Source organism: Ricinus communis, chromosome 6 (genome assembly GCF_019578655.1).
Source record: "Ricinus communis isolate WT05 ecotype wild-type chromosome 6, ASM1957865v1, whole genome shotgun sequence".
Taxonomy (NCBI): domain Eukaryota; kingdom Viridiplantae; phylum Streptophyta; class Magnoliopsida; order Malpighiales; family Euphorbiaceae; genus Ricinus; species Ricinus communis.
The window spans coordinates 6,521,271-6,593,359 of record NC_063261.1 but is presented as its reverse complement, the minus strand read 5'-3'; positions in this window follow the sequence as shown (position 1 = coordinate 6,593,359).

The following is a 72,089-nucleotide window of genomic DNA, read 5'->3' as shown; positions in this document are numbered from 1 at the left end:
TGATTGAATCTAATTTCGTGGGAAAATCTCTACAATTAATGCCTTTCAAGGACACTAACATCTTAACTTAGATTAATTAGGTTGAAATCTCTTCCTAACTCTAATTACCCAAATTAGCATTATGTACCATTTAACACTATTGAGAGTTGTTAATTCTCAATCCCAGAACGAACACCCTATCTCTAGGCGAATTCAATTCTAGGTTGCAAAGGACAATCCAAACCTAAAAGTCTTTCTCAAGATCATTCAAATTTCAAAAATCATTCAACAAGATATGAAGAACAAATCAATAAATACTTCCATTGCAAACCAATATTGACAATCAATACATTCAATTCAAAATTGAAGTACAAAAATACCTAGATAAAGAACCCCATGGGTTAATAAGTTTAGCTAATCATGTTCATAATCACAACCAACAAGAATTCAATTACAAAAATGAGTAAAGGTAGATGAACCCAAATACACCCTTGGATGAGAGTAAATAGCTCTAATTCCCTCGTGCCCAATTTTGGATCGATTCGTTCCTCTTACTCGGATTGAAACCAATCGACAATCCTCGCCAATCTTTGATCTTCAAGAGAATCCAAGTGAAAGCTTGATCCAAGTCTCCTTTTCTCTTAGTTTCAACTCGAAACCCTTAGACAGGAGAAAAGATGAGTTTTGGACATTCTAACCCTAGCTGCCTCCCTTTTTTTCTTTTCTTTCTTTTTAAATGAATTTGACCAGCTGCCATGAACATGGCCGTGTTGATGTTCGTGTTCTCAACACGTTATGGTGTTGATGCCCGTGTTACTCTCTGGCCGTGCTCCCTAAAAACCTCTTTTTCTTTGATGTTTGATGCAGCCAATACGCTGCGTGTTGGTGGCCATATTGGGAACACGGCCGTTGTTGAATCCAACACGGCCGTGTTAACCTTCCTCATGGACATACTTAGTGATGCAATAAAGACAAGAATTACAAATGATCCTTTAAGCTTTCAAGGAGGTCCAATGACAAGATCCAAGTCCAAAAGTATGCAAGAAGCTTTGTTGGGCTTAATTAAAGACATTTGAGTGTTCAAACACAACAAGGCTCAGTCCAAGATTTAGGATTGCAAAAGGATCCAAAATCATCAATTTAGTGCAATAAGTTTGGGCTGAACTCATAGGTCCAATAAGATTCATTTGAAGCCTTTTTTTATTTTCATTTTATTAGGTTTCTCTTAAGTTATGGTGTGATTAGTTGTCTTTTAGAGTTACAAAATAGGTGCACATAATTAGTCATAATTTGGAGTTACAAAATGGATACACATAATTAGTTGTCATTTGGGAGTTACAAAATGAGTGACATCAATGTAAAACAGCCACTTTTAATAAGTTTTAAGGGGAATTAAAGGAAAAACATGGGAAGCTCAAAAGACATCCATTTAGGTTTCTTTGTCTTGTTTTGGCTATAAATATCAAAGCCAAATCCATTTGTAAATATAGAATTTTGAATGATAATCTTTGTTTGCTCTTTGTGAGTGTTTTGCTTAAGTTCTTGCATGAACTTTGAACTTATCAAACTATTTTTAGTTTGTATGCTCTCTAACCAAAATCTTGTGTTTGATTCTTAACTTATCAAATCATACTTGGTTTGTGGCGTTTGGAGTTGAATTCAAGTGCTAGTTTCATTGTTGGAACTAGTTTTTCCTAACTTCACTTGATGAGATCCTTGGGTTTTGGAATCATCTTGATTGGAGGGTGTTTTCTTGCATTCCATATGTATCATAAATCATTAGTTATTAAAAGTTGCTAAGATGATGATTTCCTATCATTTGCATCGAGCTTGCTTCAAGTTGAGGTTTGCTTATCTTTGTGTTCGTGTGTTATTAAAGTTTCTCATCTTCTTTATTTTTTTGTGCCAAATTCTTCTTGTTTCAATATTTTCCTTCTAAGTACTCTTTCTTTCAAAGTTTACACCTTTGTGCGCATAAAGTAAAACTTCGTTGTCCCTTGCTAAAAAAAAAAAAATTGTGTTGTTCATAATTTCTTTCACTTGTGTTATTATCATTAAAAAAGAATCGGAAGATCAAAAAAAAAAAAAAGAAAGTTTGGGCGGCATAGAAATCCTATTCTATTATTTTATTTTATTGCTTTCTTGTGTCTAGCTACTTTAAATTTGGCGTGACCTAACAACTTAATCTAGACCAACCTTTTTTTTCTTTTCACTCCATTGAATTGCCATAATCTGATTTGGTTTGTTTAGGTGATTTAGTTCATCTAAGAACCTAAAGCAAAAGCAAGAGAGGTAAAAGGCAATAGTGGTGAGACTAGCATCGAGAAAAGCCAAAACTTTGAGTGAAACACGAGCGACATTTTAATTGAGAGACACACGCGAAGCAGTGTTCTTGTGAGGCTATACTAACTTGTTTTCGTGGTTTTCAAGAATGTCAAAAGAACAAGTTTCAAGTAGTGTTGGAGCATCCATTGAGCAAACTTTGCAAGCAATGCAAAAAGAGTTTGAAAGAATGTATAGGCGAATGGATGATGTTGTTGAAAGTGTGAGAAGGCAAGGTGAAACTATTACAAGAATTCAAAATGAGCCTTTAGAAGAGAAAGGCAACTAGCCTTTGAACAAGAGGATTATGATGCCAAGATGATTTGGAGGATGACCAAGCAACCACTTTTGGTGGAGATGACCATCCTAGGAGACACAATAGGAGATCAAGGCAAGATGGTGTAGATCGCAACCTAGGCAGCATCAAAATGAAAATTCCTTCCTTTCAAGGAAAGAATGATCCTGATGTCTACTTGGAATGGGAGCAAAGGTGGAGATGATCTTCGAATGCCATAACTATTCGGAGGAGAAAAGGTAAAACTTGCCGTTGAGTTTTGTGATTACGCTAGTGTTTGGTGGCATCAATTGTGTAGGGAAAGGAGACGAATGGAGAAAGACCCGTAGGGTCATGGATGGAGATGAAACGCATCACATGAGGAAGAGGTTCATTCCTAACTATTACTATAGAGATTTGCATCAACGATTGCAAACTCTAAGGCAAGGAACCATGAGTGTGGAGGAGTACCACAAAGAAATGGAAATGGCTATGATTAAAGCAAATATGGAGGAGGATAGAGAGGCTACCATGGCAAGATTCTTGAATGGTCTAAACAAGAATATTGCTGATCTTGTGGAGTTGCAACATTATGTGGAGCTTGAGGACATGGTGAATGTGGCCATGAAAATTGAAAGGCAACCTGGCCGAAAGGTGCAAGTAAGTTTGATTCTAAACTTAATTCGAGTTCTAGTTCTTCTAATTGGAAATCGAATTGGAGTAAAAAGGATTATAAATTTGCTAAGTTTAAAGTGGATGAGAATAAGAATAAAAATGAAATAGGCAGCAAAACAAAGTTGAGAATCAAGCTAATCAATCTAGAAGCTTGAAGTGTTTTAAGTGTTCGACATGGTCATTATGCACGTGATTGCCCTAATAAGAGGACCATGATTGTTAGAGATGGAATTGTTGAATCTGAAAGTGAAAATGAAAATGATGATGAGAATGATGACATGCCAACTTTAGAGGATGTTAGTGATGTTGAGTATGCTAAAGGGGATGTGTTAGTAGTACAATGCACACTTAGTTTGCAATGTAAACACGATGAACATGGAGAGCAGCGTGAGAATTTGTTTCATACTCATTGTCTAATTGCTAATAAGTTGTGTAACATGATTGTTGATAGTGGAAGTTGTACTAATGTTGCTAGTACTTTGCTTGTGGAGAAATTGAAATTACCAACTACCAAACACCCAAGGCCTTACAAGTTGCAATGGTTGAATGATAGTGGTGTTGTGAAGGTAAATAAATAAGTGCTAATTTCTTTTCCATTGGGAGATATAAGGATGAGGTGCTTTGTGATGTGGTTCCCATGTATGCCGGACATGTTTTATTGGGAAGACCTTGGCAATATGATAGGCGTGTGATTTATGATGGGTTCAAGAATCGATATTCCCTGACTATTGATGGACAAAAGTTCAATCTTGGACCATTACCTCCCAAGGCCATTTTTGATGATCAAGTGAGAATTAAACAACAATATGAAGAGCTTGAATCTTCATATGGGGAATATCAGGGAGGGAGCAAGAAATAGTGAAAAAGAAAAGGTGAGGTAAGTGGTAAAAGTGAGTGTAATGGGAAACACAAGGTGAGAGAAAACAAGGGAGATGAGAGTGAAAGAAAGATGAATGTGTATGCAAAGCCAAGTGATGTGAGGAGAACACTAACCTTGAGGCAGCCCTTACTTGTACTCATGTACAAGGAAGTTTTAATGATTTCTAATGATCTTAATAAGGATTTGCCTTGTGTTGTTCTTGAGCTTTTGCAGAATATGAAGAGCTATTTCCGAAGATGTGCCTAAAGGATTACCACCAATTCGAGGAATTGAACATCAAATTGATTTCATTCCGGGTGCAAGCATACCTAATAGGCCAGCATATAGATGCAACCCCGAGGAGACAAAAGAAATCCAAAGGCAAGTGGAGTGAGCTTATGGATAAGGGGTACGTAAGAGAAAGCATGAGTCCTTGTGCGGTTCCTGTAATTTTAGTGCCTAAGAAAGATGGTTCATGGAGGATGTGTGTTGATTGTCGCGTCAACAAAATAACGGTAAAGTATCGCCATCCTATACCTAGGCTAGATGACATGTTGGATGAATTGCACGGTGCTTGTGTGTTTTCTAAAGTGGATTTAAAATCTGGATATCATCAAATAAGAATGCGTGAGGGTGATGAATGGAAAACCGCTTTCAAAACAAAACATGGATTATATGAGTGGTTAGTCATACCGTTTGGTTTAACTAATGCTCCAAGTACTTTTATGCGATTGATGAATCATGTTTTGCGCTTTCATTGGAAAGTTTGTAGTGGTTTATTTTGATGATATTCTTGTGTATAGCAAATCTTTAGATGAGCATGTAATACACTTAAAGCTGGTTTTGATGTGTTAAGGCAAGAGACATTATATGCTAATCTTAAGAAATGCACTTTTGCACTAATTAAATTACTTTTCTTGGATATATTGTTAATGACAAGGGAATTCATGTTGATCAAGAAAAGTAAAAGTAATTAGAGAGTGGACAAAACCTACTAGTGTGCATGATGTTAGGAGTTTTCATGGTCTTGCTAGCTTTTATAGGAGATTTATTAAGGATTTCTCTACAATTACTGCACCTTTAACTGAATGCATTAAAAAGAATGTGGGTTTCAAGTGGGGAAAGAACAAGATGATGCTTTTAACTTGCTAAAAGAAAACTTAGTTCAGCACCTTTATTTGCTTTGCCCGACTTTGCTAAAACCTTTGAGGTTGAGTGTGATGCAAGTGGAATAGGTATTGGTGGAGTCTTGATGCAAGAAGGAAGACCAATTCATGCTCTTTAGTGAGGAAGCTAAGTGGAGCAAGTCTAAAGTACCCAACTTATGACAAAGAGTTTTATGCTTTGGTAAGAGTTTTAGAGACATGGCAGCACTATCTTTGGTATAAGGAATTCATTATACACACCGACCATGAGTCTTTGAAATATCTCAAAGGACAAGGGAAGCTGTCGTAGGCATGCTAAATGGGTGGAATTTATTGAATCCTTTCCATACATCATCAAGTACAAACAAGGTAAAAAGAATGTTGTTGCCGATGCTCTATCTAGAAGGTATGCTCTAATTTCTACACTTGATGCAAAATTATTGGGTTTTGAGTTCATTAAGGAATTATATAATTCAGACCATGATTTTGCTAATGTATATGGGGCATGTGAGAGAGGGGGTTTGACAAGTTCTATAGACATGATGGTTTTCTTTTAAAGAAAATAAGTTATGTGTGCCTCAATCTTCTTTAAGAGAGTTGCTTGTGAGGGAGGCACATGGTGGGGTTTGATGGGGCACTTTGGTGTGAGAAAGACTTTAGATGTTTTAGAAAATCATTTCTTTTGGCCACAAATTGATGCAATAAAGACAAGAATTGATGTGAATCCAAGTTCAAAACTTAAAGAGATCCAAGATCCATTAATAGTACAAGAAGGCCCAATCACAAGGTCCAAATCCAAGAAGCTTCAACAAGCCATATTGGATTTAATTAGGGACATTTGGAAAGCCCAAGAACTTCAACCCAATAAGGCATCCATGGAGGCCCAAGGAATAATATTTAACTTGTTTTCATGTTAATAACAATTAGGGTTACATGTAGCCACCATACAAGTTAATGTGGTAATTAATACCAAGTAATGGCTATCAATGTGGGTAGTGGTTATTAAGAGCCACCATATACAAGTTAATGGGGTAATCAATACCAAGTAATGGCTATTAGTGTGGATAGTGGTTACTAAGGCCATTTAAGAGTAAAAGTAATCCTATGTGTGTGAGTCTATTTTAGTAGTGTGTGCATGGACTTGTACTCTATATAAACAAGTCCAAATTGTATGGAGAAGAAAACTTCTTTTCCTCAGGCTCTCTTTCTAATCCTCATTTAGTATGATGGTTTGGTTCTATTTGGGGAGCATAAGCACTAGTGTCGAGTGAAAGCGCGTAAGCGCAAGGAAATTAACTTAGTTCATCGAGTATTGATATCATTCTCGAATGATCTCAGTCGAATTTTTGGAGGAAGAAGGGAACGACGAGAATTGAGGCACACCCAAATTCGGGACTTGCACCATTGGGATTCAGACACCTCGCTCCTATCGGCACGAGGACTCCCGATGGCACAAGGATTAGAGTAAAGAATCATTAGAAGGTAGTTGACAAGCTTCGCTGGTGGCTTTGATGCTTTCCTTGATCATCAAGCCGGGACGAGACGTAAATCCAAGAGCATGAGGGAGAAATCATATTATTTCGAATAATACAAGCGTGAACGCAACCGCTTTGATATTTGGGATGCATACAATGAAGTGATTAAGGACAGAGTCTTATTAGGTAGCGCATACCTAATTTCTCCTTGTCTTCGTTAAGTCAGCTCATAGAATCTAGGACTACAGTTTACCACCAACTCCTCTCGTGTTCTTGATTTGACTTTAGTTTATTATTCTTTATTTATTTATTAATTCGTATTTAGTTTCTAGTTTATTTATTAATTGCGATTTCTTTATTAATTCGTATTTATTTATTAATTCGTATTTATTTATTAATTCGTATTAATTCGAATTTATTTATTAATTCGTATGGAATGACGGATTTCGCATCATAGAAACCACATGCAACCGAATACTTCGTGCTAATGAGCATACTATTTTAGTTTTCTACGTTATGGGAAATGAAGTTATGGGTTCTTTCAAGAACTTTACGAGCTAATCACGAGTCGCCCCTCGCTAACATAGACTTATCGCCGTGATCCTTCCTTTCTTTTGTGTTCTTTGTCTACCCTAGTGTCTAAATCGATTCGATTTGATCCTTACACCCAACCGCAGGTAGAACAAAAACTTGCGATTTCTTTCTTTTTATGCCTATCTTTCTAATCCTCATTTAGTATGCTTGTTTGGTTCTATTTAGGGAGTATAAGCACGAATGTCGAGTGAAAGCGCGTGTAAGCGGCAAGCATAGGCACAGATCCATTATTTGGACAAATGCAAGGAAATTAAATTAAGTGATCGAGTATTGAAATCATTCTCGAATGAAATAAGATCAGTTGATCAAGCATTGATATAATTCTCAAACGATCTTGGTCGAATCTTTTGGAGGAAGGAGGGAACGACGAGAATCGAGGCACGCCCAAATTCAGGACTTGGACCATTGGGATCTCCATCATTCCTTGTTCCTCTCGGCACGAGGACTCCTGATGGCACAAGGATTAGCGTAAAGAATCATGAGAAGGTAGTTGATAAGCTTGGCTGGTGGGGTTGATGCTTTGCTTGATCATCAAGCGGGACGAGACGTAAATCCACCCACAAAAGGGAGAAATCATGTTGTTTTCGATTAATTCAAGCGTAATACAAGCAGGAACGCAACCAATTTGATGTCTGCGACGCATACAATGAAGTAATTTAGGACGGAGTGTTATTAGGTAGGCTCACACTAATTTCTCCTTGTTTTCGTTAAGCTGGCTCATAGAATCTAGGACTACGGTTGACCAGTCAACTCCTCTCTGGTTCTTGATTTGACTTTAGTTTATTCATCTTTCTTTATTTATTAATTCGTATTTAGCTTCTAGTTTCTTTTTCTTATGGAATGAGGGATTTCGCACCATAAAAACCGCATGCAACCGAATACTTGAGGCTAATTAACATACTATTTTCGTTCTCTATCTTATGGGAAATCAAGTTATGGGTTCTTTCAAGAACTTTGCGAGCTAATCACGAGTCGCACTCGCTAACACAAATTTATCGGTCGTCCTTCCTTTCTTTTATGTTCTTTGTCTACCTTAGTGCCTAAATCAATTCGATTTGATCCATACGCCCAACCGTAGAGAGAAGAGCAAAGAACTTGCGATTTCTTTCCTTTCTTTGTGCCTCTTTTAATAATCTTTCTTGAATATGATAGGTTGATTCGATTTGGCGAGCATAAACATGAGTGTCGAGTGAAAGGGCGTGTAAGCATAAGCATAGGCATGATCCATTGCTTGGACAAATGCAAGGAAATTATTTTAGTTGATCGAGTATAGATATCATTCTAGAATGAAATGAGATCAGTTGATCGAGTATTGATATCATTCTCGAATGATCTCGGTTGAATCTTTTGGAGGAAGGAGGAACGACGAGAATCGAGGCACGCCCAAATTTAGGACTTGGACCATTAGGATCTCCATCCATCCTTGTTCCTCTAGGCACGAGGACTCCTAATGGCACAAGGATTAGCATAAAGAATCATGAGAAGGCAGTTGACAAGCTTGGCCGGTGGGGTTGATGCTTTGCTTGATCATCAAGCCAAACGACGTAAATCCACATGCCAGAAAGGGAGAAATAATGTTGATTTTGATTAATCCAAGCGTAATACAAGCAGGAACGCCAATTGCCTTGATGTCTGGGACGCATACAATGAAGTAATCTAGGTCGGAGAGTTATTAGGTTGGCCCACACAAATTTCTCCTTGTTTCATTGTCGGCTCATAGAATCTAGGACTACAGCTTGACCAACAATCAAGACCAGTCAACTCTTCTCCGGTTCTTGATTTGACTTTAGTTATTCATCTTTCTTTGTTTATTAATTCGTATTTAGCTTCTAGTTAGTTTTTCTTATGGAATGAGGGATTTCGCACCATAAAAAATGCATGCAACCAAATACTTGAGGCTAATTAGCATACTATTTCAGTTTTCTACCTTGTGGGAAATCAAGTTATGGGTTCTTTCAAGAACTTTATGAGCTAATCACGAGTTGCCCTCGCTAACATAGACTTATCGCTCAAGGCCCTTCCTTTCTTTTGTGTTCTTTGTCTACCCTAGTGTCTAAATCAATTCGATTTGATCCATACGCCCATCCGTATGCAGGAAGAACAAAGAACTTGTGATTCTTTCCTTTCTTTTAGCCTCTCTTTCTAATCTTTGTTTAGTATGATTGGTTGATTCTATTTGGGGAGCATAAGCACGATTGTCGAGTGAAAGGGCGTGTAAGCATAAGCATAGGCACATATCCATTGCTTGGATAAATGCAAGGAAATTTTAAATAAGTTGATCAAGTATAGATATCATTCTGGAATGAAATGAGATCAATTGATCGAGCATTGATATCATTCTCGAATGATCTTGGTTGAATCTTTTGGAGGAAGGAGGAACAATGAGAATCGAGGCACTCCCAAATTCAGGACTTAGACCATTGGATCTCCATCATTCCTTGTTCCTCTCGGCATGAGGGCTCCTAATGGCACAAGGATTAGCCTAAACAATCACGAACGCAGTTGACAAGCTTGGCCGGTGGCGTTGATGCTTTGCTTAATCATCAAGCTGATGAGACGTAAATCCACACGCGAAAGGGAGAAATCATGTTGTTTTCAATTAATCCAAGCATAATACAAGCAGGAACACGATCGTGTTGATATCCCGGACGCCGACATTTAAGTAATTTAGGTCGGAGTGTTATTAGGTAGGCCCACACAAATTTTTCCTTATTTCGTTAAGTCGGCTCATAGAATCTAGGACTACGGTTGACCAGTCAACTCCTCTCTAGTTCTTGATTTGTGATGTGAATCCAAGTTCAAAGCTTAAAGAGATCCAAGATCCATTAATAGTACAAGAAGGCCCAATCACAAGGTCCAAATCCAAGAAGCTTCAACAAGCCATATTGGGTTTAATTAGGGACATTTGGAAAGCCCAAGAACTTCAACCCAATAAAGCATCCATGGAGGCCCAAGGAATAATATTTAACTTGTTTTTATGTTAATAACAATTAAGGTTACATGTAGCCACGTACAAGTTAATGTGGTAATTAATACCAAGTAATGGCTATCAATGTGGGTAGTGGTTATTAAGAGCCACCATATACAAGTTAATGGGGTAATTAATACCAAGTAATGGCTATTAGTATGGAGTATAGACATCCCATTCCTAGGCTAGATGACATGTTGGATGAATTGCATGGTTCATATTTGTTTTCAAAAATTGATTTGAAATCTGGTTATCATCAAATTAGAATGAGAGAAGGTGATGAATGGAAAATAACTTTTAAAACTAAACATGGTTTATATGAGTGGTTAGTAATGCCTTTTGGTTTAACTAATGCACCAAGCACTTTCATGAGATTGATGAATCATGTTTTAAGAGCATTCATAGGCAAATTTATTATTGTCTATTTTGATGATATCTTGGTTTATAGCAAAAATTTAGATGAGCATGTACAACATTTGACTTGTGTTTTTATGTGCTTAGAAGAGAAGTTGTATGCTAATCTAAAGAAATGTTGTTTTGCACTAATGAAATTACTTTTCTTGGATATATTGTCAATGACAAAGGTATTCATGTTGATCAAGAAAAGGTAAAAGTAATTAGAGAATGGCCAACACACACAAGTGTAAATGATGTAAGAAGCTTTCATGGTTTAGCTAGCTTTTATAGAAGATGGACGCCGAGAGCTGTTCATGCTATAATCCTCATGCTGTAAACTCAAGGAGGATATCCTTACTCAAGGCAAGAGAGTTTCTTTAAGCTAAGACTAAAGAGGCACCTCGCCATGGGGGTCTTTCTGCTCCTTCGAAACTCGAATAGCCGAGTTAGTCGAGTTAGCCCTTTTGGATTATAACAGAAACAGATCGTAGCAACAGCTAATTCATTGCCTTAGAATAGAAAAGAAGAATAGAGAGAAATTAGAAAGCCATGAAAGATAAGAGAAAGATAAGTGTTTATTCCTTCGACAACCTGATTTACAAGAGAGACGAACCCTCCTTTATATAGGAAAAGGGGAAACGTCAAGATAAACTTACAATCCACAAACTCTTGCCACCTGGCAAGACTACTATGCTTAATGCATGCACATGACTCTTACACCTTATCTCTAAATTACACATGTGAAGGAATATATTCCTTCTTACAAGACTCCAAGACATATAAGTCCAAACGACTTTAATAATATCAACCTTAATAATGGAGACCCTAATAATGACATATAAGGCCAAAACATCAACTTTAATAATGGAGACCCTAATAATGACATATAAGGCCAAACGACTCTAAATGATGGGGACTAATAATATAGAATCTTGCTGTTGGGAGTGCATTATGACATCACTTGTTTTGTCTGTTTGTGGATCCACACTCTGAGTAGTTATCATCAGAATCATCTGAGTCACTATCTCTATAGCTTCGACGCCTTCTCCTTGATGGGTTGGGCCTGCTAGTTGGACAAGGCCTAGAAGGCCTTAAAGGTGTCATTTGGGCCAAAAGTTGTGAGGCTGGGAGAAGAGATTCTTCTAGTTGTGACCATGGTTCCTGAAAGGCTGGATTCATTGACATTGAAGACGTAGTTTCAGATTGTTGCCTAGCTGGAGGTGACTGTATTGAAGAGGTTGAAGTGAACAACCATCTTTGATTCGAGGATTGTCTTTGCATGTTGATGACTGGAATCACCTCATTAGCTGTATGATTTAGCTCATTCCCTTTGTGAAGTAAAGCATGTTTAATGACAAGGGGCATCTCTTCAAAATGTCCGGGGAGAGTTCTCCATTCTGTAATGTCTCATTGAAAGTGTCATTTGAGTTGTGTCATTTGATGGAGAAAGAGGATGGTATGGTAGGTCAAAGCCTTATCATGATCCGCCATGTGGAGAAGACTGCTTGGTTTACCAACCTTCTCGAGCCCTGTGATTGCCATGCTCACCGATTGTCAAATAGTAGGAAAAATTGCCAGTCGGATGTGACTCATTCTCTTCTCTCGTAAGAACCATAAGGTTTGTAACAATGGTAGTTCTACAGGAAGATACAGACATGTGAGGTACCAAAGATACCGAACTGTTCGGAAGTTGAAGGAAATGTTTCCCCGTAATAGTGGGAAAAGTTTCCAAGGGAATGAGGCGGAAAAGTCTTCCGGATTTGGTACGATAGTCCGATAGAAGGCTAGGATACGTCTATAGACCCAAAGTTCAAATTCTTGTATAGACATTCCTTCAGGGTTGATTTGGGTGCACACCGGGACTAAATTGTGCCATAAAGATAAAGAAAGAAGGACTAGGAGGGTCCATATAAAAAGATTTTGGATAATTGGGATAGAAAGTCAAGATCGATTTTATCACTCCTTCCTTGAATGTAAAAAAGGTTGCAATTCTTCCAAAAAATCATATCAGATAGAATGTCGCTCTGAAACACCATCCTGTCTCAGTCTGGGCCCTATTTTCCAAAATTCAACGAAGATCCGAAGGATCTCACACCCTCACATCCATCTTGGTCATTCAATTGATGCAACCAAAGATGCATCTAAGTCAACTAGCATGGATCCACTAGCCTATGGAGGACCGATGACACGAGCAAGGAGTAAAAGGTTCAAGCAAGCCTTAAATTCTTACTTGGAGCATGTTTTGAAGATGGCTAATGATGGTGCTTTTAATGAAGATAACAATGCCTTGAAGATAGTGACATTAATTGCTATTAATGAAGCTTAAACTTCGGGTCATGGAACAAGGTCAAGGTCAAAGATCGGGGATCAAAGTCAACAGGCTTTCCTAGGGTTTCTAGAAGCATTGGGCCGCACATTAGGGTTTCTACATCAACGCACCCTAAGCATTGGGCCGCACATTAAGGTTTCTAGAAGCATTGGAGGTCTCACCTAACCCTAGGGCAGCCACCACTTATGCTTAGAGAAGGAGGCAGCCGCACATTAGAAGTCTTTTAGGGTTTGATTCTTTATTGCTTATCTCTTAGTCCTTTTTAGGGTTAGAATCATTTCAAAACTCTATAAATAGAGCTATATATTTCGGCTAAAGCACATAAGATCAATATACATTTCTGAATGAAGTTTTATTTGAGTTGTTAACTCTTATTCCTTAAGGTGTTCCTTATTGAATTTCTTGAGATTAAATTAACTTGTTTGATTTAGTTTCACATCTACATGTTTGATCAATCAATTAACTTTTTATTAGTTTCTTGAGTTGTTTGAACATTTTTCATCTATTTATAACTAAAGGGCTTAGTAGTTCTATTGCTAAGTTTGTTAGTTCCATAATCAATTGCAAACTTTCAAGTTAGATCTTGGGGCGACAAATTCGAACTTATTGGTAAGGGTGCTTCCTCTTAAATAGGGAGAGCGTTTATCAGTTTGATTTTCTCACCATTACTTATCTTGGTGTTTGAACGTATCCGGTTCGAGTTCGTATCACCAATGTAAGACTTTCTTTCTGAAAGCATTATCCCGTAGGAATGGACTAAACTGTGAAATCTCCTGAGAAGATCATCATGCTCCTTAGCTGACTTTGAGAAAAGTAGGATATCATCGATGTAAATGATACAAGTATCCGGGATTGATTCAAAAATTCGGACCATCACCTTCCCGGAAGATGGAAGGAGCTGTTTTAAGCCCAAAAGGCATAAGTCACCATTGGTACCGAGCATCCGGAATGCGTATAGGCGGTCTTGTATCTTTCTTCGGGGTGAATACCCAACGCCAAAATCCCGACTTCGGATCGAACTTAGAGAAATAGGTTGCTCCTTGAAGACGAATCAATAGAGAAGAGATTTTAGGAATTGGAAATTTGTCATCCGAAAGAAAATGATTGGGGGCTTGTAATCAATTACGAGCCTTTTCTTTCCCTCTTAGTTTTTCCCGATCTCTTTCTACATAGAATGCTTGGCATGCCCAAGGAGACCGTGTAGGTTCTATCAAGCCTTGTCAAGAAGTTCTTGGCATTCCTGTCTTGCTAAAGCCAAATCGGATGGAGACATTCCGGGATGGTCGGCTCTAGTGGGGTTGACATCTTCATTTAATTTGAAGGGGAGAGTGATGAAGAAGTCCGGGTTCTTGTGTAGTGGAGAAGGGTGATAGAAGTTTCTATGAGAATCAAAGACAAAGATGGTATGAACAATTCTTTTAAATGAGCAAAGTCCAGAGGGACTTCGCAATGGAGAATCGGTTGGGATTTTGAGTATAAGGGAGAAATTCTCGCTTATACTTAAGCCCTGTTGGCGATTTGTAATTTTCCCGTCGCATGATAAGTATCAAACCCTACTAAAAGATCTCTTCCAAACAGATAGGATCCAATGACGTGGATCCATACAATACGCCTAGGAAGAACCGTATTCCAATCTTTTGTTTAGAGACCATTGTAGTATGAAAACTTTTGCCATCACGTGAAGTGATAAATCTTTTTTCCATGCCGAACTAGAGAGCATCGGATTTAACATCGTACAATGAGATCCCGTATCCATCAAAGCAGAACGAGGATAGGTTTTTCATATTTGCCGGGTAAGACATGGATGGATACCAAAGGTGTAGGATGAATAGGTTGTGCTAATGTGACTTCCGGTGAAGATGGATTTTCCATACTGGAGAAGTAGGAATGAATAATGATGTAGAAGAAGAGGAGCTGGTTTGAATCGGTGTAGGTATTTTCCTTGGAGAAGATATCTCGGGGAAATAAAGTAAGATATATCCGCGAGGATATAATCGGGAGAAGGTAGAGAGGTTGCGACCATTGTAAATCCTCGGAAATTGGTGGAAGGTCCGAGGTTCTTGTTTCATTTGAAGAGCAGGGCCAATAGTAAGAATAGATGTTTATTCGTCTGAAGAATTTTCATCATCTGTGCTGTTGTCTGAGTACGGAATGGCAAATAGAGTCTGAGAAGACGCCATTTCTTCTTCTGAGAAAAGAGACTCAAGGTCATGGTCAGATAGATCTTCTGGACATGAAGCTTTTAATTGATGAAGAAGAGCAACAGTTTGATTCGGCTTGTTAGGGCATTTCTTTGCATAGTGCCCTCTTTGGCCACAGATGTAGCACCGATCAGATTTACGCTTGTTTGTCGATTTCCTTTTGAACCAGCGTATCTTCCTTCCCTTTCTTTGCTTGTAATGAGAAGATTCCTTTGAATGAGAAGAAAAATGCTTTTTCTTCTTTGATCCGCAACATGTTGTTTCTCTTTGCATTTGATTTGGAGATAATCCCTGTTGCATAAGTTTCTTAGCAATGCTTCTCCTTTGCAATCTTTTTGAAAAGTCTCACTGTTCACACATCTTGTCTAGAGTGGCTGGGGTGAATTGCCGATTTCTCCGAGAGAAATATGAGTGATATCTCCGTGAGTTTCGCCATCATGCGTTGAATTTCGTGGTGCATTTCTTCAAGCGGAGAGCCGACAAAAGTATATTTGAGATCATCACTATTGGGCCCGGCGAGTTCATAATAGAGTTTGGACATATGAACATAGTGAACTTCTAGATCTTTTCTCTTCATAGAACAGCATTTCGCGATCAAAGTACTCTTGTTTTCTTTGTCTGAAAATTAAATTGTAGTCTCCTAGAAACTGTTGATGGATTTGTGCCAGAGCTTGAGTGATAGAACCGAGTTGAACAAATTGAAGCTACTGGTATTCAGACAAGTGAGAGAACCATTCCCGTAATGTGCCAGTGAACCTTGATGTGAATTCTGTTAAGACAGCCTTGGAGACTAGCTTGAGGGTTTATCATTTGGAGGTCAAGCCAAGCATTGAATTCTAAGATCTTGTTACGCCATTGTGATGGAGGCACAGTATCTAAAGAGAACCAGGGACCAGAACCTGGTTTTGGCGGGAAAGAATGTTCTGGAGCAAGAGACTCTAATTCTTCAATTTCTTCTGTAATCTCGGGCTCTTGCGGTGTGTTCATCAACACATGAGGACCTTGTGTTCCAGACTACCGTTGATACAGAGATATCGGCCTCGATCGGAAGAGGAAGAGTCAAGTCTGTAATTCAAACCGAGATGATCTGAATCAAATATACGACCCGATTGAGGAGGAGGTAGACTCCATAAAGATAGGAGGGTTCTACTGTATAGCCATCCTGTGTTTTAGTAGGTCCTTTATCTTTGAAGGCTTGGATGGAAAGGATGAGGGAGATGAGGATGTCCTTTTGCAGGGTTTGGATGCTTGGATGCTCGAGGCACCAAGTCCGAGATAGTAGCATATTGTTTAACAGGCATAACCGTGGACATGAAAGGGTGTGGTGTAGCAATGGGAGAATTTATTTGAGAAGAGGTAGATTGTTTAGAAGGGTAAAGATCTCTTTCTATTTCCTGAGTCGCTCTTTTCAAATCTTTAAGATCTCTTTATCCTTTGCCGAATAAAGGTGATGTAGGCCGAGTTGTTAACTGTTCCATTTCCGCTCAAGTTTAAATAGCCTGGACGAAAGCTTCGTGTGCATCCGTAAGGCTTCTTCTCCGAATGAGGTGACATGAGCTTCTATGGAATCGGTTTTTCATAGACTTCCGAGAGTCTATTGTCAATCTTTTCCGGATAATGATTCCGGGCAACAAGATTATTTGTCCGCCAGCTCAAAACTCAAAGAACAGAGGGGCCAAACCTGCCAGTTGGATCGTATCCTTACAATAAAAGGACGGAAGCGCCTTGGTCTGTTTCATTTTCTTTCCTCGCCAAAGGAGGAAATTCTTCCGAGTTGACCATAAAACATGGCAATCGGCTGCACTGGATCTTTAACGCTCAAAAGAACAGGGAGCAACCACCGGAGGAGGAGGACAAGTCAAGAGTCCTTCTTCCTTCAATATTTCAAAGCATCTCTTTAGATAGTCATCATTGGACATCGGTTTGTTCTTCTCCGGTGGAAGACCGATCCAAGGTCTTTCTTTCTTGTTTTTGCAGGAACCTGAATGGAATCAGTTGATCATCATCTTTATCATCATATCTAGGTGGACTAGAACATGTATGTTTTCTTTCCAAGTCTTAGTCCCCTTTGATCCGATTTCTAGATCATCCGGATCATCTTGGCGTTACATCCAAGATCACATCCGGAGGGATTAACATCCCAAATGAAATGACCATTAATCTTGCCTTTATAAACTTCCCATCCGTTTGACTCAAGTCGTGAATGGGAATTTTCTTCTCATAAGATCTCTCGCATCTACTGAATCATGAGATAGTATGAGGATTTGAAGATGATGATAGATATGAAACCTTGATGAGACTTGTCAAGTCGCTTGATGAATATTGGATCTTGTTTCTGGACAGTCGTGGAGCTTTGGTGAAGCTTCATAATTTGTGATCCGAAGGAGGGAATCAACTTCTCCAGTTTTCTCAGGCGCTGCCTAGAGTTTGAACTATAGTGGGAGTAAGACCAACACAAAGAAAGATAAATAATGTGTCTCCGGCCGGAAAGACCTCGGAGTCTGCAGGATTTATTGCATGGTCTTGAAGCCTCATAAACCATCCCGATGATGAAGAGTAGCCGAAATGGTATCGAACTGACCGGTCAACTGGACTTGAACCTTCAAGGCCCTGACTAAGATGTGAATCTTCTAATGACATGTTGAAATTAGGGAAGAACGTTAGCACTACGCCTCCCTGCATTCGGTGTTGTAGCAATAGAGCCGATTACAAAGCATGTTCATAATTTAGATACCGCATCTAACAAGGAGAGTCTTCGTCAGAATCGGAAGTCCTTGTCTCCCATGATAGGAGAGAACAAGTCCGATGGTCTGAAGTGGAGATGGGTATACTCGTTGTCTCCACCGTTGGATGAAATGAGGTGGAATTTCTAAAGTCACGCATCGCCTGGGAAGAGAGAACACATTGAGAAGAGAAGATGACTGTACATATTCTTTTATGTTGACAGAAGGTCTAGAAATAATATGTCTCAGTTGTCTAGAAAAAGACTGGTTGCGCTTAAGACAAGATAAGGGTTGAGAATTGGGACAAGAGAATTTTGGATTTGGGCAGTTTGGAATATGGGATATTTCTACTAGGTTATCGATCTTATCAGGAATATAATGTTTACATGAGGTAGGTAGTGAGAGAGAAGAGATTTGGACAATAGGATTTGAAGTTGTTTCCATGATCTTATCAATTTCTTCTTCTCTAAACCTGGCTCTGTTGGTTTTAAGTGGGGAATTGAATAAGATGAGGCTTTTTAACTTACTAAAGGACAAATTAAGTTCTGCACCCTTGTTATCTTTGCCAAATTTTACTAAACCTTTTGAGATTGAGTGTGATGCAAGTGGCATAGGTATTGGAGGAGTTTTGATGCAAGAAGGCAAGCCCATAGCATTCTTTAGCAAAAAGCTAAGTGGAGCAAGTCTAAACTATCCTATATATGACAAGGAGTTCTATGCATTAGTGAGGGTTCTAAAGACATGGCAGCATTACCTTGGCTACAAAGAATTCATAATTCACACTGACCATGAGTCCTTGAAGTATCTCAAAGGACAAGGAAAGCTCAACAAGAGACATGCAAAATGGGTGGAATTCATTGAATCCTTTCCATACATCATTAAGTACAAGCAAGGGAAAGAAAATGTGGTGCCCGATGCATTGTCAAGAAGGTATGCCTTGATCTCTAAACTTGATGCAAAATTATTAGGATTTGAATACATAAAAGATATTTATTCTAATAATCCTGATTTTGCTAATGTTTATGGGGTATGTGAGAAAGGGGGTTTTGATAAGTTCTATAAGTTTGATGGTTTTCTTTTTCGGGAAAACAAATTGTGTGTGCCACAAAGTTCTTTGAGAGAGTTACTTATGAGAGAGGCACATAGTGGAGGTTTAATGGGACATTTTGGGATTAAGAAAACTTTGGATATGTTGGGTGACCATTTCTTTTGGCCACACATGAAAAGGGATGTTGAGAGAATTTGTGAGAAATGCATTACTTGCAAACAAGCCAAATCCAAAGCAATGCCTCATGGTTTGTATACACCTCTTCCCATACCAAATGAACCTTGGGTAGACATTTTTATGGACTTTGTTTTAGGATTACCTAGGTCCAAGGGAGGGAGAGATTCTATTTTTGTTGTTGTGGACAGATTTAGCAAAATGGCACATTTCATTCCATGTCACAAGACAGATGATGCAACCCATATTGTGATGCAACCAAAGATGCATCTAAGTCAACTAGCATGGATCCACTAGCCTATGGAGGACCGATGACACGAGCAAGGAGTAAAAGGTTCAAGCAAGCCTTAAATTCTTACTTGGAGCATGTTTTGAAGATGGCTAATGATGGTGCTTTTAATGAAGATAACAACGCCTTGAAGATAGTGACATTAATTGCTATTAATGAAGCTTAAACTTCTGGTCATGGAACAAGGTCAAGGTCAAAGATCAGGGATCAAAGTCAACAGGCTTTCCTAGGGTTTCTAGAAGCATTGGGCCGCACATTAGGGTTTCTAGAAGCATTGGGCCACACATTAGGGTTTCTAGAAGCATTGGAGGTCTCACCTAACCCTAGGGCAGCCACCACTTATGCTTAGAGAAGGAGGCAGCCGCACATTAGAAGTCTTTTAGGGTTTGATTCTTTATTGCTTATCTCTTAGTCCTTTTTAGGGTTAGAATCATTTCAAAACTCTATAAATAGAGCTATGTATTTCGGGCTAAAGGACATAAGATCAATATACATTTCTGAATGAAGTTTTATTTGAGTTGTTAACTCTTATTCCTTAAGGTGTTCCTTATTGAATTTCTTGAGATTAAATTAACTTGTTTGATTTAGTTTCACATCTACATGTTTGATCAATCAATTAACTTTTATTAGTTTCTTGAGTTGTTTGAACATTCTTCATCTATTTATAACTAAAGGGCTTAGTAGTTCTATTGCTAAGTTTGTTAGTTCCATAATCAATTGCAAACTTTCAAGTTAGATCTTGGGGCGACAAATTCGAACTTATTGGTAAGGGTGCTTCCTCTTAAATAGGGAGAGCGTTTATCGTTTGATTTTCTCACCATTACTTATCTTGGTGTTTGAACGTATCCTGCCCGAGTTCAGATCATTTGGTATCGGAGCCAAACTTGTTAGTTGGTTCATTTTTTTCAATTAAAGAGTCTGTCTTCTATTTCATCTCAATTTCGCTCGCATCATTATTAAAAAAAAAGTATACTATTTTCTTTGCTGCCCGCATACCAAGGCAGATTTCCAAAAAAAAAAAAAAAAAAAGAAAGGGAAGGAACGGAAAACTAACCCTAACCATTTGTGTTGGGTAGTTCTCGAAGAATTGACTCTTGATTGATTCATTCCGCAATTCCTTTTAATTAATTGGAGCTGTTCTTCATTCTTATAATTCTGATTTGGGTAATTTTGTATGTTTTCTCTTAAAAAGCTTTTCTTTTGGGTTAATTGAGTCTTGTTCGATTAGTTGTAAGCTTGTTTTGTTCACACGCTTATAATTCGTTTTATTGATTCACGAGTGTTCTATTGAACTTCGGAATTAATAAACGTTAAGAGGTTGTGAAAAACTTGTTCTTGTGATTACTAGAACAATTTGATTTAATTTCTATAAGGAATTCAATTCTTTGTGAGTGAAACACGTGAGGGAGTGATCTTTTCTTGTTTTTGCCTTTAACTATAAGAAGCCTCCAGGAGTATAACACTTGATCACGTCCTTTTTCTTAGTCTTTTGGTTTAACCATGTCATCCGAACCATCATTGACTTTGGAAAATTTAGCTTATACATTGAGAGATGTAGTAGAACATATGACAAAACAATTTCAAAAACAAGATGACAAATTAACTAGGTTATTGAATGATATGCCTAAAACGTCTAAAGGGGATGGTTCCGATAATGACCAAGAAAGTGAGTCTAAAGGGTCTAGACATAATCTCCAACCCAAAATTGACACTAATTTGGGTAGCATTAAGATGAAAATACCATCTTTCATGGTAATCGTGACCTGAAGTTTATTTGGAGTGGGAAAAGAAGGTTGAAAGGGTTTTGAATGTCATAACTATAGTGAGTCTAAAAAGGTTAAACTTGCTGTTGTTGAATTTTGTGATTATGCCGCCATTTGGTGGGATCAATTGGTGAGTGGTCGAAGCGCCATGGGGAACACGAAGTTGGTTCATGGGATGAGGTTAAACGCATTATGCGTAAAAGGTTTGTGCCATCGCACTACCAAAGGGATTTGTACAACAAGTTACAAAATCTAGTACAAGGTAGTAAGAGTGTTGAGGAGTATTGGCAATCTATGGAGATAGCTATGATTAGAGCCAATATAGATGAGGATAGGGAAGCCACAATGGCAAGATTTTTGCATGGTTTGAATCGTGATATTGCTAACATAATTGAATTGCAGCATTATGTAGAGATGGAGGATATGTTGCACATGGCCATAAAGGTGGAAAAGCAATTAAAAACCAAGAGCAGAAGTGCTGCCCCTAGCTCAAAATGGAGTAATGCATGGAAAGGGAGCAACCAGCCCCCTAACAAGGGTCGTGAGGCATCAAAGGACATCAAGCCAGCCCCTAAATTTGATGTTAACACTAAACCAACGACGCATAGTGACCTCAAATCAAAGAAAGTGCAATGCTTCAAGTGTTTGGGGTATGGACATATATCTTCCCAATGTCCAAACAAGCGAACCATGGCAATTCGAGGTGGTGAAGTGGTCTTTGAGAGTGATGAAGAATCCGAACCAGGTGAGGAGGATTACCTATACATGCCTGAGTTGGAAGAATGTGATGATGTGCAATTGGGTGAGGTTAGTAATGTACTTATAACTTTTAGAGCTCTTAATTTACAACCTATTGATGATGACGCTCAAAGGGAAAACATATTCCATACTACATGTAAAGTACAAAACCATGATGCTAATTGTAGTTTAATCATTGATGGGGGTAGTTGTACTAATGTAGCCAGTGCTATGATGGTTGATAAACTTAGACTTCCAACTATTAAGCATCCTAAGCCATACACCTTGCAATGGCTTAATGATCAAAGTGGGATTAGAGTTACTAAGCAAGTACCGGATTGCATTTAGTGTAAAGAAGTATAATGATGAGGTATTATGTGATGTTGTTCCCATGCAAGCATGTCATATGTTGCTAGGTAGACCATGGTTATATGATAGATCCAGAATTCATAATGGTCGAACCAATGCATATTCTCTTGTAATGGATGGAAAACCGTATGTTTTGGCACCATTAAGTCCTAAAGAAGTTTGTGAATTACAAAAAGTTGTAAAGGACCGAATGGAAGCATATGAGAAAGAAAAAAGAAAGTGTGAGAGTGCATATGAAAAAGAAAAGGTGCACAAGCAAAGGGAGATTATTAATGAAAATAATGAGGGGGAGAGCAGTGGTAAAGGAGAGATTTAGGGGTTTGCTTGAATGTGAGCAAAAGAGCAGGTAAGGCGCAAGAAAGGGAGGCAAGCGAGAAAAAAGTGAGTTTCTTAGTTAGAGAGCGAGACATGAGAAAGGCTTTGAGTGAAAATAGGCAAGTACTTGTACTTATGTACAAGGAGACTTTATTTAACACTAATAATCTTAACTCTTCTCTTCCTAGTGTGTTTGTAAGTGTTTTGCAGGAATATGACGTGTTTCCCGAGGGAGTTACCTAGTGGGTTGCCACCACTAAGGGGGATAGAGCACCAAATTGACTTTGTGCCGGGGTCATCCATTCCAAATAGACCAGCCTATAGAGTCAATCCGGAGGAGACCAAAGAGCTCAGCGCCAAGTTGAGGAACTACTAAGTAAAGGTTATGTTAGGGAAAGTCTTAGCCCATGTGCTGTTCCTGTTTTGTTAGTCCCTAAGAAAGATGGGTCTTGGCGTATGTGTATTGATTGTCGTGCAATTAACAAGATCACCATTAAATATCGTCATCCTATTCCTAGGTTAGATGATATGTTAGATGAATTGCATGGAAGTGTTATCTTTACTAAAATTGATTTGAGAAGTGGCTATCACCAAATTAGAATGAATATAGGTGATGAGTGGAAAACAGCATTCAAAACTAAATTTGGTTTGTATGAGTGGTTGGTCATGCCTTTTGGCTTAACTAGCATACCAAGTACTTTTATGAGACTAATGAACCATGTTTTGCGTGCGTATATTGGTAAATTTGTGGTAGTATACTTTGATGATATTTTGATTTATAGTAAGAGCTTTAGTGAGCATGTTGAACATGTTCGGATGGTGTTGATGGTTTTGCGTGAGAATTCTTTATATGCTAACCTTGCTAAGTGTGATTTTTGCACAAACAAACTTGTGTTTCTTGGTTTTGTTGTTAGTAAAAATGGAATTCAGGTCGATGAAGATAAGGTAAAAGCAATTAAGGAGTGGCCAACACCAAAGAATGTTAGTGATGTGAGGAGCTTTCATGGGCTTGCAAGCTTCTATAGGAGGTATTGGAGCTGTTTTAATGCAAGATGGGAAGCCAATAGCCTATTTTAGTGAAAAGTTGAATGGAGCTAGCTTGAAATATCCAACTTATGACAAGGAATTGTATGCTCTTGTGCGTGCACTCAATGTTTGGCAGCATTATTTGCTACCTAAGGAGTTTGTGATTCACACGGATCATGAAGCATTAAAGCACTTGAAGGGACAGAACAAGTTGAATAAGCGCCATGCTAAATGGAGTGAATTCATTGAAGCATTTCCCTATGTCATTAAGTACAAGCAAGGTAAAGAAAATGTAGTTGCCGATGCACTATCTAGAAGGTATGCTTTACTTGCTTCTCTAGAAACAAAATTGCTTGGTTTTGAGTATATCAAAGACTTGTATGTTGATGACCACGATTTTGGTTCTATTTTCATGCTTGTGAACATGGTGCTATTGATAAATTTTACGGACACGATGGATTTTTGTTCAAAGAAAAACGTCTATGCATTCCTATGTGTTCTATGCGTGAATTGCTTGTGAGAGAATCACATGAAGGTGGTTTGATGGGACACTTTGGTGTTCAAAAGACTTTAGATGTTTTGCATGATCATTTCTATTGGCCTAAAATGAAATCTGATGTGAATAGATTATGTGCTAACTGTATTGTATGCAAGCAAGCTAAGTCTAAATCACAACCTAATGGGTTATACATGCCTTTGCCCATACCTAATTCTCCTTGGATTGACATATCTATGGATTTTGTGCTTGGATTACCTAGGTCTAAGCATGGGCATGATAGTATTTTTGTTGTGGTGGATAGGTTTTCAAAGATGTCACACTTTATTGCATGTAGGAAAACCGATGATGCACAACATGTTGCTGAATTGTTCTTTAGAGAAATTGTACGTTTACATGGTATGCCTAGAACTATTGTCGTTGATAGGGACACCAAGTTTTGAGCTATTTTGGAAGACCTTATGGGGTAAACTGGGAACTAAATTACTTTTTCTACTACATGTCATCCCCAAACCGATGGTCAAACCGAGGTAGTAAATAGAACTTTGTCACAATTACTTAGGACCATGGTTAAACGAAACTTGAGAACATGGGAAAATTGTTTGCCGCATGTTGAATTTGCATATAATCGTAGTATGCATTCTTCTACTCAATTTTGCCCATTTGAGATTGTTTATGGCTTTATTCCTTTGAGTCCTTTAGATTTGATTGCTTTACCTTTGAGTGAACAAGTGAATTTAGATGGTGCAAAGAAGGCTGAATTTGTGTTGAAGTTGCATGAGCAAGTGCGTGCAAATTTGGAAAGACGAATGAACAAATCACCAAACAACGCAATAAGGGCCGCAAAAGGATGGTATTTGAAGTTGGTGATTGGGTTTGGGTGCACTTCAGGAAGGAAAGGTTTCCCAATCAAAGAAAATCAAAGTTGATGCCACGTGGTGATGGTCCATTTGAAGTAATAGAGCGCATCAACGATAATGCATACAAAGTTGACTTACCTGGTGAGTATAATAATAGTGCTACTTTTAATGTTGCTGATTTGTCTCCTTTTGATTTTGATGAAGGCGTTGATTCGAGGTCGAATCCTTTCAAAGAGGGGGGGAATGATGCAACCAAAGATGCATCTAAGTCAACTAGCATGGATCCACTAGCCTATGGAGGACCGATGACACGAGCAAGGAGTAAAAGGTTCAAGCAAGCCTTAAATTCTTACTTGGAGCATGTTTTGAAGATGGCTAATGATGGTGCTTTTAATGAAGATAACAACGCCTTGAAGATAGTGACATTAATTGCTATTAATGAAGCTTAAACTTCTGGTCATGGAACAAGGTCAAGGTCAAAGATCAGGGATCAAAGTCAACAGGCTTTCCTAGGGTTTCTAGAAGCATTGGGCCGCACATTAGGGTTTCTAGAAGCATTGGGCCACACATTAGGGTTTCTAGAAGCATTGGAGGTCTCACCTAACCCTAGGGCAGCCACCACTTATGCTTAGAGAAGGAGGCAGCCGCACATTAGAAGTCTTTTAGGGTTTGATTCTTTATTGCTTATCTCTTAGTCCTTTTAGGGTTAGAATCATTTCAAAACTCTATAAATAGAGCTATGTATTTCGGGCTAAAGGACATAAGATCAATATACATTTCTGAATGAAGTTTAATTTGAGTTGTTAACTCTTATTCCTTAAGGTGTTCCTTATTGAATTTCTTGAGATTAAATTAACTTGTTTGATTTAGTTTCACATCTACATGTTTGATCAATCAATTAACTTTTTATTAGTTTCTTGAGTTGTTTGAACATTCTTCATCTATTTATAACTAAAGGGCTTAGTAGTTCTATTGCTAAGTTTGTTAGTTCCATAATCAATTGCAAACTTTCAAGTTAGATCTTGGGGCGACAAATTCGAACTTATTGGTAAGGGTGCTTCCTCTTAAATAGGGAGAGCGTTTATCAGTTTGATTTTCTCACCATTACTTATCTTGGTGTTTGAACGTATCCGGTTCGAGTTCGTATCATATTGCGAATCTATTCTTCAAGGAGATTGTAAGGCTACATGGAGTGCCAAGGACCATTGTGAGTGATAGGGATGTCAAATTCCTAAGTCACTTTTGGAAGACTCTTTAGGGAAAGATGGGGACAAAGCTTTTGTATTCTACAACTTGTCATCCGCAAACGGATGAACAAACAGAGGTGGTCAATAGGACAATTGCAACACTTTTGAGGGCTCTCATCCAAAGAAATCTGAAGAATTGGGAAGAATGTTTGCCACATATGGAATTTGCTTACAATAGGAGTGTGCATGGTTCAACAAATTGCTCACCCTTTGAAGTTGTGTATGGATTCAATCCATTGACTCCATTAGATTTGCTACCATTGCCGTTGGACAAAGCTAATTTAGAGGGGAAACAAAAAGCTGAATTCATCAAGACTTTGCATGAGAAGGTGCATGCAAACATTGAGAAGAAAACACTCCAATATGAAAAGCAACACAACAAAGGGAGGAAGCAAGTCATTTTTTAGCCTGGAGATTGGGTGTGGGTGCACTTGAGGAAGGAAAGATTTCCTAACCAAAGGAAATCAAAGCTTATGCCAAGAGGAGATGGTTCTTTTAGAGTGCTTCAACGCATCAACAACAATGCCTACAAGCTAGAACTTCCAAGTGAGTATGGCAATGTTAGTGCTACTTTCAATGTTAATGACTTGTCTTTGTTTGATGTAGGTGATGAAGATGATGAAGCTGATTTGTGGACAAATCCTTTTGGAAAGCCCAAGAACTTCAACCCAATAAGGCATCCATGGAGGCCCAAGGAATAATATTTAACTTATTTTTATGTTAATAACAATTAGGGTTACATGTAGCCACCATACAAGTTAATGTGGTAATTAATACCAAGTAATGGCTATCAATGTGGGTAGTGGTTATTAAGAGCCACAATATACAAGTTAATGGGGTAATTAATACCAAGTAATGACTATTAGTGTGGATAGTGGTTACTAAGGCCATTTAAGAGTAAAAGTAATCCTTTGTGTGTGAGTCTATTTTAGTAGTGTGTGCATGGACTTGTACTCTATATAAACAAGTCCTTTTCTCTTTCTTTTGAGAGCATGATTGAATTTGATATATGAAATTTTCTTTGAGTTTTATTGTGAGGAATTTTGTCTTTAATTTCTTGCTTGAACTTTGCGACTTATCAAGCTTTATTCTAGCTTGTGGTGTCAAAATCTAAATCTTTGTTTTCTTGTTATTTATCATACTTTCTTGTTTGTGGCATAAGAGGAAATTCAAAGTCTATCTTAGTATCTTTATCCTTGTTGGTAAAGGGGTTAAGTAGCATCCATCTTCTTACTTCAATCTTTGAACGATCCGAATTTGTGGATTAAATTGGTAATTTCTAGTTTTCTTCTAATTCAACTTATCATAGTATTTTTGCTATTGGGGAGTTAATTGATGAAACCTACAATTCTCATCAGTTTGACTTTAGTTTATTCATCTTTTGATATGAATCAAGGCTGCCATGAGATTCCATTACGAAGGCATGTACCAAAAGGTCCAAAATGGAAATGCAACTCATACATGAAAATAAGAGTCCAAAGCCTTCAATCCATTTGAAGAATTAAAGCCATTCGGCCATGATTAGGCTTCTGGACTTAATTCATATTTATATGGGTTCTTATCTTTTTGGATTTTAGCTTAAATAATTATTTTAGTTTATCTTTATTTAATTAAAGATTATTTTATTAGGTGTGAGTTATATGTATTATGTGTGGAGTAACAAATGAGTGCACATGTTTAGTTGTCATTTGGAAGTTACAAAATGAGTACCATCCATGTAAAAATAACCATTTTTAATGAGTTTTAAGGGGAATTAAAGGGGAAAACGTGGGAAAGCTCAAAAGACATCCATTTATGTTCTTTTGTTTTGTTTTGGCTATAAATATCAAAGCCAAATTCATTTGTAAGAGAAGAATTTATGAGTGATAATCTTTATTTGCTCTTTGTGAGTGTTTTCGCTTAAGTTCTTGCATGAACTTTGAACTTATCAAACTATTTTTTAGTTTGTGGCGTTCTCTAACTAAAATCCTGTGTTTGATTCTTAACTTATCAAATCATACTTGGTTTGTGGCATTTGGAGTTGAATTCAAGTGCTAGTTTCATTGTTGGAACTAGTTTTTCGTAACTTCACTTGAGGAGATCCTTGGGTTTTGGAATCATCTTGATTGGAGGGTGTTTTCTTGCATTCCAAAAGGGAGCCTAAGTGATGGAATTCTAAAGATGAATTTTATGGATTGCCGATCTTGCTTACCCGTGCCTAAATCCTGAATTGAATCCCGGTTCCTCTCTCGAGCTTACCGGATTCCTAAACCTGCACTAACCTAATGGAATCTCTTCCTATCAGATTACTACAAATTAGCATTAAGTATGATTTAAGACTATTAAGAGTTGTTAGTTCTTAATCCGGCGAGTAAATCAACCTCATCTCTAAGTGTTAACTACCAGTCCTTACTATTCAAAATCCAGTTGTAACAAGCATTTCTCAATGTCAAGAAACAACCTAATAAACAATTAATCCAACGTCTCAAATTAACTGCATCAAACTTTTATTACTGAATAGCAAGAAGATTGCAAGAATGATAATTATAAAAAACTAACAATTAAGCATAATCCATCAACAAAGGTGAACCCTAATGGATTCAAAAGATCTAGCTGCTCATGTTCATAGTCAAAGCAATTAAAGAACAAAATAAGGAAAAACAAATTAAAGGTATGTACACCCTTCCCTTTCAAGCTGAATGAGAAACCCTAAATTTGCAAATTCAAAATCTCAAACCCTAGTTACCTCTTGAATGCTCCCAAAGTTTGTCTTGATCTTCAATTCGATGTTGGAATAAGTGGAATCCCCCCTTCAATTGATGAAAATTGATCTCTCCCGGTCTACAATTGAGGTATAGGAAATATTTGATTAAGTGTGTGTCTTGGAATTGAGTCCCAAAAATCGTCCTCTTCAATTAGAATTCAAAATCGCCTATATAGTTGATTCAAGACGCAGTAGAGTCCGGTGTCTTTGAATCTGTGGAGTCTGTTGTGCTGAGCCACCACAGGCCGTGCCCAAGCCGATGCTGACTCCTTCCAGACCGTGCTCAAGGCGGTGCTGATCCACCACAGGCCGTGCTGGAGGCCGTGGTGGCTACGGAAGTCGTGCTGAAATGGCACAATTGGGGATAGCCTCTTGATAATTCAGCACGGCCGGAGTCCAGGCTGTGCTCAACCCTCGGGGTGCTTGTTCTCGCCCAATTTAATGGATTTTGCTCCGTAATCACACGTATTTCCCTCGACACCGATGGTGTCCTTCGAAATGACTCAAACGAAAAGGGAAACAAAGGACAGGTGATTCTAGCATAAAACGGGATAATCATGCATAAAAATGTGAACAATCGGGCATGAAAACATGTGTAGTATGATGCTTATCACTCACGAAGTTGCTTCATGATAGCAGCCAACATTTCAGAATTACACTGATTTGTTTCCATTACAATGGCGTGCAATTTTAATCAACCAAGAAAAATATCAAGCGGACTTCAAAATTTTGTAACTTCACAATCACAAAACTCTCGAGAAAAACAATTTAAACTCAAGAAACACTCAAAATCTTGGGAACAGGAATCTGATCAAACCTTGAGACTGTTTTTGACGTAATCATTTTTTGTACGAAACTCACACTCTCAAAGCCTAAGCTCGATACCAATTGATGTGGAAAGGAATAGGATCGTTTTTGGAATGAGTTTGAGTACTTTGAATGGTAGCAAACAAATAAAGAACAAGACACTAAGTAAAGCACTCTCAAACTTCTACTCTCAAACACTAAGTAGTAAGAGCAAAGGCGTGTAAACACAAAGTAAAACACTTAGAATAATTTCACAAAGAAATCAGATTTGTTTTCAACTCTCAATTTTTCTAATCTGATTGTGTTTACAAAGCCAAGTGTTATAGGCATTGAGAGTTGAAAACAAATCTGATTTCTTTATGAAATTATTCTAAGTGTTTTACTTTGTGTTTACACGCCCTTTTGCTCTTACTACTTAGTGTTTGAGAGTAGAAGTTTGAGAGTGCTTTACTTAGTGTCTTGTTCTTTTATTTGTTCCCTACCATTCAAAGTACTCAAACTCATTCCAAAAACAATCCTATCCTTTTCCACATCAATTGGTATCAGAGCTTAGGCTTTGGAGACTGAGTTTCGTACAAAAAAAAAACAGATTACGTTGCTGAAAACAGGTCTGAAGGTTTTGATTCTTATCTCCCTTGTTCCTGAAGATTTTTTAGTGTTTCTTGAGTTTAAATTGTTTTTCTCTTTGAGAGTTTTGTGATTGTAAAGTTACAAAATTTTTGAAGTCCGATTGATATTTTTCTTGGTTGATTAAAATTGCATGCTATTGTAATGGAAACAAATCAGTCTAATTCTGAAATGTTGGCTGCTATCATGAAGCAACTTCGTGAGCTACAAGGAGACTTGAGGAAACATGAAGCTAGGATGGATGCCATTGCGGAACTATCCTTAAAGATGGGAGAACGTGTTGGAGACTTGGAGAACACAGCAAGCTCCGGTGGGAATCCTACCTATCAAAATTTTCAAGAAGAAGATAGGAGTTTCAAATTGGAACTTCCTGAATTTGATGGCTCAAGTGATCCGGAAAACTTCTTAGATTGGGTTCGAAGAATGGAAAGTGTCTTTGATTATAAAGACTTTGATGACAGGAGGACGTGTAAGATGGCTGTCCTTAGATTAACAAAGCTTGCTGGGCTTTGGTATGACAATCTAAAAGCCATGAGACGAAGAGAAGAGAAAGAAAAGATCGAGTCATGGGAGAAACTCAAGAAGAAAATGGAGAGGCGTTGGGTACCACGTGAGTATGAGCAAGATCAATATGTCAAGCTAACTCGACTTGCAAGAGAAGGAGCCCCTCAAGATTGCTCGTTTCACTAAAGGGCTGTCCAAACCCATCTCTCATAAGGTAGATCTTATGAGCTTTTCTACTTTTGATGAAGTTGTGACAGTAGCTAGGAAGGTGGAAGCACAAGTGAAACAGGAGAAGCCTAAGGCGAACACAAGTGGCGTCAAGACTCCATATAAACCATACATACCTTTTAGGAAGAGTGAGTCTTCTTCTAGCTCTTCTAAACAACTTTCTTCTACTAATCCTTCAAAGTTTCAAAGTGGAAAATCTAGTTTTAAGCAAGAAGGATTCAAGAGGACTTGTTACAAGTGCCAAGAACGTGGGCATATTGCTAGTGAATGCCCAAAAAGGAATATTCTCACAATTCACCCGAGTGAGGAGGATTCTTACAGCTATGAATCTGAAAGTAACAATGAAGATGTTGAGGAGTATGATGCGGAGGAGAATGACAACCCTCTTTGTGGAGTTGTTAGGAGAGTCTTACATTTCGAACCTCTCAAAGACATGCAGCAACGAGAGAACCTTCTCCATACAAGGTGCAAGGTTCTTGATAAGACATGTGATGTGATTGTTGATGGAGGATCATGCACGGATGTGGCATCTACAGAACTTGTCAGTAAGCTTAAACTGGTTTGAAGGTCAAGAAACAAGCTTTAGTTTCATTTACAATTGGCAATTATCATGATGAACGTTGGTGTGATATATTGCCTATGAGTGCATGTCATATTTTGCTTGGTAGACCATGGCAATTTGATAGAAATGCTGTACATGATGGTGTTTCTAATATATATCACAGTTACCACGGGTGGAAAAAGATTAGATTGTTGCCTTTGCCTCCTAAGGTTGAACCTATGGTGGAAAGGAGACCTAATTTTCTGATTTCGAGGAAAGAGTTCGAAAAAGAGTGTGCAATGGAGGGAGGAGGGTTTGTACTTCTTGTTAAACCTATTTCTAATGTTGTTTCCTATGCCACTAACTCTTTGTCTTTGAGTCATTTGCTTGAAGAGTTTTCTCATGTATTTCCTAGTGATTTACCGAAAGGACTGCCACCTTTTCATGGGATTGAGCATGCAATTGACTTAATCCCAGGAGCCCCATTGCCTAACATAGCAACCTATCGGTGCAATCCCGAGCAAGCTAAAGAGTTGCAAAGGCAAGTGGAAGAACTAATGGAGAAAGGTTATGTGCGTGAGAGCCTTAGTCCATGTGTTGTTCCGGCTCTTTTAGTGCCTAAGAAAGAAGGAACATGGAGAATGTGTATTGATAGACGTGCAATCAATAACATAACTATCAAATATAGATTTCCTATGCCTAGGCTCCAAGATATGTTTGATGAATTGAGTGGTGCCAGAATTTTCAGCAAGATTGATTTGAGGAGTGGCTACCATCAAATGAGAATTCGAGAAGGTGATGAATGGAAGACAGCTTTCAAAACGAAACAAGGGTTGTATGAGTGGCTTGTCATGCCATTTGGACTTTGCAATGCCCCTAGTTCGTTCATGAGACTTATGAATGAGGTACTTCGACCTTTTCTCAATAAGTTCATTGTTGTATACTTAGATGATATTTTAGTATATAGCAAATCTGAAAGTGAGCATATGTTGCATTTGAGAGATTTATTTGAAAAATTGAGAACTCACAAGTTGTATGGAAAAATAGAAAAATGTACTTTCATGTGTAATAGTATTTCTTTCCTAGGATACATTGTTTCTAGTGAAGGGATACAGGTTGATCCGGAGAAAGTGAAGGCCATTTCCACATGGTTAGTTCCAAGGGATGTTCATGAAGTTAGGAGCTTTCATGGCCTTGCTTCTTTCTTAGAATCTTCATCAAGAACTTCTCAACAATTACAGCCCCGATGACGGAGTTAATGAAGAAAGGAGAATTCAAATGGAGTGAAGCGGCCCAAAAATCCTTTGAAGAAGTCAAAACAAAATTATGCAATGCACCCATCCTTGCTCTTCCAGATTTTGACAAGCTTTTTGAAGTGGAATGTGATGCAAGCGGCGTGGGTATTGGAGCTGTCCTTATTCAAGAGAAGCGTCCAGTTTGCTACTTTAGTGAGAAACTAAGTGGAGCCAAGCTGAATTATTCCAACTATGATCGTGAGTTCTCTGCGATTGTTAGAGCTTTAGAACATTGGTCTCACTATCTAAGGCCAAAACCTTTTGTTCTTCATTTGGATCATGAGGCCTTGAAGTACATACATGGCCAACAAAAGCTGAATCATCGACATGCCAAGTGGGTAGAGTTCCTGCAATCTTTCACTTTCCATTCGAAGTATAAGGAGGGAAGGAACAATGTTGTTGCGGATGCTCTCTCAAGGAGACGTTACCTACTTACTACTGTCCATACTCAAGTTCTAGGCTTTGAACATTTAAAAGGTTTATATGAGAATGATGAACACTTTGCTACTATATTTCAAAAGCCTACTCAGGAGTTCATAGTTCAAGATGGTTTCTTATTTAAAGGGAACAAACTTTGTACCCCTAAGTGTGGTGTTCGTGAGCTATTGATTAGGGAAGTCCATGAAGGTGGAATTGCTGGTCACTTTGGTGTTCACAAGACCATGGACATACTCAATGAACACTTTTATTGGCCACACATGATAAAAGACGTGACTCATGTGGTGGAGAGATGTTCTACTTGTCAAAAGTCCAAGAGTACCTTCCATAAAGGTCTCTACCATCCCTGCACCGTCCTCGATGCCCCTTGGGAAAGTGTAAGTACGGACTTTATTGTGGGGCTTCCAAAGACTCAAAGGGAAAGGATAGCATCATGGTGGTGGTTGATCGATTTTCAAAGATGGCTCACTTTGTTGCGTGCCATAAGACGGATGATGCATCCAAAATTGCTGACTTGTATTTTCATGAGATCATTCGTTTGCATGGTGTTCCAAGATCAATTGTTTCAGATAGGGATTCTAAATTCCTAAGTCACTTTTGGAGAATTTTATGGAAGTTGGTAGGTACTAAGCTTCTTTTTAGTACTTCTCATCATCCTCAAACTGATTGTCAAACGGAAGTGACTAATAGAACACTTGGATCTTTGTTGCGTGGACTTGTGAGTAAAACGCAGAAAGATTGGGATATCAAGTTGGCACATGCTGAATTTGCCTATAATAGATCACCTTCTTCAACTACAAGTCGTGCTCCTTTTGAGGTGGTCTATGGGGTTAATCCTCTTCTTCCTGTTGAACTTGTTCCATTGCCAAGAAAGGACTTAGTCCATGTTGATTCAAAGAAAAGATGGGAAGCATTTCAGAAAACATGTACTCAAGTTAAGGAGAAAATTGAAGCAATGAATGCAGTTTACAAGGCAAGAGCTAACAAGAGAAGAAAACAGCCTACCTTTGCTAAGGGTGATCTAGTGTGGTTACATTTGAGGAAGGAACGTTTTCCTAATCTTAGGAAAAACAAACTCATGCCTAGGTTAGATGGTCCATTTCGTGTGTTAGAGAAGATTGGAGATAGTGCTTACAAACTTGAACTTCCAAGTGAGTATGGTGGTGTAAGTGCAACTTTCAATGTGGGGGATTTAACTCCATACCTTGATAATGAAAGTTTGAGGACAAACTTTTTCGAAGAGGGGGAGAATGATATGGAATCAGTCCAACAAGAGGTCCATCACACAGCTCAAGTGCAAGATAATGATGCTACGGTCCATGCCTTGCTAGTGCATGAAAATGCTAAGCAAAGATCAGAACATTTCATGGGATTCTCATCAAAAAAAACCTTTATCACTTGCCTTAATTGGATGGTTGAATAAAAGCTTGAAAAGGGGAATATTTGCTGCTCATTATGTTCAGTTTTTGTTGTTCATAAAGGTGGACGTTTTTGGAGTTATTCCTTACTCTATTTGCTGCTCATTATATTCAGTTTTTGCTGTTCATAAAGGTGGACGTTTTTGGAGTTATTCTTTGTTTAATTTGCTGTTAGAATTTCAGTTTTAAATGTGTAATAAAACCTTTGTAATCAGCCTTTAATAGCTGTTACAAAGATTTTCTTTATTTAGCACTTTTATTTGCTGTTTAATTAGGGATGTTACAAGGGAATGTGAATCCTTGTAGGTGGTCAGTTTTTAGGAGGAAGTTGAAGAGTTTATCTATGTCATGTAACTCTTCTAGTGGTTGAGTATAAATAGAACTCATGGCCAAGTGTTATAGGCATTGAGAGTTGAAAACAAATCTGATTTCTTTGTGAAATTATTCTAAGTGTTTTACTTTGTGTTTACACGCCCTTTTGCTCTTACTACTTAGTGTTTGAGAGTAGAAGTTTGAGAGTGCTTTACTAAGTGCCTTGTTCTTTTATTTGTTCCCTACCATTCAAAGTACTCAAACTGTTACAAAGATTTTCTTACACACTTAAAACTGAAATTCTAACAGCAAATTAAACAAAGAATAACTCCAAAAACGTCCACCTTTATGAACAGCAAAAACTGAACATAATGAGCAGCAAATATTCCCCTTTTCAAGCTTTTATTCAACCATCCAATTAAGGCAAGTGATAAAGGTTTGTTTTGATGAGAATCCCATGAAATGTTCTGATCTTTGCTTAGCATTTTCATGCACTAGCAAGGCATGGACCGTTGCATCATCATTTTGCACTTGAGCTGTGTGGTGGACCTCTTGTTGGACTGATTCCATATCATTCTCCCCCTTAAGGCCAGGAGCGCATCACCGGCAGAAGGGACGAGACGACAGGTGCACGAAAAGAGGTCCATCACTTCGGCCGTGAACTTTGTGAGAATTGGGCCACATCGAGCAATTTTGCTCAATAACTTTGGCTGGCACTCACATAATGCCTTAAGAATAACTCTAGCAAGGCATTCACCCTCTCCATTTATCCATCGGTTTGGGAATGAAAGCTTGTAGAGAAGTTAAGCTTGGACCCTATGAGCTTGAATAATTCCATCCAAAACCTTCCAGTCAAGCAAGTATCTCGATCACTCACAATGGTCTTCTCGGTATGCGCTAATATTTCACCACATGTTTGAGAAATAGGCGTGCTGCATCCTCGGTCGTGAACTTTGTAGGCACAGGAATGAACACTCCGTATTTGCTAAAGCGATCCACAAATACCATAATGTTGCTACATCCCTCACACTTTGGTAGGCATGTGATGAAATCCATTGAGATACTTTCCTAGGGCCTCTCTGGAATTGGTAATGGATCTAACAAACCAGCGGGCTTGTTTTGCTCCATCTTGTATTGTTGACACACAAGACATGTCTTCACATAAAGCTTAATGTTGTCCCACATCTGGGGCCAAAAATATCCATGCTCCACAAGTGCCAACGTGCGATGCGTGCCTGGATGGCCTGCCCATTTTGAATAATGGCACTCTTTGATGATGGCCTTCCTCAAGCCTTCCCATTTTGGCACATAGACTCTATTTCCCTTGGTGATGAGCACCCTATCCTTTAGCCAGAATTGACGAGTATTCCCCTTCTTCGCCAATTCCATCAAATTCTTGGCTTGTAGGTCATGCTCGAGTCCCTCCTTGATACGATCCACCAAAGGAAAGTTGGCGCTAGTAATGGAAGCCAACTCTGCCATTCTACTTAGTGCATCAACCACTAAGTCTGCCTTTCCTTGCTTGTACTCCATCACAAAGTCAAACTCCATAAGGAATTCTTGCCATCTTACTTGCTTCAAAGTCGGTTTCTTTTGCTTGAGGAAGTAACTGGTCGCCACATTATCAGTCTTCCTAACGAACTTGGTCCTGAGCAAGTAATGCCTCCAAGTTTGCAAACAATGGACCACTGCAGTCATGTCCTTCTCTTGGACTGTATAGCGGCGCTCGGCATCATTGAGCTTACGGCTTTTGTAGGCTACAGGATGACCCTCTTGCATTAACACACCACCAAGTGCAAAATCTGAAGCATCTGTGTGTATTTCATATGCCTTGGTGTGATCTGGTAAGGCCAATACAGGTTCTTCCATTGCCGCTTTCTTGAGTCCCTTGAATGCCTCCTGACACTTTGCATCCCAATTCCACACTTTGTTCTTCTTCAACAAATCAGTTAGTGGGGATGCGATCAATGAGTAGTCCATTATGAATCTTCGGTAGTAATTGACGAGGCCAAGGAAAAAATGTAGCTCAGTCACTTTCCTCGGTGGCTCCCAATCTTCGATGGGTTGCACTTTTGCCTTGTCCATCCTGAGCTTGCCACCTCCCACAATATGCCCTAAGAACATTACTTCTAGCTTCACAGAGGGCACTTAGAAAACTTGTCGTAGATGTTAGATGTGTTCCTTTAGGGTTTTGCTATACACCACGATGTCATCCAAGTGCACTATGACGAACTTGTCCAAGAAGGGTTGGAATACTCGATTCATCAAAGTACAAAATGTGGCAGGAGCATTCGTTAGTCCGAAAGGCATAACCGAGGATTCAAAAGAGCCATACCTCATAATACAAGTTTTTTTGGGCTCATCTCCTTTCGCAACCCTCACTTAATAATAACCCGATTGCAAATCAACCATTTTGCATCACCAAGTTGATCAAACAAGCCTGCAATCAAAGGCATGGGATACTATTTTTCCACCGTGATCTTATTGAGCGCCCGGTAGTTAATGTACATTCGAAGCGATCCATCATGCTTCTTTTGAAAAAGTACCGGTGCTCCACAGGGTGCCTTGGATGGCTTAATGTAGCCAGCATCCAATAACTCTTTTAGTTGCCTCCACAACTCCTCCAACTCAGGAGGTGCCATATGATAAGGGACTGCCGCAGGCGGGCTTGCACCACCTCTCTCTTAGGTGGGAGCTTCTTTGGTAACTCCACAGGCATTACATCTTTGAACTCTTCTAGGACACTCGTGATCTCCGTTGGCACTTCACCTTGCGGCAAGGTTTCCACTTCTTCCTTTAGTGTTGCAAAGAATGTGGGTTATGCCTTCTTTACCCCCTTGGATAGTTGCATGGCTGAGATCTGCATAGCTTTTAGCTTGGCTTCTCTCGTTAACGGTACCATGCAAGTATTTCGTTGCTCCAAGATGCACATGGTGTTGGCAAATGGAAGTGGGAATGCATTTACCTTATCCAGGAACTCTATGCCAAGCACCATTTTATAATCATCCATTGTAACAATAAAGAAGTCCAAGGGGCCAGACCACTCACCTAGGCTTACTTTGACATTTCGTGCAACTCCGTATGTTGCACTAGGTGCCGAATTGACAGCCTTGAGCCACCCTTGTTCCTTCGTATACTTAATGCCAAGTCTTTCTACTTCCTTTGCCTCGAGAAAGTTATTGTTAACCCGGTATCCAATAATGCTTCTACCATGTGGCCTCCAACCTTCGTCTCAACGAGCAATCGGCCCTTCTTTTCAGACTTAGGCATCCCGAATTTGGCTCGAGGGCACTGAGGAGTTGTAGCGATCCCACCTTTGACCCCACTGGCTCTCGTTGGTGTTCTTCCCTTTCTTCGACCAATGCAGAGAGCTTGCTCTTTGTAGGGCACTCTCTTGCTTTATGTGGTCCATCGCAGAAGAAACACTTGAGACGTGCCCTCTCTCCATCTTTGTCATCCTTGTAGCCATGGTTGCCTCCCTTTCTAGGCTTGCCAAACCTGTAGGAGCCTTCCTTCTTATGGTGGCGGTCTCCCCCACTCTTTCCCTTGCTACTCCTATCTTGGTTGGGCTTGTGCTTGTCTTGCCTCTTGATCTCTATCAGGGATTCGGCCACGGCAATGGCAGTACTGAGTTCTTAGACACCATGATGCTCCAACTCTAACCTTGTCCAAATCTGCAACCCATCTGTGAACGCAAACAAGGCTTCTTCATCAGTATAGTTAGGAATCTCAAGGAGTGTGTCTGTGAATTCTTTAACATACTCCTTGATGCTCTCTTATGTGAGAGTTGCCGCAACTTGGCCTGTGCATCTCTAATAACATTGTCAGGGTAGAATTACTTCTTCAGATCTTCCTTGAACTCTCCCCATGAATTGATGGGGCATGTCCCTTTTTCAATATCGCCACTTCTTTTCCACCACAGTATTGCGGTATCTTCAAGGAAGAGTGCGGCAGCGTCAACATTCTTGGCTTCTTCTACTAAGCCAAGTGCCTTGAAGTACTGCTCCAAGCTCCATAGGAAATTATCAATTTCCTTCGCATTCCTTAAGCCCTTGGAACATCTATCTTTAATGGAGTAGAGACTACCATAGGCATGCTTCCACCTCCCTGGATAGCTGCCTTCTTGTATAGGATAAGCTCTTCCTCGGTTGCTGATATGAATCAAGGCTGCCATGAGATTCCATTGCAAAGGCATGCACCAAAAGGTCCAAAATGGAAATGCAACTCATGCATAAAAACAAGAGTCCAACCTTATAATGAAGCATTCAGTCCATTTTGAAGAATAAAAGCCATTCGACTATGATTAGGCCTTTAGGCTTAATTCATATTTATATAGGTTCTTATCTTTTGGGTTTTAGCTTAAGTAATTGTTTTAGTTTATCTTTATTTAATTAAGGATTATTTTATTAGGTGTGAGTTATATGTGTGTTGTGTGGAGTTACAAATGAGTGCACATGTTTAGTTGTCATTTGGGAGTTATAAAATGAGTGCCATCAATGTAAAAAACAGCCATTTTTAATGAGTTTTAAGGGGAATTAAAGGGGAAATCGTGGGAGAGCTCAAAAGACATCCATTTAGGTTTCTTTGTCTTGTTTTGGCTATAAGTATCAAAGCCAAATTCATTTGCAAAGATAAATTGATGAATGATAATTTTTATTTGCTCTTTGTGAGTGTTTTTGCTTAAGTTCTTGCATGAACTTTGAACTTATCAAACTATTTTTTTAGTTTGTGGCGTTCTCTAACCAAAATCTTGTGTTTGATTCTTAACTTATCAAATCATACTTGGTTTGTGGCGTTTGGAGTTGAATTCTAGTGCTAGTTTCATTTTTGGAACTAGTTTTCCCTAACTTCACTTGAGGAGATCCTTGGGTTTTGGAATCATCTTAATTGGTGGGTGTTCTCTTGCATTCCATATGTATCATAACTCATTAGTTATTGGGGTGTATGGTTGCTAAGATGATGATTTCCTATCAGTTGCCAACAACCTAGCAACCATCCCATCGAGCATTTCCCTCAACGTCACAACCTCGACAAGGAGAGTTTTCTCCATGGTCTCGGCTTGTTCTTGACACTTGGACATCCATTCATTCAAGGCAGCTTGCATCCCTTCTTGAAGCTCTTCTCTCCCATTCTCGAGCTCCTCGATACGTTGCTCTAAATCCCCGAACGTATCTTGTCCCTCAGCCACAGTTAGCTATATCTTGGCTAGCCTGGCATCCATGTCAGACACAACGTCTCTCGACCTTCCTCTCTCCTTCCTCTGTGGCTTGGACGCTTCCGGTTGGTCCTTCACAACCTCACTGTGGGGTTGCCTTACCTTTTCGGTAACTCTGGTAACCTCACTTGCTCCTGATGTCTTTGCCATTTCAAGTATCATGCTAACCTGACTCTGATACTAGCTGTCACGGGCCTGGTCTTTCTACCAACGAACCATGCAGCACTAGCTACTTTCTCCATGTAGACAAGTAAGCTAGTCAGCTTTACTATTCGAATGCTAGGCAAAATGCTAGCTAAGATGGCAAGAGGAACAATAGAGAACTTAAGAAAACTTGGACAGCTTTTAGAGAGAGAAATTGCTTGCTCTTCTATTGAACTTTTGCTTGTTTAAGCTTGATCTGCTTGATGATTACAAATGAAATTTTTAAGCTATATATAGGTCTTCACCTCTACAATGGACAGTGAGGATACATTTGATCTAATGGCTAAGATTAAGTATCTAAAACGTTGTACACAATTCCATACTTATCTACATTTCTACATGCTTCCAGATGATTCTAGAATGTTCTAGAATATTCTAGAATCTTCCACTGCCTTCCAAGGAATTCTGCAGACGTCTTGGGCCTTTGAACCTTCATGTTGCGAGGAGAAACCTGCGGGCTATGACACTATGCTTGCTGCTTAGACACGCTTTCACTCGACACTCGTGCTTATGCTCCCAAAATAGAACCAAAACCATCATACTAAACAAAGATTACAAACAGAGACACAAAATAAAGGAAAGAAATCGCAAGTTCTTTGTTCTTCTCCGTACGGTTGGGAGTAAGGATCAAGTCAAATCGATTTAGACACTAGGGTAGACAAAGAATATAAAAGAAAGGAAGGACGCGAGCGATAAGTCTATGTTAGCGAGGGCGACACATGATTAGCTCCCAAAGTTCTTGAAAGGTAGAGAACTGAAATAGTATAGTTATTAGCCTCAAGTATTCGGTTGCATGCAGTTTTTATGGTGCAAAATCCCTCATTCCATAAGAAAAAAAAACTAGAAGCTAAATACAAATTAATAAATCAGGAAAAATGAATAAACTAGAGTCAAATCAAGAACCAGAGAGGAGTATACTGGTCAACCATAGTGCTAGATTCTATAAGCCAGCTTAATAAAAACAATGAGAAATTGGTGTGGGCCTACCTAATAACATTCCGACCTAAATTACTTCACTGTATGAGTCGCAGACATCAAAACGGTGGCGTTCCTGCTTGTATTACACTTGGATTAATTGAAAACAATATGATTTCTTCCTTTCACGCGTGGATTTACGTCTCGTCCCGCTTGATGATCAAGCAAAGCATCAACGCCATCGGCCGAGCTTGTCAACTGCCTTCTCATGCTCACTAGCCTCAAGTATTCGGTTGCATGCGGTTTTTATGGTGCGAAATCCCTCATTCCATAAGAAAAAGAAACTAGAAGCTAAATACGAATTAATAAATAAAGAAATATGAATAAACTAAAGTCAAATCAAGAACCATAAAGGAGTTGACTTGTCAATCGTAGTCCTAGATTCTATAAGCCAGCTTAACGAAAACAAGGAGAAATTCATGTGGGCCTACCTAATAACACTCTGACCTAAATTACTTCATTGTATGCATCCCAGATATCAAGACTGTCAGGTTCCGGCTTGTATTACGTCTGGATTAATCGAAAACAACATGATTCTTCCTTTCCCGTGTGGATTTACATCTCGTCCCGCTTGATGATCAAGCAAAGTATCAACGTCACCGACCAAGCTTGTCAACTGCCTTCTCATGATTCCTTACACTAATCCTTGTGCCATCAGGAGTCCTCCTGCCGAGAGGAACAAGGAATGATGTAGATCCCAATGGTCCAAGTCTTGAATTTGGGCGTGCCTCGATTCTTGTCGTTGCCTCCTTCCTCCAAAAGATTCGACCGAGATCATTCGAGAATGATATCAATGCTCGATACTCTGATCTTATTTCATTCGAGAATGATACCAATACTCGATCAACTAATTTAATTTCCTTGCATTTGTCCAAGCAATGGATCTGTGCCCATGCTTGCCGTTTACACACGCTTTCACTCGACACTCGTGCTTATGCTCCTCAAATAGAACCAAAACATCATAATAAGCAAAGATTAAAAAGAGAGGCACTAAAAATGAACAAAATCAGGACATAGGTGGGATATTAGGTCTGATAAGGGAAGAAATCGCAAGTTCTTTGTTCTTCTCCGTACGGCTGGGCGTAAGGTAATGCGAATAATGCGAATCAAGAGTGTTAAGAACCTCCAAGGATTAGAACCACGAACCCTAATGATTATGAACCCGTGAATTACTATCTTAGAAACCCAAGAACAAATTGAGTTTCAAAACCCAAGAACCGCTTAAATCAGATTGCAAGGTATGGTTGATCAAGATCAGAACCTAAAGAAAACTAAGTTCTTTAAACCCTAACCCTTAACACGCCACAAGGATAGATCAATTCCTTGATAAGTAGTTTATGCATTCAACAAGAATTCAAGAATTCAAGCAAATATGCAAAGGAAACAACTACTATAATTTTATCAAAATTCGAATTTTTTAAAACACAACTTAAGGGGCGTTTTTATAGCCACCTAACATAATAAACCCTAGTAAAACTATTAACCCTAGCTGCCACATAAGAAAAATAGGCAATAACATTGTTCTGAACTTAAAGAAGAGATTTCAGCCCAAATATTAGCCCACATTAGTCTTCATGTATTTGGACTTGCAAAACATTAAATAAAGCCCATTCAGATGTGTCTTTACTTGGGCCTATCCTAGCATGACCAATTGGGCTTCCTTGACTAGCCCGATCTTGCATATAGCCAATTAAGGCTTCTTGTAGCTTCTTGGACCTTGACCTTGTAATTGGGCCTTGTAGCATGCTCAATGGATCCTTAGCTTTATCTTTGGTTTTCTTGTTGTCCTCTCCATCAAGTCCATCTTTAAGCTTGGCCATGTCCATATCATTCCCTCCTTCTTTAGGATGATTCGTCCTCGAATCAAGTTCATCACCTACATCAAAAGGACTCAAATCAGCTACATTAAATGTACCACTCACATTATACTCACCTTTCAAATCAATCTTGTAGGCATTGTCATTGATCCTCTCAAGGACTTGAAATGGACCATCACCCCTCGGACTTAGTTTAGACTTTCTTTGATTTGGGAACGTTTCTTTCGCGAAATGCACCCAAACCCAATCTCCAGGTTGGAATACCATTGGAATTCGTCCTTTATTAACCCTCTCGGCCACTTTTGCATTTTGCTTCTCAATTCTCTCTTTAACTTGTTTGTGTAGCTTTTTAACCAAATCTGCCTTAGAAGAACCTTCAACACTAACAAGCTTGTTAAGAGGCAAAGGAATCAAATCAATAGGAGTTAAAGGATTAAAACCATATACAATTTCAAATGGTGAAGTGTGTGTAGTGCTATGAACAGCTCTATTATATGCAAATTCAACATATGGCAACAAATCCTCCCAAGATTTTAAATTCCTAGAAATCAAAGCACGAAGCAGTTGAATCAAAGTCCTATTCACAACTTCAGTTTGTCCATCATACGTGGATGGCAAGTAGTAGAATAAAGCAATTTAGTTCCTAACTTACCCCATAACACACGCCAAAAGTGACTTAGAAATTTAACATCTCTATCACTAACAATGGTCTTAGGTACTCCATGCAAACGCACAACTTCTCTTAGAAACAAATCAGCAATATGGACAGCATCATCACTTTTATGGCAAGGGATAAAGTGAGCCATTTTACTAAACCTATCCACAACAACAAATATACTATCTCTACCTTTCCTAGATCTCGGCAAACCAAGCACAAAGTCCATAGAAAAATCTGTCCAAGGAACATCAGGAATAGGTAAAGGTGTATATAACCCATGGGGTTGCAGTTTGGACTTAGCTTTCAAACACACAATGCATTGACCATAAATTTTATGCACATCACGTTTCATGCATGGCCAATAAAAATGCTCAATCAGAATATCATAAGTCTTTTGCACCCCAAAATGACCCATTAAACCGCCCCCGTGTGCTTCCCTAACCAATACAGCCCATGAAAGAACAATTAGGAATACAAAGGCGATTTTTCTTGAAAAGAAATCCCTCAAACGCATAAAAATCAGCAGAAACAGCCCCATTAGCACAAGTTGTAAACATGCCGCTGAAATCATTATCACTCACATACAACTCTTTTATGAACTCGAAGCCCAGCAATTTAGAATCAAGAGTAGTAAGTAAAGCATACCTTCGAGATAGTGCATCACCAACCACATTCTCCTTACCTTTCTTGTATTTGATCATATATGGGAATGTCTCAATGAACTCCATCCACTTAGCATGTCTTCGGTTCAGTTTGTCTTGCCCCTTGAGATGCTTCAAACTCTCATGATCCGTGTGGATGACAAATTCTTTGGGCCATAAATAGTGTTGCCATGTTTGCAAGGCCCGAACCAAAGCATAGAGTTCTTTGTCATAGGTTGGGTACCGAAGGGCTGCTCTATTTAGTTTTTCACTAAAATAGCATATAGGTCTGCCTTCTTGCATCAAAACAGCCCCAATCCCAATGCCACTAGCATCACACTCAATCTCAAAGGTTTTGTCAAAGTTAGGTAAAACCAACAAAGGAGCGTACACAACTTATCTTTAAGCATATTAAAAGCATGTTCTTGTGCATCACCCCAAGTAAACCCAACAGTTTTCTTGACAATTTCATTCAAAGGTGCAGCTATACTACTAAAGTCCTTAATGAACCTCCTATAGAAACTAGCCAAGCCATGAAAACTCCTAACTTGGCTAATGTTTTTAGGTGTTGGCCACTCCCTAATTGCTTTCACTTTCTCCACATCAACCTCGAGCCCCTTTGAACTAATAACAAAACCAAGGAAATTAACTTTATCCATGCAAAAAGCACACTTTTTCAAATTGGCATACAATTTTTCTACCCTAAGAATGTTTAGAACCCTACGCACATGCATGACATGATCATCAATGGACTTGGAATAAACTAAGATATCATCAAAATACACAACCACAAATTTACCAAGACACTCACGCAAGACATGGTTCATCAACCTCATAAAAGTACTAGGTGCATTTGTAAGCCCAAACGGCATAACTAACCACTCATATAGACCATATTTAGTCTTAAAAGCCGTTTTCCACTCATCACCAGTTTTCATGCAAATTTGATAATAACCAGAGCGTAAATCAATCTTAGTAAACAAACATGCACCATGCAACTCATCAAGCATATCATCTAACCTAGGAATGGGATGGCGATACTTTACCGTTATTTTATTGATTGCACGGCAGTCCACACACATTCTCCATGTGCCATCCTTCTTTGGAACCAAAATCACTGGAACCGCACAAGGACTTAAGCTCTCACGCACATACCCCTTTGACATCAGTTCTTCCACTTGCCTTTGAAGCTCCTTTGTCTCCTCTGGATTACTTCTATAGGCTGGTCTATTTGGTATGGAAGCCCCGGGTATGAAGTCTATTTGATGTTCTATCCCTCTTTGAGGAGGTAATCCACTTGGCATTTCCTCGGAAAGACATCAGCAAATTCCTGCAAAAGATTAGCAAACACACTCGGCAAGGAAAGATCAAGTTCGGTAGTGTTCAAATATACATCTTTATAAGTAACAACAAATAACATCCGACTTGAATGAAATGCATGCCTAACTTCACTTTCCCTAGCCAAAAACTACCCTTTGCCTTTGTTTTCTCTTTTGGCTGAATCTCACCCTTTGGGTTTTCATGTTCCTTTTTGTTATTTTCAGCCTCACGCCTCTCTCTTTCCAACTTACATTGGTCATCATACACTTCCTTAGGAGAAAGAGGTATCAAAGTAACTTTTCTCCCATCCTTCACAAATGAGTACCTATTTAGAAAGCCATCATGGAAGGCCCTCGTATCAAATTCCCATGGCCTACCTAACAAGATATGGCCAGCATGCATTGGCACTACATCACATAGCGCCTCATCCGAATATCTACCAATTGTGAAAGGTACAACAACTTGCTTATTCACTTTGATCTCACCACAATTATTTAACCATAACAATTTATAAGGTCTAGGATGTGGAATTAGATTTAAACCCAATTTTTCAACCATTAAAGTGCTAGCAACATTTGTACAACTACCACCATCAATAATAACAAGACAAGTCTTACCTTGTACATGGCATCTTGTGTGGAAAATGTTGTCTCTTTGCTGCTCCAAGGTATCATCTTCCTTCATTTGAACACTTAGTGCAGCGCCCTAGCCACCAAGAGCTCACCTCCCATAGGACCCTCAATGCAATCATCGCTGCCGTCTTCCAATTGTGGTATCTCATCATCATTATCACTCTCTTCACTTGCTGTTTCAATCTCCCCATGGTCTCTAGCCACCATTGCCCGCTTGTTTGGACATTGTGAAGCAATATGGCCACGCCCCAAGCATTTGAAACACTTGATGTCTCTATTCTTTTCTTTGTTAATTTCGGGTTTAGATGTGTCTTTGTTGCCTGAAATGCTTTTCCCTTTGTTGTCATTGGGAATAACCTTATCATCACCTTTCTTACCTCCTTTCCAAGAATTAGACCAATGTGGCCTCCCACTCGAAGTGCCCTTATATTCAAACCTTGCTGTCCCTCTAGGTTTTAGTTGCTTTTCCACCTTAATTGCAAGGTGAACTAACTCCTCAAGCTCCACATAATGTTGCAACTCTACCCTATCAGCAATCTCCTTATTAAGCCCACCAATGAATCGTGCCATGGTAGCTTCTCTATCCTCATCCAAATCAGCCCTAGTCATGAGCATTTCCATCTCCTTATAAAAATCCTCAACACTCCTTGTACCTTGCCTCAAAGATTGGAGTCTTTGATGTAACTCCCTATGGTAATGTCTGGGTACAAAACGTCTTCTCATGATAGTTTTGAGTGCAATCCAACTACCAATAGGCTCTTCCATGTTCCTCCTCCTACTAACCACCAACTGATCCCACCAAACTATAGCATAGTCACTAAATTGGGTAACCACCAATTTCACCTTTTTCTCCTCTGAAAAGTTATGGCAATCAAAGATAAGGTCAACTCGCTTTTCCCACTCCAAATATGCCTCCGGATCAGTTTTTCCCAAGAAGGTAGGAATACTAAGTTTGATACTACCTAAGTTCCTATCAACATCATCAAAGTTCCCATAACCACCAAACTCACCACCAAAGTGTCCTCTACCTCTACCAAGATTTTGGTATCTCCTAGCTCCTCTACCCAGGCCTCTACCAACCCCACCATAGGCTGCATTATCATACTCCTCAAAACCCTCATCAAAGTCATTCTCATTCACCCCAATTGGCTGCCCATGATTACCTTGCACATTCCCCCCTTCATCAAGCCTATTTCCCAGACCTCGGGCAAGTGCATTAATTTGGTCCATAATGGCTTGTTGATTGGTTGCCATTTCCCTTCGTTGGGCTGCCATGTCAAGTTGCAACCTCTCCGTTTGCTCATTCATATTTCTTATGCTTCGTTGCACCCTCTCATTTTCATGCATTTGTGCTGTGGGTATGCCGGTAGTTGGCACATTATTACCTCCACTAGAACCACTTGACATGCTGCAATAAGAGTTAGTATGCAATAAAGAAAAAAAAAATAAATCGAAGGAAATTAAGGACCTCACCAACACTCCCTCACGTGTTTACTCTCAATTAATGGGGATGGTCACTCGTGTTTCGCACATTCAAGAATGATCACACAAGGCTGAAAACTCACACCACTCAGCTTGTTTTCAAGGATTCTTATGTGAATCAATAACCACACATCAAGTTATTTCACTATGCTTGTAATGCACCAAGAATTATGATCTAAAAAGCTTAGTTGAGGCAAAAACGCAAAAGTCAAGAAAATTAAACAATTAGTCACGCTTTCAATAAAATTAGGACTGCAAACAAGCGAAAACTTCAAACGGATGCAAATGACATATGAAGAAACAATCTAGATGTAAGAAACAAGAAAGATGCAGTTCAGCTTGAAATAGGAAAAGAAGGAGCAGTTTAGGAAGCAAAAATCACAAAGAAGGTTGATCAAGAAAGAAGGTTACCTCTTTATGCTTTAAATGTGTCAAATCTGCCCAAACTCAAAAGACACACAAAGAGGAGAATAAATGAAGGACAAAAACGAATTTAGAGCTGAATCAATTCAAATAAGATGGTATGTATAGGGCTCAGGTCATTGGAATTTAATGTCCCTTTGAATCTTCCCAAACAGCCACCAAATCCTTATTTATGTAGGATTGTGAAAATCTCCCTAAACCTTTTAACAACCCTAATATCTATGTAATCACCCCAAGAACAATGATTTCAATACCAGATACGTTTTTTTCCACTAACAAAGACAATCAAACCAATCAGACCTATTCCTTCTTTTTGTTTTTTTTTTGCTAATTCGGATCTGATATTTTTCTTTTCTTGTTTCGTTTTTTTTTTTTTTGAATCAGAATCAAAAACTACAAGAATCAAGAACTAAACAATGTAGATCTCAAGAATACCAAGAATACTTCAAGAACAATATCAAGAACTCAAGGAAAACAAACAATAACTTAAAGAAAAGGGATAAATAACCTGATTTAAGAGCCAAAGCTCTGATACCAAATGTTAAGAACCTCCAAGGATTAGAACCACGAACCCTAATGATTATGAACCCGTGAATTACTATCTTAGAAACCCAAGAACAAATTGAGTTTCAAAACCCAAGAACCGCTTAAATCAGATTGCAAGGTATGGTTGATCAAGATCATAACCTAAAGAAAACTAAGTTCTTTAAACCCTAACCCTTAACACGCCACAAGGATAGATCAATTCCTTGATAAGTAGTTTATGCATTCAACAAGAATTCAAGAATTCAAGCAAATATGCAAAGGAAACAACTACTATAATTTTATCAAAATTCGAATTTTTTAAAACACAACTTAAGGGGCGTTTTTATAGCCACCTAACATAATAAACCCTAGTAAAACTATTAACCCTAGCTGCCACATAAGAAGAATAGGCAATAACATTGTTCTGAACTTAAAGAAGAGATTTCAGCCCAAATATTAGCCCACATTAGTCTTCATGTATTTGGACTTGCAAAACATTAAATAAAGCCCATTCAGATGTGTCTTTACTTGGGCCTATCCTAGCATGACCAATTGGGCTTCCTTGACTAGCCCGATCTTGCATATAGCCAATTAAGGCTTCTTGTAGCTTCTTGGACCTTGACCTTGTAATTGGGCCTTGTAGCATGCTCAATGGATCCTTAGCTTTATCTTTGGTTTTCTTGTTGTCCTCTCCATCAAGTCCATCTTTAAGCTTGGCCATGTCCATATCAAAGAGTCAAAGCCAAGTCGTGATCCAACTTCAAGTCAAGGGTCAAATTCTACTCCAAGTCCAATTGCAAGTTCAAAGGATCCATTATTCATTAACGAAGGTCCAATTATAAGAGCTACGGATAAGAGAATGAAGGCAACCTTAAATGGGCTCAATAAATAACCTAATTCAACATGTTGGGCCTTGAGAAAAACTAGTCTTGGCTAAAATATTCACAAGAGAAAAAGGGGGACGAATTTCGTTCAAGAGGAAATAAGGCGCCTCTTATGTGTGTGCTAAATCTAATAGGTGCCATTTTCTAAAGAGGAAGCTAAATGGGTAGCAATGTATCTCCTTATTTAGGAAAATATCCTTAGTTTATTAGTCAAGTCTTCTTTCGTAAAGATTGCCTATTCAAGCAATGTGCTTATTTTGTCATTTAGGAAACTTTTATTTAGCAGCTCATTTAGTTAGTCCTAATTATATTTATTGTTTTCTCTATATAAACTAAGTGTAGCGACATTAATCAAGGTGAATGAATATTTTGAGTTAAACATATTTGTGAGGTTTTTCATGCTTGGTTCTTTGGAAGAACTTCGAACTTATCAAGAACTTGTCCTTGTGATGTTCAACATCGATTTATCACTCACCTTATACCTTTCTTGAGTATGTGATGTGGAAAAGGAATAGGATCGTTTTTGGAATGAGTTTGAGTACTTTGAATGGTAGGGAACAAATAAAAGAACAAGACACTTAGTAAAGCACTCTCAAACTTCTACTCTCAAACACTAAGTAGTAAGAGCAAAAGGGCGTGTAAACACAAAGTAAAACACTTAGAATAATTTCACAAAGAAATCAGATTTGTTTTCAACTCTCAATGCCTATAACACTTGGCCATGAGTTCTATTTATACTCAACCACTAGAAGAGTTACATGACATAGATAAACTCTTCAACTTCCTCCTAAAAACTGACCACCTACAAGGATTCACATTCCCTTGTAACATCCCTAATTAAACAGCAAATAAAAGTGCTAAATAAAGAAAATCCTTGTAACAGCTATTAAAGGCTGATTACACTGGTTTTATTACACACTTAAAACTGAAATTCTAACAGCAAATTAAACAAAGAATAACTCTAAAAACGTCCACCTTTATGAACAGTAAAAACTGAACATAATGAGCAGCAAATAGAGTAAGGAATAACTCCAAAAACGTCCACCTTTATGAACAGCAAAAACTGAACATAATGAGCAGCAAATATTCCCCTTTTCAAGCTTTTATTCAACCATCCAATTAAGGCAAGTGATAAAGGTTTGTTTTGATGAGAATCCCATGAAATGTTCTGATCTTTGCTTAGCATTTTCATGCACTAGCAAGGCATGGACCGTAGCATCATTATCTTGCACTTGAGCTGTGTGATGGACCTCTTGTTGGACTGATTCCATATCATTCTCCCCCTCTTCGAAAAAGTTTGTCCTCAAACTTTCATTATCAAGGTATGGAGTTAAATCCCCCACATTGAAAGTTGCACTTACACCACCATACTCACTTGGAAGTTCGAGTTTGTAAGCACTTTCTCCAATCTTCTCTAACACACGAAATGGACCATCTAACCTAGGCATGAGTTTGTTTTTCCTAAGATTAGGAAAACGTTCCTTCCTCAAATGTAACCACACTAGATCACCCTTAGCAAAGGTAGGCTGTTTTCTTCTCTTGTTAGCTCTTGCCTTGTAAACTGCATTCATTGCTTCAATTTTCTCCTTAACTTGAGTACATGTTTTCTGAAATGCTTCCCATCTTTTCTTTGAATCAACATGGACTAAGTCCTTTCTTGGCAATGGAACAAGTTCAACAGGAAGAAGAGGATTAACCCCATAGACCACCTCAAAAGGAGCACGACTTGTAGTTGAAGAAGGTGATCTATTATAGGCAAATTCAGCATGTGCCAACTTGATATCCCAATCTTTCTGCGTTTTACTCACAAGTCCACGCAACAAAGATCCAAGTGTTCTATTAGTCACTTCCGTTTGACAATCAGTTTGAGGATGATGAGAAGTACTAAAAAGAAGCTTAGTACCTACCAACTTCCATAAAATTCTCCAAAAGTGACTTAGGAATTTAGAATCCCTATCTGAAACAATTGATCTTGGAACACCATGCAAACGAATGATCTCATGAAAATACAAGTCAGCAATTTTGGATGCATCATCCGTCTTATGGCACGCAACAAAGTGAGCCATCTTTGAAAATCGATCAACCACCACCATGATGCTATCCTTTCCCCTTTGAGTCTTTGGAAGCCCCACAATAAAGTCCGTACTTACACTTTCCCAAGGGGCATCAGGGACGGGTAAGGGATGGTAGAGACCTTTATGGAAGGTACTCTTGGACTTTTGACAAGTAGAACATCTCTCCACCACATGAGTCACGTCTTTTATCATGTGTGGCCAATAAAAGTGTTCATTGAGTATGTCCATGGTCTTGTGAACACCAAAGTGACCAGCAATTCCACCTTCATGGACTTCCCTAATCAATAGCTCACGAACACCACACTTAGGGGTACAAAGTTTGTTCCCTTTAAATAAGAAACCATCTTGAACTATGAACTCCTGAGTAGGCTTTTGAAATATAGTAGCAAAGTGTTCATCATTCTCATATAAACCTTTTAAATGTTCAAAGCCTAGAACTTGAGTATGGACAGTAGTAAGTAGGTAACGTCTCCTTGAGAGAGCATCCGCAACAACATTGTTCCTTCCCTCCTTATACTTCGAATGGAAAGTGAAAGATTGCAGGAACTCTACCCACTTGGCATGTCGATGATTCAGCTTTTGTTGGCCATGTATGTACTTCAAGGCCTCATGATCCAAATGAAGAACAAAAGGTTTTGGCCTTAGATAGTGAGACCAATGTTCTAAAGCTCTAACAATCGCAGAGAACTCACGATCATAGTTGGAATAATTCAGCTTGGCTCCACTTAGTTTCTCACTAAAGTAGCAAACTGGACGCTTCTCTTGAATAAGGACAGCTCCAATACCCACGCCGCTTGCATCACATTCCACTTCAAAAAGCTCAAAAACTTGATGGGTGCTACTCGTGTTAGCTACAATCTAAGGCAGTGTACCTATCGATGAAGTCTAGCACTAATGGCGAGTATCAAGGTCGTATTCCTCGGGAAAGTGAAAGCCCAGAGTTACTCCTTTGTTCTTTGTTATATTAACCTAAAATGGATAATGAATAAATTCTAAACTAACTAATAACTACAAGCTAAGTTCTGAGGGAGATGCAGGAGTAATTAATAAATGAAATAATCAAGACAAGAAGACAAACCCAAAGGGAATCTAAATTAGTTGGCAACCGAACAAAAGATAAAGGATCGGTGAGTCTAATTATGCTACCCGTGGACGAATTCTTAACCGAATTCGGTTTCTCTCTCGAGATAACCGAATTCCTAAACCTAATAACCTAAAGTTGGAATCTCTTCCTAACGATTGATTCTTAAATTAGCATTAAGCTTTAATCCGCCTCTATTAAGCTTTGTTAATTCTTAATCCGGCTAGTTAATTATCCTTATCTCTAAGCGATTATTAACCAGTTCTTGTTATTCAAAATTCCAATTGCCAAACGGATTTCTCAATCTCATAAAGCAATCTAAACATCACAATTCACAACGTCTCATGAATAATGCATACTTATTAATACTGAAAACAAGAAGAATACAAAACCAACTCAAACAATCCAACAATATAATATCAAGCCAACATAGTAAAGAAATCCCAATGGATTAAATCAGCCTAGCTAAACATGTTCATGTTTAAAACAATCTAGGAAATCAATTACAATGAAAGAATAATGAAAATAAAATATGTACACCCTTTTCTCTCCAATTGGATGAACAGCTTCAAATCTGGATCTACGCTTTGATTAATCTCCCAAACTGCCTCTTGAATTGCTCCACTACTGTTTTGCACTCGGAACCTTGCGATTCCGGGATTCTTACTCACTGCAACTCTCTCTTGCACTGAATACTGTACAAAAACCGAACCAGCATCTAGGGCTCTATGTCACTCTTTTTTTCCTCTCTTCCCCTCTCTTTTTTTTTCTAAGAAAAAATTCATTTTTCTTATATATTTAACTCAGCACGGCCGTGGTCAAGGCCGTGCTGAAACTATGGATCTCACCAACTAGGGTTTCACCATGACTGTGTTGCTCCCCGTGCTGGCCACCAAGGGTGATGCAACCAAAGATGCATCTAAGTCAACTAGCATGGATCCACTAGCCTATGGAGAACCGATGACACGAGCAAGGAGTAAAAGGTTCAAGCAAGCCTTAAATTCTTACTTGGAGCATGTTTTGAAGATGGCTAATGATGGTGCTTTTAATGAAGATAACAACGCCTTGAAGATAGTGACATTAATTGCTATTAATGAAGCTTAAACTTCTGGTCATGGAACAAGGTCAAGGTCAAAGATCAGGGATCAAAGTCAACAGGCTTTCCTAGGGTTTCTAGAAGCATTGGGCCGCACATTAGGGTTTCTAGAAGCATTGGAGGTCTCACCTAACCCTAGGGCAGCCACCACTTATGCTTAGAGAAGGAGGCAGCCGCACATTAGAAGTCTTTTAGGGTTTGATTCTTTATTGCTTATCTCTTAGTCCTTTTTAGGGTTAGAATCATTTCAAAACTCTATAAATAGAGCTATGTATTTCGGCTAAAGGACATAAGATCAATATACATTTCTGAATGAAGTTTAATTTGAGTTGTTAACTCTTATTCCTTAAGGTGTTCCTTATTGAATTTCTTGAGATTAAATTAACTTGTTTGATTTAGTTTCACATCTACATGTTTGATCAATCAATTAACTTTTTACTAGTTTCTTGAGTTGTTTGAACATTCTTCATCTATTTATAACTAAAGGGCTTAGTAGTTCTATTGCTAAGTTTGTTAGTTCCATAATCAATTGCAAACTTTCAAGTTAGATCTTGGGGCGACAAATTCGAACTTATTGGTAAGGGTGCTTCCTCTTAAATAGGGAGAGCGTTTATCAGTTTGATTTTCTCACCATTACTTATCTTGGTGTTTGAACGTATCCGGTTCGAGTTCGTATCATTTGGTATCAGAGCCAAACTTGTTAGTTGGTTCATTTTTTTTCAATTAAAGAGTCTGTCTTCTATTTCATCTCAATTTCTGTTCGCATCATTATTAAAAAAAAAAAAAAAGTATACTATTTTCATTGCTGCCCGCATACCAAGGCAGATTTCCAAAAAAAAAAAAGAAAGGGAAGGAACGGAAAACTAACCCTAACCATTTGTGTTGGGTAGTTCTCGAAGAATTGACTCTTGATTGATTCATTCCGCAATTCCTTTTAATTAATTGGAGCTGTTCTTCATTCTTATAATTCTGATTTGGGTAATTTTGTTTGTTTTCTCTTAAAAGCTTTTCTTTTGGGTTAATTGAGTCTTGTTCGATTAGTTGTAAGCTTGTTTTGTTCACACGCTTATAATTCGTTTTATTGATTCACGAGTGTTCTATTGAACTTCAGAATTAATAAACGTTAAGAGGTTGTGAAAAACTTGTTCTTGTGATTACTAGAACAATTTGATTTAATTTCTATAAGGAATTCAATTCTTTGTGAGTGAAACACGTGAGGGAGTGATCTTTTCTTGTTTTTGCCTTTAACTATAAGAAGCCTCCAGAGTATAACACTTGATCACGTCCTTTTTTCTTAGTCTTTTGGTTTAACCATGTCATCTGAACCATCATTGACTTTGGAAAATTTAGCTTATACATTGAGAGATGTAGTAGAACATATGACAAAACAATTTCAAAAACAAGATGACAAATTAACTAGGTTATTGAATGATATGCCTAAAACGTCTAAAGGGGATGGTTCTGATAATGACCAAGAAAGTGAGTCTAAAGGGTCTAGACATAATCTCCAACCCAAAATTGACACTAATTTGGGTAGCATTAAGATGAAAATACCATCTTTTCATGGTAAGAGTGACCCTGAAGTTTATTTGGAGTGGGAAAAGAAGGTTGAAAGGGTTTTTGAATGTCATAACTATAGTGAGTCTAAAAAGGTTAAACTTGCTGTTGTTGAATTTTGTGATTATGCTGCCATTTGGTGGGATCAATTGGTGAGTGGTCGTGAGGGCGTCATGGGGAACACGAAGTTGGTTCATGGGATGAGGTTAAACGCATTATGCGTAAAAGGTTTGTGCCATCGCACTACCAAAGGGATTTGTACAACAAGTTACAAAATCTAGTACAAGGTAGTAAGAGTGTTGAGGAGTATTGGCAATCTATGGAGATAGCTATGATTAGAGCCAATATAGATGAGGATAGGGAAGCCACAATGGCAAGATTTTTGCATGGTTTGAATCGTGATATTGCTAACATAATTGAATTGCAGCATTATGTAGAGATGGAGGATATGTTGCACATGGCCATAAAGGTGGAAAAGCAATTAAAGACCAAGAGCAGAAGTGTTGCCCCTAGCTCAAAATGGAGTAATGCATGGAAAGGGAGCAACCAGCCCCCTAACAAGGGTCGTGAGGCATCAAAGGACATCAAGCCAGCCCCTAAATTTGATGTTAACACTAAACCAACGACGCAAAGTGACCTCAAATCAAAGAAAGTGCAATGCTTCAAGTGTTTGGGGTATGGACATATATCTTCCCAATGTCCAAACAAGCGAACCATGGCAATTCGAGGTGGTGAAGTGGTCTTTGAGAGTGATGAAGAATCCGAACCAGGTGAGGAGGATTACCTATACATGCCTGAGTTGGAAGAATGTGATGATGTGCAATTGGGTGAGGTTAGTAATGTACTTATAACTTTTAAAGCTCTTAATTTACAACCTATTGATGATGACGCTCAAAGGGAAAACATATTCCATACTACATGTAAAGTACAAAACCATGATGCTAATTGTAGTTTAATCATTGATGGGGGTAGTTGTACTAATGTAGCCAGTGCTATGATGGTTGATAAACTTAGACTTCCAACTATTAAGCATCCTAAGCCATACACCTTGCAATGGCTTAATGATCAAAGTGGGATTAGAGTTACTAAGCAAGTACGGATTGCATTTAGTGTAAAGAAGTATAATGATGAGGTATTATGTGATGTTGTTCCTATGCAAGCATGTCATATGTTGCTAGGTAGACCATGGTTATATGATAGATCTGTAATTCATAATGGTCGAACCAATGCATATTCTCTTGTAATGGATGGAAAACCGTATGTTTTGGCACCATTAAGTCCTAAAGAAGTTTGTGAATTACAAAAAGTTGTAAAGGACCGAATGGAAGCATATGAGAAAGAAAAAAGAAAGTGTGAGAGTGCATATGAAAAAGAAAAGGTGCACAAGCAAAAGGGGAGTTGTGTGGAAAATAATGAGGGGGGAGAGCAACGAGTGGTAAAAGGAGAGTTTAGCGAGGGTTTGCGCAAGAATGTGAGCAAAAGAACGAGTAAGGCAGCAAGAAAAAGGGGAGGCAAGCGAGAAAAAGTGAGTTTCTTAGTTAGAGAGCGAGACATGAGAAAGGCTTTGAGTGAAAATAGGCAAGTACTTGTACTTATGTACAAGGAGACTTTATTTAACACTAATAATCTTAACTCTTCTCTTCCTAGTGTGTTTGTAAGTGTTTTGCAGGAATATGACGATGTGTTTCCGAGGGAGTTACCTAGTGGGTTGCCACCACTAAGGGGGATAGAGCACCAAATTGACTTTGTGCCGGGGTCATCCATTCCAAATAGACCAGCCTATAGAGTCAATCCGGAGGAGACCAAAGAGCTGCAACGCCAAGTTGAGGAACTACTAAGTAAAGGTTATGTTAGGGAAAGTCTTAGCCCATGTGCTGTTCCTGTTTTGTTAGTCCCTAAGAAAGATGGGTCTTGGCGTATGTGTATTGATTGTCGTGCAATTAACAAGATTACCATTAAATATCGTCATCCTATTCCTAGGTTAGATGATATGTTAGATGAATTGCATGGAAGTGTTATCTTTACTAAAATTGATTTGAGAAGTGGCTATCACCAAATTAGAATGAATATAGGTGATGAGTGGAAAACAGCATTCAAAACTAAATTTGGTTTGTATGAGTGGTTGGTCATGCCTTTTGGCTTAACTAACGCACCAAGTACTTTTATGAGACTAATGAACCATGTTTTGCATGCGTATATTGGTAAATTTGTGGTAGTATACTTTGATGATATTTTGATTTATAGTAAGAGCTTTAGTGAGCATGTTGAACATGTTCGGATCGTGTTGATGGTTTTGCGTGAGAATTCTTTATATGCTAACCTTGCTAAGTGTGATTTTTGCACAAACAAACTTGTGTTTCTTGGTTTTGTTGTTAGTAAAAATGGAATTCAGGTCGATGAAGATAAGGTAAAAGCAATTAAGGAGTGGCCAACACCAAAGAATGTTAGTGATGTGAGGAGCTTTCATGGGCTTGCAAGCTTCTATAGGAGGTATTGGAGCTGTTTTAATGCAAGATGGGAAGCCAATAGCCTATTTTAGTGAAAAGTTGAATGGAGCTAGCTTGAAATATCCAACTTATGACAAGGAATTGTATGCTCTTGTGCGTGCACTCAATGTTTGGCAGCATTATTTGCTACCTAAGGAGTTTGTGATTCACACGGATCATGAAGCATTAAAGCACTTGAAGGGACAGAACAAGTTGAATAAGCGCCATGCTAAATGGAGTGAATTCATTGAAGCATTTCCCTATGTCATTAAGTACAAGCAAGGTAAAGAAAATGTAGTAGCCGATGCACTATCTAGAAGGTATGCTTTACTTGCTTCTCTAGAAACAAAATTGCTTGGTTTTGAGTATATCAAAGACTTGTATGTTGATGACCACGATTTTGGTTCTATTTTTCATGCTTGTGAACATGGTGCTATTGATAAATTTTACAGACATGATGGATTTTTGTTCAAAGAAAAACGTCTATGCATTCCTATGTGTTCTATGCGTGAATTGCTTGTGAGAGAATCACATGAAGGTGGTTTGATGGGACACTTTGGTGTTCAAAAGACTTTAGATGTTTTGCATGATCATTTCTATTGGCCTAAAATGAAATCTGATGTGAATAGATTATGTGCTAACTGTATTGTATGCAAGCAAGCTAAGTCTAAATCACAACCTAATGGGTTATACATGCCTTTGCCCATACCTAATTCTCCTTGGATTGACATATCTATGGATTTTGTGCTTGGATTACCTAGGTCTAAACATGGGCATGATAGTATTTTTGTTGTGGTGGATAGGTTTTCAAAGATGTCACACTTTATTGCATGTAGGAAAACCGATGATGCACAACATGTTGCTGAATTGTTCTTTAGAGAAATTGTACGTTTACATGGTATGCCTAGAACTATTGTCGTTGATAGGGACACCAAGTTTTGAGCTATTTTGGAAGACCTTATGGGGTAAACTGGGAACTAAATTACTTTTTCTACTACATGTCATCCCCAAACCGATGGTCAAACTGAGGTAGTAAATAGAACTTTGTCACAATTACTTAGGACCATGGTTAAACGGAAACTTGAGAACATGGGAAAATTGTTTGCCGCATGTTGAATTTGCATATAATCGTAGTATGCATTCTTCTACTCAATTTTGCCCATTTGAGATTGTTTATGGCTTTATTCCTTTGAGTCCTTTAGATTTGATTGCTTTACCTTTGAGTGAACAAGTGAATTTAGATGGTGCAAAGAAGGCTGAATTTGTGTTGAAGTTGCATGAGCAAGTGCGTGCAAATTTGGAAAGACGCAATGAACAAATCACCAAACAACGCAATAAGGGCCGCAAAAGGATGGTATTTGAAGTTGGTGATTGGGTTTGGGTGCACTTCAGGAAGGAAAGGTTTCCCAATCAAAGAAAATCAAAGTTGATGCCACGTGGTGATGGTCCATTTGAAGTAATAGAGCGCATCAATGATAATGCATATAAAGTTGACTTACCTGGTGAGTATAATGTTAGTGCTACTTTTAATGTTGCTGATTTGTCTCCTTTTGATTTTGATGAAGGCGTTGATTCGAGGTCGAATCCTTTCAAAGAGGGGGGGAATGATGCAACCAAAGATGCATCTAAGTCAACTAGCATGGATCCACTAGCCTATGGAGGACCGATGACACGAGCAAGGAGTAAAAGATAACAACGCCTTGAAGATAGTGACATTAATTGCTATTAATGAAGCTTAAACTTCTGGTCATGGAACAAGGTCAAGGTCAAAGATCAGGGATCAAAGTCAACAGGCTTTCCTAGGGTTTCTAGAAGCATTGGGCCGCACATTAGGGTTTCTAGAAGCATTGGGCCGCACCCTAAGCATTGGGCCGCACATTAGGGTTTCTAGAAGCATTGGAGGTCTCACCTAACCCTAGGGCAGCCACCACTTATGCTTAGAGAAGGAGGCAGCCGCACATTAGAAGTCTTTTAGGGTTTGATTCTTTATTGCTTATCTCTTAGTCCTTTTTAGGGTTAGAATCATTTCAAAACTCTATAAATAGAGCTATGTATTTCGGCTAAAGGACATAAGATCAATATACATTTCTGAATGAAGTTTAATTTGAGTTGTTAACTCTTATTCCTTAAGGTGTTCCTTATTGAATTTCTTGAGATTAAATTAACTTGTTTGATTTAGTTTCACATCTACATGTTTGATCAATCAATTAACTTTTTACTAGTTTCTTGAGTTGTTTGAACATTCTTCATCTATTTATAACTAAAGGGCTTAGTAGTTCTATTGCTAAGTTTGTTAGTTCCATAATCAATTGCAAACTTTCAAGTTAGATCTTGGGGCGACAAATTCGAACTTATTGGTAAGGGTGCTTCCTCTTAAATAGGGAGAGCGTTTATCAGTTTGATTTTCTCACCATTACTTATCTTGGTGTTTGAACGTATCCGGTTCGAGTTCGTATCAGGCACGGTTTGGAAGGAGTCAGCATAATAGACTCCACAGATTCAGCACTGCCTAGACTCCGGCCATGCTGAATCATCACAGCCTGGACTCCGGCCATGCTGAATCAACTATATAGGCAATTTTGAGTTCTTTTGGAAAGGACATGAATTTTGGACTCAATTCGAAGACACACACTTAATCAATTATTTCCTATACCTCAATTGTAGACCTTGAGAGATAAAATTCATCAATTGAAGGATGGATTTCACTTGTTCCAACATCGAATTGAAGATCACGACAAACTTTGGGAGCATTCAAGAGGCAACTAGGGTTTGAGATTTTGAATTTGCAAATTTAGGGTTTCTCATTCAACTTGAAAGAGAAGGGTGTACATGCCTTTAATTTTCTTTTCCTTATTTTGTTCCTTAATTGTTTTAACCATGAACATGAAAGAAGTGGTAAAGAAGGAGGTAATTAAACTTCTTGATGCAGGTTTGATTTATCCAATTTCTAACAGTTCATGGGTGAGTCCTGTGCAGGTTGTACCCAAAAAAGGAGGCATGACAGTGGTAAGGAATGAGAAGGATGAGTTGATGATATTAGGAGTTTAAGCAATGAAAGGAATCCTAATTTAACTAGGAATCATAATTCAACTAGGAGTCCTAGTCCGATTCAAATTACAAGTTATGAGCTTATCCAAGACATTTAGGCTAAGGACGCATCAAGGCTTGAAGAATTTCATTAATCTATTTCAATTTATTGGGCTTAAATGAATCTAATTGGGTTTAAAAATACCAAAGAAACTGAATTGGAGGATATAAAGACTTTAGGCCTAACTTGGCTTATGTTTTGAGGCCCATCTATATGACTTGTGTAAATTAGGATTTTATGGCTTATTTTGGGAAGTCACACATGTATTTTAACCTAATTAGGACTTTATTTTAAGTTATCTCTTTTAGTTAAGAAGGTTTTTTTAATCTTAGATCAGATGTAAATCCTTATTAGTTAAGATTTAGGGTTTTCTAAGGCCTACATAAGGCTAGTAAAAATTTTGATGTAATGCATTAAAAAGTCGAAGATAAAAGTTGAATGATAATTGGTATTTTTACCTTAAAGCTTGTTTGCTTTGTCTTTGTGTTCTTGTGTAGAATACATGCTTAAGAAACATTCAAGTAGATTTATCATCTTCCTATGGAGTGTTTTGAAATTGGGATTTAGGAACAAGTTTTCTAAATTCTAATTCTTGATCATCTTTCTAAGTAACGTATTTTCTAACCTTTTTTAGTAGTTGAACTGAATTGGTTCTTGTTGTTTTCATGTCAATATGTTAGGGATCCGCAATTCAAAAGGAGTTCTCAAGCTTATTCATGGAGGTTCTATATCATTTGATATTAGAGCTTTAGCTCTAGACTAGGTTTTATCTTTTCATATTTTCATTAGTCAATTCTAATTTCTTGTGTTTCTTTGTTCTTTCTTTTAACTCGATTTTTATTATTAGTTCTTTGTTTAAGTCAATTGCTAGAGTTCTAAAATTAAAAAAGAAATTATTTTGGTATTTTAATTTTATCCTTTTTATTATTCGTTCATAGTTATTCTCCACTATATCTTGTTCTTATGTTTTTCTATTGTGCTTAGGCTTAATCTTGTTCATTAAGTTCAGTTTGTCTTCTGCATGTCGTGTCATTTTAAGTCTGATTTGTTTTGAGTGTTAAAGGGACAACATGTTTCACACAAGATGTCATTACAAGGTAAGGCGTGTAATGTGATTATTAATAATGGGAGCTGCACTAATGTTGTAAGTACTCTCTTGATTAGTAGATTGGGGCTGCCTACCATACCACACCCACGCCCATATAAGCTTCAATGGCTTAATGATTATAGTGAGGTTAAGGTAAACAAGTAATTATTTCCTTCTCTATTAGTAAATAACATGATGAGGTGTTGTGAGATGTAGTATTTATGCATGCTAGTGATATTTTGCTTGGGAGACCATAGCAATTTGATAGGAGGGTGATGCATGATGGGTACCTCAATATTTTCAAAGATAGGGGGAATGATACGAACCAAACTAGCACAACGAATCCTACTCCAACAAGGAGTCTTGATGATGCAAATCCTACTAGCTTAAGGAATCTTAATCCAACAAGGAGTCCTGACTCAACTAGGAATCCTAATCTAGCAAGGAGTCCTGATGATATTAGGAGTTCAAGCAACGAAAGGAATCCTAATTCAACTAAGAATCCCAATTCAAGTAGGAGTCTAAGTCTGATTCAAATTACAAGTCAATGAGCTTATCCAAGACATTTGGTCTAAGGACACATCCGAGGTTGAGGAATTTTGTTAATCTATTTCAGTTTATTGGGCTTGAATGAATCTAATTGGGCTTAGAAATACCAAAGAAGCTGAGTTGGAGCATATGAAGACTTTCGGGCCTAACTTGACTTATGTTATGAGGTCCATATATATGACTTATGTAAATTAGGGTTTTACGGCTTATTTTGAGCGGCCACACATGTATTTTAACCTAACTAGGACTTTATTTTAGTTATCCTTTTAGTTAGGAAGGTTATCTTTATCCTAAATCAAATATAAATCCTTATTAGTTAAGATTTATGGTTTTTTAAGGCTTATGTAAGGCTAGTACGAATGTTGATGTAATGAATTAAAAAGTTCAAGTTAAAAGTTGAATTTATAATTAGTATTTTTGCCTTAAAGCTTGTTTGCTTTGTCTTTGTGTTCTTGTGTAGATTGCATGTGATGTGCATAAAATACACACATCTAAATGGGGTTTTTAAGATTGATTTTATGGACATTTGGATGTGAATTGGTCTCAACACTCACCTTATACATATGTTTGTGTGCATTAGGTCCAAAAGAGGTCAAAGGATGAAAAAGGAAAGAATTGGAGCATAATTGGACGTCAAAAGCTGCCGAAACGAGCTAAGTACGAGCATGAGGAAGCTGAACATGGCCGTGTTGATCTCAACACTGGCCGTGTTCTCAACACTGTCACAAACATGGGCCGTGTTACCAACACGGGGACAAACGTGTTGGATATCAAAGAAGAAGTAGATTTTAGGGAGCACAGCCATAGAGAGTAACACGGCCAGGAACACCATCCCGTGTTGAGAACACGGCCAGTAACACGGCCGTGTTGGAGGTGACATGGGGTATTAATTAAAAAAACGAAAAGAAGAGAAAAAGAGGAGGCTAAGGTTAAAACGTCCCAAAACCCTAATTTTTCTCTCCCTAAGGGTTTTCTGAGCTGAAACCAAGGGAAAAGGAGACATGGATCAAGGTTTCAATCAGATTTCCTTGAAGGATCGAAGATTGGGCAAGGTTCGTTGATTGATTTTCAAATCGAGCAAGAGGAACAAGAATCGATTCAATTGGAGCAAAAGGATTTGGGGCTGTTTACTCTCATCCAAGGGTATAATCGGGTTTTCTCTACCTTTGCTTATTGTTGTAATTGAATTCTTGTATATTTTGAGAATGAACATGATTAGCTAGATTGATTAAATCCATTGGGATTTCTTTACTATGTTGGCTTGATATTATATTGTTGGATTGTTTGAGTTGGTTTTGTATTCTTCTTGTTTTCAGTATTAATAAGATTATGCATTATTCATGAGACGTTGTGAATTGTGATGTTTAGATTGCTTTATGAGATTGAGAAATCCGTTTGGCAATTAGAATTTTGAATAGCAAGAACTGGTTAATAATCGCTTAGAGATAAGGATAATTAACTAGCCGGATTAAGAATTAACAAAGCCTAATAAGGCGGATTAAAGATTATTGCTAATTTAAGAATCAATCGTTAGGAAGAGATTCCAACTTTAGGTTATTAGGTTTAGGAATTCGGTTATCTCGAGAGAGAAATCGAATTCGGTTAAGAATTTGTCCACGGGTAGCATAATTAGACTCACCGATCCTTTATCTTTTGTTTGATTGCCAACTAGTTTAGATTCCCTTCGGGTTTGTCTTCTTGTCTTGATTATTTCGTTTATCAATCCCTCTTGCATCTCCCTTAGGACTTAGCTTGTAGCTATTAGTTAGTTTAGAAATTATTTATCACTAATTTTAGGTTAATATAACAAAGAACAAAGGAGTAACTCTGGGCTTTCACTTTCCCGAGGAATACGACCTTGATACTCGCCATTAGTGCTAGACTGCATCGATAGGTACACTGCCAGGGAATTGTTTAAAAACTAGAGTGAAATTTGGCGCCGATAGTAGCACCCATCAAGTTTTTGGCGCCGTTGCCAGGGAATTGTTTAAAAACTAGAGTGAAATTTGCTATTTGTTAATTTAGCCATTTTTTTTCTTTCTTATTATTTTATGATTTTTATTTTTATTTGTTTATTTATTTTATTTTATTTGTACATATTTATTTAGCTTAAGTTTATGATTCAGATAGTGAATGATAAGGAGGTTCAATGCTAAACTCAAAATCTTTGTATGACGCATTGGAAAATGAGAATAGGAACCAAGAGAGTGCTAAAAATTGGGATGCCCGTGCATCTTTAGATGCTCGAGTGGAATCGTTTTGTAGGGCTACCGATCAACTCTCTTCTCCTATCCTTTCAGCTCAAGTCTTTTATGAATTTTGTTGTGGTTTACATGTGTGTAATGATTGTCCATTGTATAGTGATGTTGCTCATTGTTCTTATAACTGTGAACAGGTGAATTATAGGGGAAGTTGGCCAAATTACTAGTATGGAAGCACCTACAATCAAGAGTGGAGCACTCATTCACCCTTTGGATGGAGCTTAGATGGCCAAGAACCACTAGGAATTCAGCAACTACATCAGCAGCCTAATGTTGCACCTTCAACTCAAGATGAAGAGTTAGTGTTAGAGGAGCTGATGATGATGTTCATAACAAGTCTTGAGGAAAGATTCCAACAAACAAAGAGGATACTTGAAGATCAACAAGCCTCGATTAATAACATAGAGCATAAAGTAGGCTTAATCTTCAAGTTACTAGCGGAAGAGCAATTGAGAACTCCATCAAACGCTGCTGAATTCGAGGAACATTTGAGCGCCATCACTTTGCGTTCAGGTGAGAATTTTTCTGGTTTATCTATTATGTTTGACGATGATGCTTATGTGCAGGACGACTCTTTGAGCATGGAGATAGAACCAGAAAAGGAAGAGGCAAACATGATCCCTCTGAAAGACTACCAACAAGAATACACAGTTGATGATGCTGAGTTGCAGTTAGAGGAATTTTTGGTGGATTTTCCACAAGTCCCTTCGATGATGGAAGATGAGCACGAGTTGTCCAATGAAGAAGTCTTGGAGGAGCTCGAGTTTCTCCTAGCAAGTGAACCAAGCCAAGGACTAAAGAAAACCATCAACACTCCTGAAGAAATTGCCCAACCGTCGATCCTTCCAATTGTTGAAACTATAGCTTTCAAATTAGAAGAGCCCCTAAAGCATCATGACTACGTGCAAATATATGAGGAGCGAGTTTTGCCCATCATACTGGTAGCTTGCTTGACTATCGGGAAGAGGAAGTTGACGATTATCCCTCTAAGCGGATATTTGAAGCCATTTACTTGGAAGAAGGATGGATGGTCGCCAATCCCCACCGTTTGCTTTTCACCATGAGTCCAGCTAAAAAGACTCATCACATAAAAAAGAAGCGCTTTTGGAAGGCACCCCAAATTCTATTTTTCAATTTGAATACTTTACCCTTGCATTGTGAACTTAGTTGATTAGGTTTTATAGTTGGTTTTTGTTAAGTTTTATTTATGTTGAGTGTATGAGTTGAGGATTTATTGGTTTTGCAGGTGAGAAAGAGTGAGAAAGTGCTGAGAATCGCAACTTTTGCATTATCTGGAGATCAACACGGGCGTGTTCAAGACCGTGTTCATTAACACGGCCCGTGTTCTGATTGAAGAAAATCAAACTAAGATGAACACGTTCACAGAAGCTAACACGGGAATTTATGCCCTGCCGTGTCCACAACACGTTCCCGTGTCAAAGACCGTGTCCGTAACACGGGCGTGTTCTGAGAAGTGGTAAGTCAGCACGTTTTTATTCGCTTAACACGGCCCGATATCCATACCGTGTTCATGAACACGGCCCATGTTGTCGAACACGGGCGTGTTCCGCACACTTGCGTATATATACCACTTCATTCCAAAAAAGTTTTGTTCTCCCCCATCTCTTACTCTCTCACATCTTATTTCTCATTTCGAAGGCTTTGGATATTGCGTTTGTCAAGTAAGTACCCTCCAACTTCATTTTTCATTATTTTATTTTGATATTAGTTCGAATTTGTATTTTCTTTGTGTTTCAATTTTTTTTATTTTTTTATTTTTTTTATTTTTTGTTTATTCCCTTATTTTATTATTTGGTGCATGCATTTACATTCGTGTTTGTGCTTAATTTTCTTTTATTTTCTTTAATATAGTTTATATACTTAACTTGCTCATATTTTCCGTTTTTCTTTTCTACCATTATTTATGATTGTGATTAATTCCTTATTTTTCTCTTTATCATTATTGTCGGTCGCTAAACAATAGGCTCTGTCATAGATAGTCGACTCTGTTTGTATCTATTTTATATTAGCATGTTGGTTTGCCTTGTGATGGATTATGGCGAAGTAAACTCCATATGGATGAATTGCAAATTTAATTGGTTAGCATTAGTTGGCAGTGTTGTGGATTAAATTTTCTTTGCAGGACATTGAGCAGTTTAATTTTATCGAGTTAAATCGTTTGGTTTGTTCATTTTATGCCGTTATGCTGCCAGAATTTTGTTGATCCTTAGTACTAAAAGTTTCCTTTTCAGGTACCATGTCCACCAGACGAGGATCAGGAGTTTACAAGAGGAGGCGGACCGATGGTTCCTCTTCCTCTCGATCGTCAGGCGCTGCACCGACTAGTTCAGGCCAAATTAGACCACCGCAGCGCCATCGATTCCTACTTTTCCAAGGGCAGCCCACCTTTGAGCAGAGATATCAATCGATGAGGCACAAAGATTTGGGAAAGGGGCGTAGGATAGACTGGCCAGCACTGGAGACCGTCGGACTTGCAGCTGCAGTCCGCCGATATCTTGAGACACCCCCATTTCAACATTTCTTTGACATTGTTGAACCAACATATAGGGAGTTGACTGTGGAGTTTGCCAGCACTTTCTTTCTGCAAAGCCAGTTGCGGGACTTCCAACAACCGGATGCGATCAGTTTCAGATTAGCAAGGCAAACTTTCACGATGAGTGTACAGCAGTTTGGGGTACACTTAGGCTTGTGGACTGAGGAGGATGCAGCTGGAGAGGTTTATAGTCATTGTATACACACGCCTGGTGTGTCATATCCGCAGATGTGGGCTGAGATTTCTGATGACACTGAGGGTTACAGTGCCAGCCAGTCCAAGGCGTCTAACTTGCCTGAGGGACTGCGGTACTTGCATGCATTGCTGGCTAGGACCATCACTGGCAGGGGAGATAGTGGTGGTGTAGTTACCCAGCCAGACCTGTTTATACTTTACAGCATGCACCAGCACCAGTCTGTCGACATGGGGTACTTATTGGCCAGACAGATCAGTGCCTTCTGCAATAACTCAAAGAAGGTATTTTTCTATTTTGGGACTTACATTACTCGACTGGTTAGGAGCTTAGGAGTTTTGGAGGAAGCGATACCACATTTGACAGAGCTGGGGGTGATGGAAACGTTGGGACTTCCCTAGATGGTTAGTATGGGGATGGTGACTTGTAGGCAGGGTCCGCTAGGACCAAAGTATAGACTGAGGAATGCTCTCTTGGCAGCACTCAGAGAGGAGCGACCTGCCCCACGAGCCCATGGTACACAGGATGTCCCACCTTCTTCTGATATTCCAGAGTCTTCCTCCAGACCGTCTATTTCAGCTCCTTCTGGGTCTTCTTCAGCTGGTTTAGGAGTCTCCCCAATTGAGTTTAGAGAGCTGCAGCTTAGAGTGCAGAGGTTGGCAGAGGAGCAGCAGCAGCATTTCATTCGACAAGAGGCTTTTCAACAGGACCTTTTACAGCGTCAGGCTGAGTTTCAGAGCCAGATGATGGCTCAGTTTGAGAGGCAGAGGGCTATGCTTCAAGCCCTGATTGAGCAGGGAGGTAGGTTAGAGGCCTCTATGGCCAATGACATGTTCGATGATATTTTTGCTACAGACTTTGCACCTGCCTGTCCACAGAGCCGGGTTCCAGAGCAGAGCCATTTTGACATCCCTCTAGCGGATGATCTAGCTGGCCCTCCCTCTCCGACTGAGCACCTTTCAACACAGCAGCCTGACGAGCCTCCTATTGACGCTGCTCCTGCTGATCCACCAGCTCCTGCATGTGACACTACTTCCGATCCTCAGAGAGCAGCCACTCCTCCACCACAGACCAGCCAGCGCCCTGATATACCTGTTGATGCACCTCTTTTCACTCCGGAGCCATAATCAGGGCAGTATTAGTTTCTTTTTCCTTTTTCATTTCATATATTTTGTACACTGAGGACAGTGTGTCCTTCAAGTGTGGGGTGGGTGATATTTATCCCATCTTAGTTATTTGTTTATTCTTTGTGCAATTTTTTGTAAAATTTTGAAAATTTTTCACTTTGTTTCGATGCTCTTACTGTTGACTTGATTTTGAAATCCTGTTTATGTCCATGTGATCGGGTAAAACCGATAGTGTTGAGTTTTGCGGAAGAGTGTAAGATAATTAGTTTGAGTTTTGCACTAAGCTGCTTTGGTTTACTTAATTCTGTTTTGATGATTTTTGTTTGGAACCTACTCAAAAGCACACTTGTGAGAAATTGAGCCTAAATTGTAAGCATACACATTATATGCTTTTATTTATTTCTTGTTGAGAGTGCCAATTACTGTTTTTACTTTTAGAACTTGCTTGGTAATGCTTATGAGGGCCACAAGGAGATTTTAACACTTTGGTATGATAGAGGCACTTAGGTTTTTCATTCTAGCCAAATAGCCTTCATTCGTTTATTGATTCTGTAGATAACCCTTTCTTTCACCATTTTTTTTATCATATTCTATTGCCACTTAGTTTTATTCTGCTTTGGGTTATGATTTTGCACATGAGTTGTTTTTATTGGGAACTTTTATCTTGGGAATAGCTTTAGAATCTTGTAGCAGCTTACTTCAATCCAAAAAGAAATTCACTCTATTATGTGAATGTTTTTCCCTTATGAAAAAAAAAAAGAATAAGAGGGAAAGGTGATGAAAAGAAAGAAAGTAAGTGAGCTAAACATTTTGACTTGATTCCTATTTCCCACCTTGGACTACTATCCATTGTTTACCTCTTGTGATCATTGTGACTTGTGTGCATGTCATGTATTTCATTGCAGAACACCATAGGTTCAACTCTGACCAAATTTACCTACCCTTACCTAATCCCCATTACAACCCTTATAAAGACCTCTTGACATGGTTGTTGACTCTCCATAACTGGTAGGAGTAGGATTTAAGAGCAAGCATATAGTAAGTAAGGCAGTAGTTGATGCATTGAGCGATTAAACACTACCCTTTAAACACTTTGAGTGATTTAGAGTGAATCTGGTGAGGAGATGGTTCTGAATAATTTCCTTGAGACAGTATTTTGTGAATTATTGGCATCTTGGTTGTGATACTTGAATTGATTGCTTCGTTTCTTTTTGTTTGACTTGTGCTTGTTAAGGATATGTGCAGGAACTCTCTAGCTTGTTTGTCAGTTTAAGTATTGTTCCTTAGTGGTTTATTTTCCTTATTTTACTTTTGATTGCTTGAGGACAAGCAATGAGCTAAGTGTGGGGTTATTTGATGTGCGTAAAATACACACATCTAAATGGGGTTTTTAAGATTGATTTTATGGACATTTGGATGTGAATTGGTCTCAACACTCACCTTATACATATGTTTGTGTGCATTAGGTCCAAAAGAGGTCAAAGGATGAAAAAGGAAAGAATTGGAGCATAATTGGACGTCAAAGCTGCCGAAACGAGCTAAGTACGAGCATGAGGAAGCTGAACATGGCCGTGTTGATCTCAACACTGGCCGTGTTCTCAACACGGTCACAAACATGGGCCGTGTTACCAACACGGGGACAAACACGGCCGTGTTGGATATCAAAGAAGAAGTAGATTTTAGGGAGCACGGCCACAGAGAGTAACACGGCCAGGAACACCATCCCGTGTTGAGAACACGGCCAGTAACACGGCCGTGTTGGAGGCGACAGGGGGTATTAATTAAAAGAACGAAAAGAAGAGAAAAAGAGGAGGCTAGGGTTAGAACGTCCCAAAACCCTAATTTTTCTCTCCCTAAGGGTTTTCTGAGCTGAAACCAAGGGAAAAGGAGACTTGGATCAAGGTTTCAATCAGATTTCCTTGAAGGATCGAAGATTGGGCAAGGTTCGTTGATTGATTTTCAAATCGAGCAAGAGGAACAAGAATCGATTCAATTGGAGCAAAAGGATTTGGGGCTGTTTACTCTTATCCAAGGGTGTAATCGGGTTTTCTCTACCTTTGCTTATTGTTGTAATTGAATTCTTGTATATTTTGAGAATGAACATGATTAGCTAGATTGATTAAATCCATTGGGATTTCTTTACTATGTTGGCTTGATATTATATTGTTGGATTGTTTAAGTTGGTTTTGTATTCTTCTTGTTTTCAGTATTAATAAGATTATGCATTATTCATGAGACGTTGTGAATTGTGATGTTTAGATTGCTTTATGAGAGTGAGAAATCTGTTTGGCAATTGGAATTTTGAATAGCAAGAACTGGTTAATAATCGCTTAGAGATAAGGATAATTAACTAGCCAGATTAAGAATTAACAAAGCTTAATAGAGGCGAATTAAAGCTTAATGCTAATTTAAGAATCAATCGTTAGGAAGAGATTCCAACTTTAGGTTATTAGGTTTAGGAATTCGGTTATCTCGAGAGAGAAATCGAATTCGGTTAAGAATTCATCCACGGGTAGCATAATTAGACTCACCGATCCTTTATCTTTTGTTTGATTGCCAACTAGTTTAGATTCCCTTTGGGTTTGTCTTCTTGTCTTGATTATTTTGTTTATCAATCCCTCTTGCATCTCTCTTAGGACTTAGCTTGTAGCTATTAGTTAGTTTAGAAATTATTTATCGCTAATTTTAGGTTAATATAACAAAGAACAAAGGAGTAACTCTGGGCTTTCACTTTCCCGAGGAATACGACCTTGATACTCGCCATTAGTGCTAGACTACATCGATAGGTACACTGCCTTAGATTGTAGCTAACACGAGTAGCACACATCAGCATGCTTAAGAAACATTCAAGTAGATTTATTATCTTCTTGTGGATTTTTTCAAAATTGGGATTTAGGAACAAGTTTTCTAAATTCTAATTCTTGATCATCTTTCTAAGTAATCTGTTTTCTAAACTTTCTTAGGGGTTGAACCGAATTGGT